This window comes from Nicotiana tomentosiformis, chromosome 12, assembly GCF_000390325.3.
Source record: "Nicotiana tomentosiformis chromosome 12, ASM39032v3, whole genome shotgun sequence".
Classification (NCBI taxonomy): Eukaryota; Viridiplantae; Streptophyta; class Magnoliopsida; order Solanales; family Solanaceae; genus Nicotiana; species Nicotiana tomentosiformis.
In genome coordinates, this window is record NC_090823.1 from 72,761,719 (window position 1) to 72,833,807 (window position 72,089).

The following is a 72,089-nucleotide window of genomic DNA, read 5'->3' on the forward strand; positions in this document are numbered from 1 at the left end:
ACCACGAAAGCTTCCAGTTCACCCATTCTCCGCTCAGGTGGGCCAGCATGTCTATCCATTCCTATTGCCCATCCGATGAGACCCAGTGCCTCATTCTCTCGTTGTGACTCCTGATCATGTTGCTGATTCCCACAAAATAGTCAATGGTCGCCTCCTTTTTAAAGAAGTGTTGTGTGTCCCATATCTGGAGCAGTAGGTTGCAGACTTTGAAAAAGTCAAATCACCTGGAACATGCTGACAGTGCTCGGAATGTCTCTGCTAAAATCATGGGGACCATGGTCACTTGGAGATTTCCCAGAAAAGTTTCCAAGACCTAGGGCAGCAAGTTGGTGTTGATTCGTCCTTTCCTTTGCGGGAAGACCGGCAATCCCATCAATGCAATAGAGAAGGTTAAGGGATAGAGACTCTCCCAGGTCACTTGATCACATTAAAACTTCTCCATGTGCCACTCGTAACTTTCCCGATGTCTGAACCCATCAAACAGTTGATCCAAGCTCACCCACCCATCTTCAATGTTTCTCAGGTTCATGTTTTTTGTCAGACCCAATGCATGAAGAAACCTATGGTCGGGCATGACAATTGGCAATATTGTCTTTCTCCCGGCGAACAGAAACTCCGTGAAGCTAGTGACTTCCTCCAATGTTGGTGCCAATTCACAGTGGACGAACTTGAAAAACACTTTGGTTGGATCCCAGAATTCTATCAACAATCTAGTAAGAACTTTCTCGGCCCAGATGTTTATCAAATTGGTTAGTTCTTCCAAGTGCATTCTGATCTCATCTCCATGATCCCAGCGAATGTTTCTCCACCATTGCTTCAGCTTGTGTGGTGCACCCATGACCATATTGATTTTGGGGAGGTTGTTGTTGATTTCCATTCTAAAGAGGTGAAAAAGGTTTGGTAAGTGTTTGCTCGGGATCTTTAGTGTCTCATCCAGATTGGTTCATCGTTCCACCAAAGTCATGTTGTTGAGTACATGACCCGTTGACATTAAGGTGGCATTACTTATCGTGAGTCAATACCAAGGACCGACTCACCTAAGGTTAATGCAGTATGACCTATGTTTGCTAGAGTAGAATGTTTCCTAATTCTTGGAGTTGGACTGAATATTGCGAGACGTTATGTCAGTTGACCTGACAAAGCCGTTCTCTAAAACTAGAGAATTTTGAAAGAAAGTTCGGAGGGGTGTAAAAGACAAACTTTGCATGCTATCATGTGTGATAGTGTACGACCAAGACTCGATAGGAAATAATATGATGACAGTATATATAAAGCGGTAACATATAGCTAGGATAACAGTAATAATATTAAAGCAGGCAAATAAGTACATGCTAAACAAGTAAGACAAGTAAGCACATATATGAAAAGTTAAGCACAGTTAAAGAAGTATATAGGCAAATATCCCTAAATTCCAGATCTAGTCTAAGTCTACTAAGGTCAAAACCTAAGGGTAAAATCCCCAGCAGAGTCACAATGTTGTTGCACCCTATTTTTCATAAGTCAAAACAAGATTCAACTAGTTGTTTCCCTGTTGTTGATGAAAAAGAGTCGCCACCTAATATTTAAAGATATACTAGGGTACCTATTTATTTATTAGATTATTATACTATTGGTCTGCTAACCGGTAAAATTTGGGTAAGGATTCTTATTCTTCTAAGAAAAGGTGTTAGGCACCCCCTAGAATCTACTTGAGGTAGCTCCATAGGACTTAGGAAAGTGGATGTCTATAATTTGATTAGTTTGGTGCTTAAGGTCCGTGGTCTAATTTTAAAAAGTCTACTTATTTTGAAGAAGTGATGGTATACTTTGAAAAGAGAGTGTAGGTTTCATAGGATTTTGTGAAAAGAGTCTTTGGAAACATTTATATCCACAAAAGTTTTGTAAAATATGGTTGTATTGTTTTAAAACATTTTGTCCTTTTTTAAATAAAAAGTGGCTATTCGTGTGAGTTAGTAAAATAGACATGTCATGAAAATACCTCAAGGTTAGTTTGAAAATGAAGTTGTTCTTTTAAAAAACTTATTAATTGCAAATTACCAGTCACGTTTGGTCTGATTTGTTGAAAGATCCGTTTTTGAAATATTCAATTCAGTTCTGTTTTCAAAGAGGAGAGCTCTAAAATCTGCTAATTATCAAAAAGACTTTGAAAGAGTTAGTGATAAATAAAGAATGAGACCCTTTTATTTATTACATGGGAATGATTGAAATACTCTAATAAACATAGTAAGTAAATTCAGGTTCTTCTTTATTTTACCTATGAGTTTGGTTTTGCCCGGATTCCTAGAAATGATTAAAGCATAAGTGAAGCATCCAATAATAGTGTTAGTATCATAATATGTATAGAGATTAAATGATAAGGTCAATTTTATTCTAAAAAACCGAGAGAGGAAAGGGACTGGACTCAAAATTGGGCCAAAGGGAGGGAAGGCCCAGCAGGCTTCGAAACGCGGCAACAACAGACTTCAGCAATGTAGATTCTAGGCTGGAACTTCGGCATGAGTCCTAGAGGGCTCAGCAGGACAAAATCCTAATATGCATGTAAAGACATAAAGAGAAATATTAGTGGTGTCGCATGAGGCCCAATAAACAAACTGTAATATATAAGTATGATAAAGAATACAATAAAGCTATCATGATGCCCAATAAGACAGGATTGTAGCAAATAGATACTGTTAGGATGATAATTTTTCCTTATTTGTATTAATCCTAAAATGATTAATGAAGGTCAATGCCTAAGAGATTAATATAAGACTTTAATCATGAACAAGGTACCCCTTGGAATCCTTGGCAGATCAGAGTTCACAAGAGTCTCAAGTAACCCGAGCATTACTTATGTCAAGGAAGGGGAACTTAATCACAAACTAAGTCCCATTCCAAATACCCTTAATCATTCACACTCATTCTTCCTTCAAGGTTTAGATATAGATAGGGTATTCACTCAATAACTATTAGAAAAATGGTAGTGAACATAGAGGTATAGATACAAGAACAATGGAAGCTATGAAAAATATCATCAAGATGCAGGAGCAAGAACACTTAAGACTGTACTACTACTCTTAGGATCAGAATATGAACACAAGGAGGCCCAAACATATTTATCAGGTCATCAATCAAATATCAAAGTGCAAAACTAAACCTCCACAAGCAGAAGACATCATCTAAACCTAGAGCAGTATCCATTTTAACAGGATAAGCAGGTGTTGGAAATTTTCTTAAGTGGTAATAATGGATTTCTATTCCAGATTCTTATATAACTCAGGTGGTTAGATTATTAAGGCAAATAAACTCAACTTGTTCCTCTGAAACCATTCAAATGTAGCATATAATAGCAGAAAATATGAGATTGCTTCAAGTGAAATACATGCAAATGCTTTAACACCCATTCATACCATCTCCTAGGAAATCCAAAATCCCTATATAGTTGAATCTTACATACATTGCATATTTATATTAACAGAGTTAATCAAACTCTCTAGAGGTAGCAATAGACAATAAAAGTGCCTCTTAAACTTAGCAGCATATTTCTAACCTATCATGTTCTCAAACCATGTTCAGACATACTATTGAACCTTTACAACTAAGAGCATCCATTAAATATCGAGCAATGCATTCCCTTGAACCAAACACATAAGAATTTGTGAGTTTCCTTGAATCCACGGATGATGATAACTAACCTACACTCTTGATTCCTATACAATTATGTTGTAAAGTCATTAATGCAGGTAAGGTTCAACTTATTTCTATGAAGTAACTTTAAAGGAAAAGTGTAGCATCTTAGGCAAGAATCCTTCTGAAGGAACACACATGAAGTTCAGTAGTGTGACCAGGCAAACACATAATCATAAGAACTAACAAAAGACATTTCAAACTCACACACAGTGATGTTTTCAAAGAATAGCAGAGTTACAGGAAATATTTGAGGATTAGATATCCTAACAACAGAACTGGTAAGTTAAACTATAACATCAAACTTGCATTGTATCCTTGAATATGAACAACTAATCATGGTTCCAACATTGTAAATGTAGACAGGTAAAGTGTATGGCATAGGTCAACAGGTGGGATAATATTATCAACCCCAGGATTGGGGTGATGCAGATATGGTAGACACAGGTTCTCAGCAAGATATCAATTAAGCTTAGGTTATAGTTCTAGTCCAGCTAGCTAAACATGGTAGCATAGTTTAAATATGATGCCTCAAACATGAGTCTCTCTTAAATAGAAGACATAACATGAAGTTCATGAACAAAAATGTATAAGTGCAGGAGCTAAAAAAGATAACATACATACAGTGATGCCACTAGAGATTATAAGATTACAAGATGTATCAGGTGAGTAGATAATATAATAGCCATGATGTAATGACCCGGCCGGTCATTTTGTGTGATTGCGCCCCATTACTCCTTTTTATGCTTCAGACTTATGTGTTTATGACTTTATGACTTGCGGGGTTGAATAGTTTTATTATGGAAAGCTTTCGGGTTAATTTGGACTATTTGATTCTTAACTTAGAAGTTTAAATTTGAAATATTGACCAAACTTTGACTTTTGTGAAAACGACCCCGGAATGGTATTTTTATGGCTCCAATAGCTTCGTATCGTGATTTCGGACTTGGGTGTGTGCTCGGAATTGATTTTGGAAGTTTGTAGGATGATTTGTGTTGATTTGCCGAAATTTAGCAATTTGAAGTTGAAACGTTTAACTGTAGGTTGACTTTTAGCTATCGAGTTCGGAATTTGATTTTGGTACTTGGAATAGGTCCGTTATGGTATTTAGAACTTACCTGCAAAACTTGGTGTCATTTGGAATTCTTAAACTTTACTTCAAAATTCATGCGTTTTAGTGTTCGATTTGTAGTTTTAGATGTTATTTTTGTGTTTTGATCACGCGAGCCAGTTTGTATGATATTTGTAGACTTGTATGGATGTTTGGTTTGGAGCCCCGAGGGCTCGGATGAGTTTCGGACATGTTTCAGAATGGTTTTGAGCTGAAATTGGACTGCTGGTGTTGTTGGTGCTGAGGTATCACAATTAGGAGCACCGGTATTACAATTGCGAAGGTGACAGTGGGGGCTCAGATGTCGCAATTGCGACTGCTAGATTTTGCCTTAGTTCGCATTTGCAAATATTTGTTCGCTTTTTGCAATGCCCTCAAGTTTGCAATTGTGAAGCCTCTATCATAAATTGCAATGATTTCTGAGGCTGGCAGGGTTTGCAAATGCGAGCCTTGGTCCGCAACCCTATGTCGCAAATACGACATCTGCAGCTGGTACAAAGGGCTGGGAGACGGATTTTTGAAAGCATTCTCTCATTTTTAAACCCTAGACTCGGTAGGAGGCGATTTAGAGAGGGGATTTTCACATATAAACTTTGGGTAAGTGATTATAATCTATTTCTAATCATATTCCATCAACATATCTTAGATATTAACATCAAAATCATGTCAATCAAAGTGAAAAATTGTGAAACCTTGTCAAGTTTTGAAAAATAAGAATTCACGTTTTGAGAGTCGATTTGGACTCGGATTTTGAAACTAATCACATATATAACTTGTGGGGTCATGGATAGTCGAAATCTACCATTGGACTCGGGTTTTGAAAGGCGAGCTCCGAGTTGACTTTTTTAGAAAAGTGTAAAGATCTTAGATTTATCTATTGTAATTGATTTTCCTAGCATTGTTTGATGATATTAAGTCAATTTTGGTTAGATTTGAGTTGTGTGGAGATAAAATTTAAGGAAAAAGCTATCTCCGAGTGTGGAATTGGCCTAGTTGAGGTAAGTATCTTGCCTAACTTTGTGTAGGGTAACTACCCCTTAGGATTGGTATTGATTGATTCATTTGTGCTACGTGAAAGTCGTATACGCAAGGTGACGAGTGGGTACACGGGTTGTACGTGGTATTTGACCGGTTTAGGCTACTTAGACTATTTGTATGCTTTAATTGAAATTCCATATCATGTTCTAAATTCTCATAGTCAATCTATTGTTGTTTGTGTTACTCTATCCTCACATTTCCTAATTGATTTATTTAACACCTGATCTACATCCTACTTGATAAATTGCTCTCATGCTTTAGTTGAACTTGTTGCCCCTTTATTTGATATGTGTTATCTCTTTCATTATTGATTATCATTACTTGAAGTCATTGAATGTGTTATCTCTTTCATTGTTAATTATCATAATTTGAAGTCACTGTTACTAGTTATCTCTTTCGTTGCTATTATTCTCATTTGAAGTCATGATATTCCTTCCATTGTGAGTTAATGGTATTTGGGTCATAGTTACACGGTATCTTTCTTATTGTTGAGTTATTGGTGTTGACGTTGTGGAAGCTGTATCATTTGGAAGCGAAGTTGATAATTGTTAAGATATCTTTCTTGTTGAGAATTTTACATTCATTTTTATTGTTGATATTCTTGTACACGTTGTGGTGGAGCCATGGGATATTGTTGTGGAGACATTGATATTGTTGATTGTTGGCAAGTTGTGATATATGGGCACTTGTGGTGTGAGTTGTTACTATGATGTGCTATTGACGCGCATGCGGCGGTATAAGGCTTGGGGGTTAATGTGCATGTGGTGGTATAAGATGGGACTAAGATGCGTGTTGCTTGTAGGGAAAAATATTTTCAAAACCTATTTCAAATGTAAGGCTCACGCAGCGGCATAATGAAGGATTGTGATTGAGATTGTGAATTGTGAATACGAGGCAGTACCTCAGTTGTGATTCTTGATATATATACACGAGGTGGTACCTTGGTGGTGATTCTTATTGTACACGATGTGGTACCTCGTTGTGATTCTTGTTGTTTTGTTCTTCCTTGTTTTTGTCAGTTATTGTCCGTATATGATCATTGTGGTTCTCCTTAGATGATTTTTTTATGTTATTTTCGTGCTTACAGTTCCGGTATTAGTTCATGTTGTTAACTGTTTCGCAACAGTTATTTCTTTGCTTTCCATTATTTATCCTTATTACGTTTCATATTGTTTATGTATATCCTAGTAGGTGTCTTAATTTGGCCTCGTCACTACCCTATCGAGGTTAGACTTGATACTTACTGGGTATTGTTGTGGTATACTCACACTACGCTTCTACACATCTTTTTGTGCAGATCCAGGTACGTCTGTGCGTGTCAGTCATTAGTGATCATCTGTTAGCTGCTTTACGGAGACTTCAAGGTATGCCTGCTTGGCGTCCGCATGCCTCGGAGTCACCTTCCTTTACCTTTACTATTGTTGTATTTTTTTCATTCATACAGTGATGTAGTAGACACTCTAGTATCACTCTGTAGAGTTTATGACTCAGTTCAACCAGTCTTGCGGAGTGTATTGTTGTTGATTCTATTTTCGAAAGTTTATATCAATTATTCATCCTTGTTTAGTATTCTGTTAATTATTTTCGTCAAGTTATTATTAACTGTTAGGCCTACCTAGTCGTAGAGACTAGATTCCATCACGACATCCTACGGAGGAAAATTGGGGTCGTGACACATGAGTTTGTCACATGAGTCTAGATTGTAATGACATAAGAACTCTTAACACACATAGTTTCAGCCATAGATTATTTGTCCAAAGTAGACAAATTATAAGTGTGAAATGAATACTATGATGAGAGTCACTATATTGTATCAGACATGAGCTCTTAACAAGATATCAGGAGGGTCTGAGACATAGTTCAATTAAGTTAACTATAACTACATAAATACATATAGAATCATTAAAGGCTTTTAGCTAGTTACAGAGGTCTAGCAGGATTTAGAGCATTCATTATAGGAAGTATCTATTTGAAGTCTATCAGTATAGAATAGTCAACACTGGATTGATTACAAATTATCATGGGATGATTAACTCAAGCAGTAACAATAATATGTGAAAGCAAAGCATAATAATTAATCATAAAGCTATTAATGTGTATCATAAACGAAGGTAATTATCAGATAGAACATTTTAAACAAACACAAAATAGCATAGATAATCAAAGAGAGAGGGAGGGTCAATATACACTGACCTTCTATGGAGCAGCAAACCAAACAAAGCCTTTTGTTTTGCCATTGAGAATCTAAAAACTCAAGCTCGAACAAGAAAAGAAACTCAGAACCAGAGAGAAAAGAAAAGAGATCAATCAGTAAGATTTAAATTTTCTTAGATGTTGAATAGTATTCAATTGTATGTCAACTTGGTTCTCTGTTTTGTGAAAGCAATTAAAGCTTCAATTTATATTAGCATTGCCTAGGGTTCCAACCGATTTGAATTTTTAGTGGAAGATGATGATGGGATTGATGACAATAGGGAGGGAGTAAAATTAGTGAAGAACAGAGGGAAAAGCACAAAACGGTTTACCCGGGCACGAGGGGTGGCCGCTGAAGATGAAAAGCCATCGAACAAAACCCCAATGTTTAGAGGTCACTACGTTTGACCTCTGAACAAAGAATAATGATGATGATGCTGAAGAGACAATCATGAATGCCATGGATTTGAAATATCACAACGGAGACATTAGGGTCTAGGGTTTTTGGATTTGGGATTTCGAATTTGGGTGATGATAATGGAATTATACCGGCGGGATTCACGGCTTATGGGGAAAATTGGATGGTTTGAGGTCAAATCTTGTGCCCTTGCATGAATTTGTGCAAGGTCTGATAAATGTTGATTCATGGCGTGTGAGAGACGGGAGATAGGAAAGGGAAAGAGAGGTGGCCGGGTAGAGGGAAATGATATAGGGTTTAGGTCTATAGATTAATAACGAGAGATGGAACGTGAGTCGTTGGATCGTTTGATCAACGACTCTGATTTGTTGGTGAATTAATATTGATAAAAGGTTTAATATGGGAAAAGCAGTGACCATAGATTATTGTAATCCAACGGTTAGGATGAAATCTAGCAGGTGTTAAAATTAAAAAAAACGAAGATTAAATGTAGACCGTCGATCAATTGGATTAACGGTTCAGATGCATGTGTGTTTCTTATGTGAGTGAGATTGGAGAGCTTACTGGGTGAGTTTTGATTTCCAAGGTGGAATGAGAGGGGTGGATCTGGACCGGGTCACAGGTGTGGGTTGGGCTAATGTTTGGGCTGGAATTGATTTAATAACTGGCCACATCATTTTTAATTGGGTCTTTTGCAATTACAGCCTTTTAAACTTTAGACCCCCTTAAAATTAATTTAATTAAACTTAATTAAACCTAATTAAATATGATAAAAATATAATCATCAAATAATCTATAAATTACTATTATTAAAATAATTATTTGTTAAGATACTTAAATTATTCAAATTATAAAGTTAAATTTGGATTATTTAAACAGTAAGCGAATTGATTAAAAACAAGGATTAATTTGTTGAAATAATTATAAAACTTGTATATAAAAATATAGAAGTTATTTTAATAATTCAAAATAGTAAGAGTAACATAAATGTTTAATACCAAATTATTAATTTAGCGCTATTAATTATTAATTTCCCATTAAGTATGTAAAAATAGGTATAATTGATTGAAAAATATTTTCATCATATTTATTGTGAATTGTTAGGTATAAATAACTTAATTTTAAAAGGGAGGGTCAAAATTGATTGTCAACACCTGGGGTATCAAAAAGGTGAGGATATATTCCCTGCATCTCCTGCTCGGTTTCCCAAGTAGCCTCCTCGATCGGCTGACCTCTCCAATGAGCCTTCATCGATGCTATATTTTTCTACCTCAACTTTCAAACTTGTCGGTCCAAAATAGCCACCGGCTCCACATCATAAGTCAAATCCTCGTCCAACTGTACAGTGCTGAAGTCTAATACATGTTATGGATCCCCATAATACTTCTGGAGCATGAAAACATGAAATACTAGGTGAAATCCCGATAAACTAGGTGGCAAAGCAAGTCTATAAGCCACCTCACCAACTCTCTTCAAGACCTCAAAATGACCAATATACCGAGGGCTCAACTTGCCCTTCCTCTCGAACCTCATCACACCTTTCATGGGCAAAACTATGAGTAGAACATTCTCACCCACCATATATGCCATATCAAGTCTTCCGGTCAGCATAACTCTTCTGCCTGGACTGTGCTGTACGAAGTCGCTCCTAAATTAACTTCACCTTCTCCAAAGTATCACGGGCAAAATTAGTGCCCAACAACCTATCCTCCCCAGGCTCAAACTAACTAACCGGAGAACGACATCGCCTCCCATATAAGGTCTCATAGGGAGCCATCTGGATACTCGATTGATAGTTTTTGTTGTAGGAAAACTCTACTAACTATAGGAATTGATACCACTGACCCCCGAAATCAATGACACATGCTCGTAACATGTCCTCCAAGATCTGAATAGTACGCTCAGACTGCCCGTCTATCTGGGGATGAAATTTTGTACTCATCTCGACTTGTGTGCCCAAATCACACTGCACTGCTCTCCAAAAATAAGATGTAAATTATGTGCCTCGATCCGAGATAATAGACACGGGCACACCATGAAGATGAACAATCTCTCGAAGATAAATCTGAGCCAGCTGCTCTAAAGAGTAGGCAGTCATGATTGGAATGAAGTATGCATATTTGGTCAGTCTGTCCACATTGACCCACACAACATTAAATCGCCTCAAGATCCGTGGAAGCCCAACTACAAAATCCATAGTGATACGCTCCTACTTCCACTACAGAATATCAAGCCTCTGAAGCAAACCACCAAGTCACTAATGCTTGTACTTTCCCTGCTGACAGTTCAAACAACATGCAACATACTCAACAATTCTTTCTTCACCCTTCGCCACCAATAGTACTTCCTCAAATCACAGTACATCTTCGCGGCACCGGAATGAATGGAATACCGCGAACTATGGATCTCCTCAGGAATCAACTCTCGCAACCCATCCACATTTGGAACACAGATCCAACCTTGAAGCCTCAATACCCCATCATCTCCAATTGTAATCTCCTTAGCATCACCTGCTGCACCATGTCCCTTAGGACAAGCAAGTGGGGATCATCATACTAATGCACCTTGATGCGATCAAACAAGAATGACCATGATACAACACATGCAAGAACCCTGCTAGGCTGCGAAATATCCAACCTCATGAACCTTTTGGCAAAAGACTGAACATCCAAAGCTAACGGTCTCTCCCCAGCTAGGATAAAAGCAAGACTCATCATACTCTCAGCCTTCCGACTCAAAGCATCGGCCACCACATTGGTCTTTTTCGGATGATAAAGAATGGTGATATCATAGTCCTTTAATAGCTCTAACCACCTTTGTTACCTCAAGTTTAGATCTTTTTGCTTGAATAAGTGTTGGAGACTCTTGTGATCCATGAAAACCTCGTAAGGCACGCCGTAAGATAATGCCTCCAAATCTTGAGTGCATGGACAATGGCTACTAACTCCAAATCGTGTACTGGATAGTTCTTCTCATGGAGCTTCAACTTACCCAAATCATATGTAATTACCCTACCATCATGCATCAACACACACCCAATGCCGACCCATGAAGCATCACAATAGACTCTGTAAGAATCCGATCCGGAAGGCAAAAAAAGAACTAGAGTTATAGTCAAGGAAGTCTTGAGATTCTGAATGCTCTCCTCACACTCATCATACTACCTGAATAGGGCACCCTTCTGAGTCAATCTAGTTAATAGAGCTGCCATGGATGAAAACCCCTCCACAAAACGGCGACAATACCCACCCAAGGAAACTCCAGATCTCAGTAGCAGTAGATGGTCTGGGCTAACTTTGAACTGCCTCAATCTTCTTTGGATCCACCTTAATCCCCTCACAAGACACCATGTGGCCCAAGAATTCCACCGAGTCTAACCAAAACTCGCACTTGGAGAACTTAGCATATAGCTTCTTCTCCCTCAAACTCTGGAGCACAATTCTCAAATGCTGCTCATGCTCCTCTTAGCTACGAGAATGCACCAATATATCATCAATGAAACTATGACAAAGGAATCTAGATAAGGCTGAAATACATTGTTCATCGAGTGCATGAAAGTTGGTGGGGCATTGGTCAGCCCAAAAGATATCACCAAAAAGTCATAATGGCCATAACGGGTCTTGAAAACTGTCTTAGGAATATTTGAAGCCCTGATCTTAAAATGATGGTACCCCAATCTCAAGTCAATCTTTGAGAATACCCTAACTCCCTGAAGCTGACAAAATAAATTATCAATATACGGTAGTGGGTACTTGTTCTTGATAGTAACCTTGTTCAACTACCTGTAGTTAATGCACATCCTCATAAAACCATCTTTCTTCTTCACAAATAGCAACGATGCACCCCCAAGGTAACACACTAAGCCTGATGAAACCCTTATCAAGCAATTCTTGTAATTGTTTCTTTAGCTCCTTCAACTCTGCTAGTGTCGTGCGATATGGTGGAATAGAGATGGGTTGAGTGCCCGACACCAAATCAATACCAAAATCAATGTCCATGTCGGGTGGCATGTCCGGCAGGTCTGCAGGAAACACATATGAGAACTTTCTCACTACTGGAACTAACTCGACAATAGTAGTATCAACACTAACATATCTCACGAAGGGAAAATACGCCAAACATCCCTTCTCAACCATCCGTTAAGCCTTCAATTATTAAATCACTCTACTGGGAGTATGACCAAGAGAACCTCTCCACTCTACCCTAGGCAACCCCAGCATTGTCAATGTCACGATCTTAGCTGATAGTCAAGAATAGCATGGTACGGAGATAGCCAATCCATACCCAAAATTACCTCAAAATCAACTATACTAAGCAATAAAAGATTGACTTTAGTTCATAACCCCCAATGGTAACCACACATGATCGATATGCACAATCCACCATAATAAAATCACCCACCGGTGTAGATACATGAACAAGAATATCAAAAGAATCATGAGGCATATCCAAATAACGAGCAAAATACGATGACACATAAGAGTAAGTGGAACCAGGGTCAAATAACACTAAAGCATGCATGTGGACGACTGAAATAATACATGCGATCACGGCGTCGGAAGCAACTGTCTCTGGCCCGGTGGGAAATGCATAGAAACGGGCCTGTCCCACACCTGACTGACCTCCCCTTCTAGGGCGACCTCGAACCGACTGAGCCCCACCCCTAGCTAGTTGTACGGGTGGTGTAGCTATTGGTGCTGAAACCATAGGTTGTGTGCTATGCTATGGGACTCTACTCAGAAGTCTGGAGCAATCCCTCTTGAGATGACTCAAGTCTCCACATTCGAAATAACCCTTCCTCTAACGAGGCTGCTGACCCTGATAACCCGAATAACTACCTGTGCAGCCCTGAGTAGATAGAGCACGGTAAGAACTTTGTTCCAACAGCGCACTAAATGAAGATTGAACTGGGCGAGCACTGTATGAACTGTGGCTAACTGATGAACCACAAGGAATCTGACGAGCTTCTTGAGCGGGCCTAAAAGGACGGTCTCTAACGTGATGTGACTGGCCTCCAGACGAGGCACCACCAAAACCACCCAAACCACGGGGCCTCTTGGCCTCCCCCTCCTCTTACTCAAGTCTGCAAACATGCTCCAAACGCCTAGCAATCGCAACCACCTAGTCAAACCTATCATATGTCTCGGCCTCTCGAGCCAAACTATATCATAGTCCATAGTTGAGGTCATCAATGAACCTCCTGATCTTCTCCCTCTCATTTTGAACCAAAGAGAGGGAACCAACCAAACTGCATGATGTGTCAACTCCATGAATCTCATATCATACTATGTCACAGTCATACCCTCTTAGCATAGATGCTCAAACTCCCTACGTAACTCCTCTATGCGAGTTCGTGGGACAAACTTCTCTAAGAAGAGGACTGAGAACTAATGCCATGTAAGTGGTGTTGCGCCAACTGGTCTGCCTGAATCATAGGTCTTTCACCACCTATAGGCTGGCCTTGTAAGCTAAAAAGTAGTGAAGTCGACTCCATTGGAATCCACAAGACCCACTGTGCGAAGAATTCGGTGACACTGATCAAGAAATCCCTGAACATCCTCCGACTCTCCTCCACTGAACTGGAGAGAACGAAGTCTCTGAAATTGCTCCAACCTCTTCTGCTCCTCATCAGTCAAAGATAGTCCAACCTCGACCCGAGCAGCAACAACTGGCTGAACTGGCAACACCACTAGTGTCTGATAACCCTGAGCTAGTTGCTCCGGTGTATGGGCGGCAGGAGTCTGGGCTCTGCGCTCCTCCCCCAGCCTGTGAGGTAGCTGGTGAAACTTGTATCATAATATTTGGAACCTGCTCCTCCACTAGAGAAAATGGTGTCTCTACATGTGCTGCTTTAGCTGTAATGTGAGCCCCATCTCGGACTCTGCCTTGGCCCACGGCCTCTCGCGGCCCTGACTTATGGTACTGGTGCTTGCTCACCTAATCCGGGTGAATGTGTCCTCACCATATGTGAGAGAATAGAAGAGTAAAGGTTCAAACTTCTGAATTAAGAAATCTGCACGACAAGAATGCAAGAAAGTGAAGTTTCCTAACAGTTCGGTAGCCTCTCGAAGATAAGTACAGACGTTTTCGTATCGATCCGCAAGACTACTAAACTTGCTAATGACCCGTAGGACCTATGAACCTAAGGCTCTGATACCAACTTGCCACAACCCAAAATCACCAATCGATCGTGATGGCACCTAACTTACTTGCTAGGTAAGCCAAACATAATAAAAGCATAGCAAGATAACATAAATAATGGATATAGTACAATTCTAAATCCAATAACATAAAATAACTGTGTCGATACATAACAATCCAACAGAACTGGTAATACAGAGTCATGAGCTCTAAAATAGAAGTATAGGTCTGGAATACAAAATAACAATACTATCTGAATGAAAATAACTATACTAAAATGAAAAGAAATGCCAAGACTACGATCGAGATGCAACTCTACCTCGTCTCTCGAAGATAATCACAGCAACAAGTCACAGCTACTGACGACTCGGTCTAACACCTAGATCTGCACAATTAAGTGCCGAGTGTAGTATGAGTTCAATCGACTACATGTACTCAACAAGTATCATAACTAACCTCGGCAAGGTAAGAAAATCAAGAATTATCAATGATACTCGCTAATAACCTATTCAACTCATAAACCTCACAAGTATAGAGCAATAATATGATCAAGGCATGAATCACAGATATAGCCACCTCGGTACACAAGATAATGTAACATGCTCTACTCAGTAAACAATCCATCATATAGAGAAGATATGCAAAATAAGGTATGTATACACTCATGATCTAGCATATGCGGATAAAATATGTATACAACCAAGGAAATTTCAAGTAAAAATGAAATGCAATAACCAAATCAAATGTTGGCCAGTTTTCCTCATACCGCATGTACACCATTAAGAGAGAAACATGAGAGGGTGACCCTAATGGGATGGATCCTTATCCACACGTTGCACGGATAACTCATGTGCCGCACGGACAACCACGTGCCAATAATATCAACCGCATGGAAAAATCACGTACCAACAATAACAACTGCATGGACAACTCATGTGCCAATAATAATAATATCTCGATCCGCACGGATAACTCACGTGCTATCATAACTCAACCGCACGGATAACTCACGTGCTAATAATCACAACTGCACAGACATCTCACGTGCCAATAATCATAATCGCACTGACAATTCACATGCTACCAGTCTAATCCATATCACACAGAAGGCAGATATTCAAGATTACATGTAAATGAATTATGAATATCGAATTTCACACTCATATATTGGTATATGTTATATGCTAAAGTGTATGCATGTGCAAAGTGTGCTACCATAGCTCAAATCAGGCAATTACATGACGAAAGTAGAAATTATCAGGTTCAATCAGGAGATTAACATCTATGTAACCTCAAACAAGGTTGAAATAGCTCACAAAAGGGTACAAACATAAGAAACAACACATCATGAAGCTTAGCAATCAATTCAAGATATATCATAGCCGAAGTACTACCCCGAGCATGAATAATATCCCGGTATACGCACATGGGCTCAACCCCTCACGTGTGCGCCACCCAAAGCACGTAGCCATCATAAATAACTCAGGCAACTAGTGCCTCAACCAAGTTTAGGTAAGATACTTACCTCAAGCAAGCCAAATCAATACTCTAAGAATTACTTCCCGTGTGAATCAACCTCCGGACGGCTCGAATCTAGCCAAAACAACGTAATAATATCAATAAAAGCCATAGAAAATAACCCCAAATAATAAAGTTATGATTTTCATTCAATTATGCAAACTCAACCCAAAAAGTCAACCCCGGGCCCCGACAAAACTCACAAATCCCGAACACCCATTCCAATATGAGTCCAAACATCTGTATTTCATCCAAATCCAACCTCAAATCGATCCTCAAATCATCAATTTTCACTCTCTAAAGCCATAGTCAAAATCTCCCAAATTTCACCTTTACTTCACACAAAACTAAGTGTAATAACCCATGGGTAATAAATATCAAACATCAAAATCAAGTAAAGTTTACTTACCCCTTCAATTGTAGTGAAATCCTATCCAAACATCACCTCTAGCCGAGCTCCACAACTTCAAATAATAAAAAATGACCAAACTCTCGAAATCATATGGTCTGCCCAGCGATTCTGCATTTGTAGTCCAAAATATCGCATCTGCGGCTCCGCTTCTACGGAGAAATTTTTGCTTCTTCGCATTCACTTAAAATCTTGACCCTTCGCATCTACGGTCCCTCATCCACATTTGCGGGATCGCTTCTGCACCTCCATCATCACAGATGCGGCATCGCATTTGCGCCAAAATTTTTGCATTTGCGGACACAGCTCCCAGGTCACCTCTTTCGCATCTGCGCACAAACTTTTTGCAGATGCGCCATCGCATCGCGCACCCCCCTCCGCAGGTGTGATTGCACCAGACCTGTCAACCATCAGGCAAGCTTAACCACCTTCTAAGTGGTCCAAAACCCACCTGAGCCCCTCGGAACCCCATCCAAATACACCAACCAATCCCAAAACATAACACGGACCTACTCGAGGCCTTAAATCATAAAACAATAACATCAAAATTACGAATCGCACCTCTATTCAAGACTAAGGAACTAATGAACTTTCAACTTCCAAAAACTCATGCCGAACCATATCAAATCAATTCGCAATGACCTCAAATTTTGTATACAAGTACCAAATAATACAACTACCTATTTCAACTGCCGGAATAGTAATCCGAACCTGATATCAATAAAGTCAACTCCGGGTCAAACCTTCAACTTTTCAACTTTCGCCAAATATAACCAAATCAATCTAGGAACCTCCAAATTCAAATTTGGACATACGCCTAAGTCCAAAATAACCATATGAACCTACTAGAACTATCAAAATACTATTCCAAGATCGTCTACATAAAAGTCAAACTCCGGTAAACTCTTACAGTTTAAGCCTCCAACTAAGGAACTAGGTGTCCCAATTCAATCCAAAATTCTCCCAAAATCAAACCAACCATCTCCGCAAGTCACATAATAAAAATTATACGTATCTAAAGCATCAAATAGGGGAAATGGGGCTAAAATACTCAAAATAACTGACTGAATCGTTACAATAGTGGATTTGGAAGCAAGGTAAGTCTCTTTCCTAATCTTGAAGAGGGAATTATCCTCGTAGGTATTTTAATTATTGTGTGCTATGTGTTATAGGTGCTATATACGTACGAGGTGACAAGAGTCCGTGCGTAACTAGATTTATATTTATGTCCGAGTAGATTTAGACCTACACCATGCCTTAACTATACTACTTGAATTGAACTTGTTGTTTGATTTCTTGAATTTATAACTGAGATTGAGACTAGAATTTATGTATTGACCGAGCCTCTTTACTTTGAATTTTTGTGGGATATGTGATGATCGGTAACAATTATGTTTTTCTCTTGCATTCCGATCCTCGTGTTATATTTATGTGATTGGTAGTTTCGTGTCTTCTCGACTCACACGTATCTTCGCGGGTGAAAAAGATTCTATATTCTTATGGAATCGGGTCGTTTGTCTCGGTAGTGTTGTGAAATATTCTTATGGGATCAGGTCGTTCAACTCGACAGTATTATAAAATATCATTATGAAATCGGCCCATTCACCTCGGCGGTGCTATGAAATAATATTATGGGATCGGGTTGTTCGTATCGGCGGTATTGTGTAATATTATTCTTATGGGATCATTTTGTTTGCCTTAGCAGACTCGTGCATGATATTCAATAGGGAGTCTGCGTACATATGTGTTTCCTGACTTGAGATTTGACATCGTACTTGATATTGGTTGTCCTTATTTTCTTGGTGGTAGTTTGTGGTATTTGATGATTTCGTAATTATTCTTACTTGAGAATTGTATTATTTACATCTATTTGTTTCATTGCTACTTGTTGTGTTTCGTACCTGTCTACTTTATGTACATTATTGCTGGATTACTAGTAAGTGTCGATGTCGACGCCTCGTCACTACTTCTTCGAGGTTAGACTAGATACTTACTGGGTACGCGTTGATTTACGGGCTCATACTATACTTTTGCACTAATTGTGCAGGTAATGAGACAGGTACTTCACGTTGTCACTCGGGCGCGTAGCCGCATTTGCTGGAAACTTAGTGGTGAGCTGTTTTTCATGCTTTGACCCACATTACCCGGAGTCTCCTTCCCCCTATGTCTATTTTATTCTATCTATTTTTATTCCAGACAGTAGTTATAGTGGTTTGTATATTCTACTAGATGCTCATAAACTTGTGACGCGGCATTTTGGGGATTTTTCGAAGATATTTATGGTTGTACCTAATACTTATTTCATTACGCGTTATGTTTTGTTCATACTTTGTGACTTAGTAGCAATGAGTGTATCCTACCATGGTTTCTAAACTAAATTTCACTTTATTAATAAAATTCTTTATTTTAAAAGTGTTATGAACGGATGATTGTGTTGGTGGTTTACCGTTGGCTTGCCTAACGGCAGCGGCGCCATCACGGCCTATGGTGGGAATTGGGTCGTCACATTGGCACTGGTGTGATTTTCTTATACTGTACCTGCTGTGATCGGTGACGTCTTAGTAAGAATTTTATTCTTCCTTTGCACAGCCTCAAAAGCTTTTTCCTGCATTCTAGCTTGTTCAATGGCATGACTCAAGGTGGTTAGTTTGAACATTTTGACAACATACTTAATTTCTTCTTTAAGGGTACCCATAAAACTAGAGAGAAAATGAGACTCATTCAAGGCTGGATTTCTAAGTATCATTTGAGCCTTCAGATCCTCGAACTTTGCCAAATATTCATCGACAGTGCATGTTTGTACTAGCTTATTGAATTCCTCCACTATATCTTCCATCAACACCACATCAAATCGTTTACATAATTCTTCTTTAAATTCAGTCCAAGTTACCACTCCATTACTTAAGGTATATAAATTGTACCAAATTTCTGTTATCCCATTCAGGTAAAGAGCGTCTGCTTCAGCCTTCTGATTTTTAGCAGTTTTATATAGATTAAAATACCTTTCACACTTTCTAGTCCATACCTTGGGTTCGTGGCCTTCGAAGCTTTGTAGTTCCCATTTAAGAGGTGGAATTGGTAATCCTTATCTGAGAAGCCTCACATCTAGTGCTAGTATCGGCAGCAACCCATCTCCAACTAGATTAGCATTCGCAGGTCCTCAAATTTGCCTTATTTCTGGTGCCGTCTAGCAATCTAAAATGAGCTCCAAAGTTCTCTGACTGCTGCCCACTTGTGTCTGACTCATTTCCCTTTAACTATTGCTCAGCTCTTCTATCACTTCATCGTGCTTGTCTATCCTCTCGTCCATGGTTTTCATCCTCGTCTCTTCCACCATAGCTTCTCACACAGGTCGCAGATTCGAGGCTCTGATACCAAATGTCACGTTCTAAAACAAAATTAAAGAGAATAACAGATTTTGGGATGATTTTCTAAAAACATTTATAAACGAATTGTAAATTCAAATTACAATCTAAATGAAACCAAAGTAACAAAAATGAAAAATAATTTCCAGCTGAGACTCCATTGGTATGCTAAGAATCTGCAGAGGAACAAAAGGTAGAAAGGATCATCAGAAGAAGAAGAAGAGGAGGAGGAGGAGGAGGAGGAGGAAGAAGAAGAAGAAGAAGAAGAAGAAGAAGAAGAAGAAGAAGAAGAAGAGGAGGAGGAGGAGGAGGAGGAGGAGGAGGAGGAGGAAGAAGAAGAAGAAGAAGAAGAAGAAGAAGAAGAAGAAGGAGGAGGAGGAGGAGGAGGAGGAGGAGGAGGAGATGATGTGATAGAGTAAGAGAAGAATATACATTCTCAGGTCCTCAAATTTGCCTTGTTTCTGGTGCCGTCAAGCGATCTAAAATGAGCTCCAAAGTTCCTTGAATGCTGCCCACTTGTGTCTGACTCATTTCCCTTTGACTATTGCTCAGCTCTTCTAGCACTTCATCGTGCTTGTCTATCCTCTCGTCCATGGTTTTCATCATCGTCTCTTCCACCATAGCTTCTCACACAGGTCGCAGATTCGAGGCTCTGATACCAAATGTCACGTTCTAAAATAAAATTAAAGAGAATAACATATTTTGGGATGATTTTCTAGATTTTTTTATAAACGAATTGTAAATTCAAATTACAATCTAAATGAAACCAAAGTAACAAAAATGAAAAATAATTTCCAGCTGAGACTCTATTGGTATACTAAGAATCTGCAGAGGAACAAAAGGTAGAAAGGATCATCATCATCATCATCATCATCATCAGAAGAAGAAGAAGAAGAAGAAGAAGAATAGGAAGAAAAAGAGGAAGAAGAGGAAGAAGAGGAGGAAAAAGATGAGGAAGATGAGGAAGAAGAGGAAGAAGATGAGGAAGAAGAAGAGGAGGAGGAGATGATGTGACAGAGTAAGAGAAGAATATACCAGAATTTTCGTGAATGACCCACCCTTCTGTCTCAGTTGGATGGTTTTGTAACATAATTGAAAGTGCCAGCTGGCGGAATCTGAACCCTTTATGCTTATTTATTCTAGTTTAATCTCACCCATCTATTTAATGATGTCCCTGTTATCCCTTCTCGGGTTTGAGTCTCAGTAACTACAATTTAAGTTTCAGCTCATGATAGGAAGGTTTCAGCTTTATGAACCAGCAAAGCAACAACAAAAATCAACATTTATCATTTTTCTCCGGACAAACTTTTTGTTGCTCCGGCAGCATCTTTAATGCTATTTTGACAAAATAGGTGTAGAGATGGAACAGAAAAGAAAAGAAGTAAAGCATTTGGGTTTTGCCGGAAAAAGTTTCCGCTAAAAGACTGCCAAATAAATGCTTTTCTGGTAAATTATTTTCACATAAATTTATTTATGAAAAATTAAAATTTAAGATGTAGGAAAAGAAATCAAGTGGATCTTAATTTGAGATTTGACCATGGATGAATATCACTATAGAGAGGAAATCTTTTGATTGTGTATATATGTGTTTCATGAAGGTCAAATCAATTTAAAGAGATAAAAGATGGTGAGACGTTGGAGATTAAGAACATGAAGCATAAGAGTTCTCACATGGTGTGGAATGAAAAAGGTTAAGTGGGTCACTAATGTTGACATTCAAGTTCAATAATTTAAATATTTTGATGGAAAAATTCTATTAGAGAGAATGAAAGTGAAGCAAATAGAATTTGGTGAGATAGATATTAGAATATGGAATGGACTTTTGGTGTTTCATTGTGGTATATGGGTGTTGGTGGGTGATATGGAAGAGGGAGAAAGGTGATGGAAGATAAAGTGTAAAGAATGCAGAAGAAAAAAAAAAGAAAAAAGGAGAGAGAGTAAGAAAATTAGGTGTCATCTACTTTGAGCAAGAATAAGGGGTAAAAGGACGTCCGTAAAGTAAACTTCAACCGTGTAATTTTGGGACAAATTTGTATTTTCCCTTTTATTTAAAATATTTTATAACAGGTATCCCATCGATTATTCTATTGTATACCTTCTACTTTCCACCAACACAAAATGCTGGATAACTATGTGGTTGGGCAAATGGGAAGAAATCAACCGAATAATATTATCTGACCTGGAGAACTTCAAAAAGTAACTTTTTTTTTTTTAAATGTGGGAGACTCAAACAACTGAAGTTCACCTTGAAACATTGTCTTGAAGTTCATCTCTGGGCATTTAGCAGCTGAAGAAAGCAAATAAACAAAAAATTTACTCTGCCTTTACATATTTACACCACCGTGGCTTCTTCTTTAGTGTTCTTCGTCTCTCCAAACTTGCCGAAGCAGCTGATATCTAACAATATTCCTGTCACCCTTTCCCTTGGAGACCAAGTTCAACTTTGCTAGATTAGGAGAACCCCGGAATCTATCAGCTACTATTGAAGTCAATGGCGAATCCAATTCATCAAGCTCATCATCGCTGGTGTATGATTTCTTGAGTACTGATGAACCGCTTCGTTGTAAAGATTGGTTTCCTGTCTCCCCAAGAAAGGTTATAATGGACCTGACCGAAGGGGGTAAATATGATGTAGGAGACGCAGTGCATGGGACAGTCGAGACAGGCTCTTCAGGAGCATCTACCGCATCCTCCTAGATTAAGAAAAGAACATTCATGAGAAAACTGGTCTCTCAGTAAACTGGAAGCTGGAAAAGTTTCAATCAAAAGCATTAAATGAAATTGCAATGAGATAAGCAAAAACTCCAAAACTTCAAGCAAACACAACTAACATGCACTTGAACGGACTACCAACCTGAGAATCCAGTGCCCTGAGGACATCGGGTGGAACTGGGATCGGACAGAACTCATCTGGAACAAAACCATTGAGAACCCTCCTGATCAAAGTTGGACCAAGTATAGGACAAACCTTCAAACAGCACAGTAAGAACAAACTTAGAATGTAGCTTGAAACGCATCAATCAATGTTAATGCTGACGGACTCACCTCTTTTCTTGTTTGTGGATCAGCAAGCATTTCAAAGGGAAGCATCATTAGATCACTTAGAGCATTGAGGAGACGGAAAGGCTTGGCAGGACCTGGTGCCTTTTCATGAACAAGATCCTCACTGTCACCTGAGAAATCATTGTCTTCAATTCCAAAGAGATTAGATAGCCATCTAGACCAATCCCCAATCTGCCAACAAGAAGTAATAAACCATGCTTATACACTATTCAAAAGCCAGTTCTTATTAATAGTTCTGGCATTGTCTAAGAAAAGGTGCAAAATCTCAAGCTTCCTTAACTATTTAATTTATTTATTTTTGATCAATTCCACAATTATTTAATTTATCACATGGAAAACGGCAACTAATCCTTATTTTAACCCGTTTTACATATGAAATTGATGCATATTTATGTTGCCTTACTGATTTGCTTTGCCGTCTCAGTGTAGGCAAGAAAATCTCTTAACATCTTTGGAGAACCTATTTGCTGGACTCTGTCAATAAGCATCTTGTTTTAAAAATATCTAGCTGAAGTATTGAGTCTATGTTAGGTTTCAAAATTCCACTAATTCAAGTGAAAGGAAGATTTTTCCCCCAACTCTGAAGAACGCCTCTATTGGGTAAGAAGAATAACATTGAGGATAATATCAGCATCTCAGATGGAATTACTCATTGAATGTTAACCCATCTTACATATGAAAGTGAGGCCCATTTATGTTGCCTTACTGAGGCTTGCATCTATGTAAAAGCAGCCAATCCGTTAACATCTTTGGGCAAAACTATTTGCAAATCAATAAGACCTCTCTCATTGAGCCTTTTGCTTAAGACATCTATCACGAGTAAGAGTCTCTGATAGATTTCCAATACAGGTAGATTTGTTTTTCTTTTTTGGGGGCCAACTTTGAGGAGATCTCATATTGGGTAAGAAGAATGACATATCAGTAATGCACTACTGAAATAAGCTGAAAACCATTGAAGCTTGACAACTCACAGCATTTTTAAGTTGTGCACCAGACCCAAAGCTTGATTTCCCCGCAGGGACTGGGAGAACCTTAGAATCACAAATGGGATCTGACACTGGATCTGTTGGCATTTCTTCAGCTGATTCACGAAGGATTGCATTGAACATGGCCACATCCAATCTACTCACCAACTGTTCCATTACCTATTACAACCCATAAACAAAGAGCTCAACAGTAAGAGCCAAGCAGCAGAATTGAGAAAGCAGTTATGAAAAGCTTGTTCAATGTTGCACGCGTCCAAACAAAGTAGTCCTAGTAACAAAAGTATAGCTTCTCATTTAACCGCAAAAACAGAAATTCCCTATTAACAATAATAACACCAAAATGCACATGTTCATACACAGGAAAAATGCTATTTCCATTAGAGACAATGCAGTGGAATGACTTAAGCCAGTTTCTAGTACATGTTCAAATAAGCCCTTCAAAGGAAGTGCACAATTAATCTGTCGAATGGGGGTGAGTGTGCAATCAACTTACCAATCTAGCCAGCAACGGCAAGCAGCCACACTCATGTCCTCCTGCCCTGACAGGGCAAAGCCTTTCACAGGCATCTTTGAAAGCCTTCTTCCAGAGCTCAATGGAGAAATTACCTTGCTCTTGATCTCCCAAACTACACCTACGCCCATAGGTTTTTTTAACACTTGTGCTCATTGATCTTCCACCAGAGTTTGCAGCTGTGTTTTGCATATGCGGAGTCAAAGTCTACAGGTCATAAAAACAAAATAAGTCACAGCAGCAATGTAGAAAAAGAAACATTATTCATTGAATCAAGAAACAGAAAGAGAGCAGCAGAAGCAAATTTTAGGATCAACCTGCCACCACACAGACTCAACAATGCGGGAGAAAATCCAAGCTTCGACTTGTTCCAAAGCAAGCATAAATGTTTCGGTATCCTCCCAGTCACCAAGTTCATCTGTTAGACTATTGTTGAGGTCTTTATTGGAAGAAAACTCATTCCTTTTTTTCAACGATCTTCCGTTTAAACTAGATTTGCCCCTATTGCTCTCTGCATATGATCTATCACCTTCTTTCCTTCCTCCAGCAGCTTGGCTAACAATTGCTCTCAACATGACTGAATTTGACAACCAAAAAGTCAACCTGTAAATCAAGAAACAGACAGTTGACATTTCTTCTGTGGTACAGAAGGGCAAGCACTTTCATCCCTCTATGCCTATTGCAGCTCATTAATGAAACTATCTTTATTCCATAGAAAAGCTAATTAATAACTGATAATGCAGTAGGATGACGAGACACCTGAATTTTGACAATCATGATTTCTGGGGAGACCCACCCATCATTATCGTTTCCATTTTTATTCCCGAGACAAAAGAAATTTGATATCTTTGACTAGTAACTGTATTAAGACACCTGAATTTTGATGTCAAGGCTTCTAGAGCTTTTACTTTTATTATTATTTCTTATAAAGTAAGATAATCAGGGCTTCTAGAATTATTCTTTCTTGAAAATATCTAGCACCCAACCCTCTCCCAAAACGAAATAAAAAATCAGGCAGTCGTCAGTCAGGTCCAGTGAGCAAATATGGTGATTAGCCTCATCAAAAGCTTCTCATTTAAGAAAGAAAAACATATCAGCACCCTTATCCAACATATTTATTCAGATATCAAAACAGTTTCTCCATTTCATTGACTTTTGTTACTGCCAGATTGTTTTAAGGCTTTACTTTGATGCTGAACTACTATTGGTGATAAATAATAGCGTTCAAGCCAATACAAAAGAATTAAGAATGCACTTCTCAAAGACAAAAAGGAGACTTGTACCAAGTTCTTTTACGTATTTGAAGATCACATACCTTGGAACATCATTTCCACAAGCTTTTGAAACCAAAACTAAACCTGAAACAGCAGCTCTTGCAGCACCAGCCTGTTTAGCTCGGGATTTTGCTGTACAAGCATGAGCATAAAATCGAGAAAGGCGCCGCGCTGGAGCATGGACCTTGTGTGCAGAACTTCCATGCTCAGCCACTACTGAATAAAGGCTAACCTCAACAGCTGCGGCTTCCCTTAATTCTTCCTCAAGTGTCTCAATTCTTGCCTTCCATTCATTTCTCCGGTCAGGAGATCCATTCATTGGTTTGTTACCTTTACCATAAGAACGAGCATCTTCCGAAACATGCAGTTTTGTTGCCTTTTCTGGATTCTGGCTGCTACCAGGAAGCCCGCTTCTGTTAGGTAAGTCAGTCAACTGATGAGACTTCACATGCTTCGATTTACCATTGGTGATGCTAGATCCCTGCAATCCAAGCACTTTATTCGAATTAAGAGCATCACCCTTCATAGTGCTGCGTTTCCTGCTGATTTCTGATTTGATTTCTGAAAAATGAGGAATCTCCTTCAAGATCTCATCCTCCTCAATCTCTAGATACTCCATTTCTTTTCCATTCACCACACCAACATGTGAATCTTTGAGTGCATTACTTTCAACATGGACCTTCGGTTTATCTTGGAAGTCTTGACGGCGATCAGAATTGGAACTGGCTGGCCTAGAGCTACCCTCAATAGATGCATCGAGATGGTCGATGGTGGATGGAAATCTATGGCCGCGACCATTTTCTGCTGAGACTTTGACATCATCTTTAGGAAGGCCTTTCTTGTCAGCAATATCTTCCTGAACATCATGCATCAGAATTTGCTGCTCGAGGACTGTCTCAGAGCTACTTGCCTTCCCATATTTACCTCCAAAATAATGGAATGAGGAAGAAGATCCTGTTAATTGAGAAGCAGGCTTCTTCTGTATTGACGTCATACTTCTTTCAGAAAATTTAGACAAAGAAGTGGCATTGTTCACTGAGTGCTCTCTGTTTAAAGATAAGCCGCCTGACAACTCTGGAGCTACATTACTAGCTGGTTTTCTAGAACTTCTTTTGGTAGAATCCATGAGCATTGCTGCAGAGTCCAGTCCAAAAAGTAGATCAGGTTCTGGATCGTCCCTCAGCAAGTTTTCAATTATGGATTCATGTGCAATCTACAGGTAGTCATGGTATAACGTTACTAAACAAACTGCCCTGACATACAGACATATGTAGTAGAACAAACCATACAACCTACAATACATCAGATTGAAACATAGAATGCTTCTACAGGTTTTCCATATAGTCTATTATCAAAGGGGAGTAGACTAGTAGGCAAGCAACTGCCGTACCGACTTCTACGTATAGCAAAACACTTATTAGTCAATATAGAAGGTGAATCCAAGACCCTACTAAATCAGTCATGGGGCAGTCAAGGAAAAAGAACAAGCTATTATCACCTAACACAAGTAAAGTAGAAACATGTTTCAAGCTCGAATTGCAAAGAATATTTTCAACTCCGTGGATATAGCCAAAATTCAAGAAATGACAATTTACAGTGTTATCTCTAGAGGCAGTACGCCGAAAAGGATGAGTCTAACGGCCTGTTAGGCTTGGATTATGAAAATTGTTCCTGAAGTAGGCATAATTATTGATTGTCATTTTTAATGACTGAATGAAACTGAGTAAATCAAACAAACCAATTAAGTTAGACGACATATTTTTTTTCTTTATAAGGAATTAGAAGACATAATCCAAACCAAAATGGCTAAATGGCCATTTTTAGTTTCTTGACGATGAAGTAATCATAAAAGTTTTGCAGAGGAACAGGAATGACAAAGAGAATATAAGTATTACAACTACCTTCCCTTGTTGAGATGGTGAAGCCTCAGAAACATTTTGTGATGAATGTGGTGACTCATCATCAGTAAAAGATGCAATCTCACTCTCATCATCATTTTTCTCATTCACCGAATCTGCAACAGATCCTTGCCCATCCTGTTCTATGGATAGACGTTGCTTCCCTATGCTAACATTAGGGGATGAATTTGAGCTACTCCTGTTATCAGCAGGATGTATGTTAACAAATAGAGCTGGTTGCTCAGAGTTCTTAGAACTCTTCTTGCAGTTGAGTGGAGTGTAAATGGATACAATCTCCTCGAGCAGTCCAAAATCCGCAAGATTTATTACAGACGTCCCCAAAAGTTGGCCTTTGGTTGTCTTATCCTTACGAAGCTCATACAGATAAAAGTCCAAGAAATTCTTCTGGAATTTGTCATTGGCCTTCTTTTCTCGACATAAAGTTAATGGAAGTGTGAAAAACTCCCTGAATTCAATGTTGGTATCCCCGACACTAGACACGATAGACCCAGAGTTCTGACCATCATTTTCCCATAGAAGTAACACAGACTGAACAGACTTCAGGGACTGTGATGGAGGCCAAGGCTTAATCTCGTCTACCTGAATAACGTACTCAACTTGCACAGAAGCACCCTTTTTGTGCCTTGACCTCAGCCCAAGAACCATTGCTTCAATTAAAATACAAGGCTGTTTGGTAGACAATGTTGAATTAGCTAGAATCAATTCAAAGGCAAGTAAAACCAAAACTTACTTTAAAGTCAAGAAATATAACACAATCCATGTTAGAAAATGACAACCTTGTACAATGTAAATGGAAGGTACTATATGACAGGGAACAAAAAGAGTGCAACCATGTATGTAATAAGACACATACTCTCAAATCAACAGCTTACCTAAAATCCATATATTAGATTGGTGAAGAAAATGGCAGCCAAAATTGATAACCTATTAAAAAAAATTATACAATTTCTCCATAAAAGGAATAAAAAAGGTTCTTAAGAGCAAAACCAAACATATTAAAATGCAGTTTGGGTATTTCCTAATCACTCGTTCAGTTAATCTTTCAATCAACAAAAGTCAAAAAGAAAGAGACCCTTTTGATATCTTATAATCAAAAGCACAAACTCACCACTTACAACAATGGAACTAACAAGAGAGTACAATTTGATTAGAAACATCTAAAGAACCACAATTGCATGATCCAATTAATGAGTTCTTTTCCAACTATAGAAGTAAAGAGCAACATTCTGGTATTTTTACCTACACCGCTTTGAGGACAATAAACACAACTCAAATGTACTAAAAACTTGATCCTTTTTTGCTTTTTAGATCTTCTTAGTCACTTTTTGCTTGTGGGTATGTTTGTAGAGAAAGTAAAGGTGAAAACTTTAATGGGAAAAGGAGAAAGATCTGTAATAATAATATTGAAGAAGATGCTAGGCGTGTATATATTAGTATATATTATTTGGAAGTTTACAAGTCTACTTCACTCACTTTCAAAAGAGTTTTTTATATTCTTCTCGCATGCTTTTTTTTATCTTTTAAAAAGATTCCTTAAATTATTTAGCTCTCTGGATTTATTGCAGGGTTACAGAGTGATCTGTTTCATTTTGTTTCTTTTTTCTTTTGTTTTTTTTAAAAAGTAAAATACATCAGTCCGGAAAATGGATACAGACAAACCAAAGACTTTTTTCTTTTTTGCATAGTTCTTACTTTAAACTTACAAAATTTATTGTGAATAAAATAAGCATGCAAGCAGATAAATTTACACTTACACTTAGGTGAAAATCATACTCGGTATCAATTTATGACATTGTGCTTATCGATGATCTGCTTTTGAAGTTAAATTAGACTAAACTATTTTTTAATGAATGTTAAATATTCTAAAATTATATGAAAAGTAATAATATCGCCATAAATTATATTTTTTTCATTATCAAATAAGAAAATAATACACCTAAAATGTTGGTCGAAAATTTGTAAAAAATAATCTTAAGGAGCAAAAAGCAATAAAACATCAAGCACTTTGGGACAAAGACTGCTATATATATATATACGGTTATATATTTAAATTATCTAATTGTGTGATATCAAAAGCCATTATCATAAAGTTTGACTTGTAATCCTCTTATAAATGCACCAAAGAAAAAGGGAACAGTGTCATTGATGAAATATAAGGCAGATCTAACCATGTTACTTGGCAATTTAAAGAACAAAAAATGGTTTGAGTAAAAGAAAAAAAGAAACCCGAACAACATACAATCAAACCAGCAACTTCGATTGAGAAAATTGAAGTTGTAGGAGGTGGAAAGTTGGGTTTCAACTAAAATCGTTGAATATTCATATGAAGTAACATGCACATTACCTCTGTATAACAATAGTGTGCATGTTTTGTACACTTCTACTAATTTCTCATATATTTGTTGCTTTTATTATCATACCTATCAAGTAACTTTGCCTATTAATGATTTTGCTTCTGCTCTATTGAACCGTAATCTAACAATTTGTGTCTATATTAAATTTGAACCATTATATTTGAAACTTCTCTGAGCCGAGAGTTTCCCGGAAACATCTATGCCTTTTAAAGAGGCCTACGTACACTCTACCTTATCCAAATCCCACTTATCGAACTGCACTGGGTCTGTTGTTGTTGTATATTTGAAATTAATTTCAACTTAATTAATTATTGGGCCAAAAAGTCCCTGTGTGCAAAGGAAAAGGTACATTCTTGTAGAAGGAGATTTTTTAGTTCCTATATAATATTTCAAACTTATATATTCGGTGTCTAAAGTTTGCTATTTATCAAAATTAATTTGATTTTTTCTACAAATTGTATACATTCTCTGTTAAAAGGCTCTCAATCCATTATTAGTGTTTTTAAATCAAGTGATTTAGTTACCCAATTTTTCTTTATTTTCTCTCCATCTTTTTCTGTCGCCTCTTTCACTCTTCTGATGTCATCTCTCCGTCTTCTTCTACCATCATCTCTCCTCTCTCCCTCTTTTTCTGTTGAAATAGCTTTGTTTTCTCCATATTCGTGGCAGCAATGGTGAGACGGAGGTAATTGTTGGTCTTGAATTAGCAACTATCTTCGTAAACAACAATTTTGATAACAACTGGCGAATCTATATATATTTGAGGGACATAGTCCGGTGATGTGACACTCTCCTAAGCCACGGTTTCAACTTATCTTTTTTCTCAACTTTTCTTTTTTCTCAGCTTTTTACCTTTTCTCAATTATTTTGCCTCTTTCCTCTTTGTTTCAGTTTTTTTGGCCTTTTGGTTAAACACTTAAAAGTCACGCCCCTTCATTAACCATTTTTATTAAACTTCCCTCTATTAATCATTATCTTAATTAAGAAGAAGCAAAACGTTTCATAAGAGCCCAACCGTCACATAGTTCAAAAGTCTTTTGCCTGAATAAGTAAGAAAAAAGTCAAACTCGAGTTTGGTCTTTCAATATTGGACAAACAACTTTTCTGCCGTTAAAGCTATTTTTCCTCAACCGTGAAAGATGGATTCAATGTATCACAGGTTTTTATTGAAATATTTTTCCTTCTACCACTTTCTATATATCGTAAAAGAGGTCAATTTTCTCAATCATCATAAAAATATTATATGTTGTCTATGCTGCTTCTATTGTGTTGCTAACTCGACATATCTTCTGATCATTAATAATGAATTTTTATATTGAAAAGTAAATCCTTAAACTTAACTTTCAATCGTGTGTACAATTTGCTAAATAGTTAAAAAAGCCAAAAGGACTTGGAAAATGAACAATGTAATATTATTGTTTTTGATAAATTCAAAGATTGGTAGATTTTTTTTTTTGGTTTAACAATAAGAATAAATATGTGATTTTACTGAACTTCAACTGTTTGAAACTTGATAAATCAGTAAATTATTATGGCTATATATACTAACAGTTCTACTTCCCTTAACTTTTTGCACAGAGAAAAAAAATTGCAACTCAAATATATAGTTTCAACTAACAGGGAAAACCTTCGTAAATTAAAGTTACGTGTTGCAAATTTCAAAATGCCTTTGTTTGCATGATGCATTATGTGTTGTCGAGTGATACACATACTCAAATTTAAGTGCATGTATTTTGAACCAAGTAGTGTATACAAGATACTTCTCTAATGTATTTCTACTTGTAGGCTCGTCCTGATGGGATAGATGAGCCATTTGCATGGCATAAACAAATAATTTTGAGAAAGCTATGTATGTAAGAGATGTTATTTGGTCAAATTATATTGTAACTTTTATTTCCTTTTTTCCTATTTTTGTAAGATTTAATACAATTTTGAGTTCGTACATATAATATTATTTTCAGAGTGGAGTACATTACATATATATATATATATGTCTTTGCCTGAAAACTCTTCATGTTTCCAAGCAAAGAGGGGCAGCTGTGAGCACCTAATCTTTTACCATACTTGTGATTTTTTTAACACTTTTTAGTATGTAAATAATTTTAAGTTTAATCTACATATTTTAACCTTAACTTCATTTTTAGTAGGTTTTATTTAAGAAAATTAAAAATCACAAAAATTATATGTTCTTGATTTTAAAATATTTAACTAGTATTTTTATTTTACACTCTTAAAAAAAAATATTAATTAAAGCAAGAGTCAATGAGTCATTTCCATGTGGCAAGATTCTTCCTTATCTTTTGTAACAAACTCACATGCTCTCTCTCAAAAAATGCACATGCCCATACACACTCTTTTTCTTGGCCACCAATTAATCCTTATACCTAGACCTATATATTTTCCACTCATCCACACTTTAGGGGGAGAGAGACGGAAATAGGAGGATAAATAGTGAGAAATAGAGTGGAAAAAAGGGCACAAAAAGAGGGCAGAAAATAGATCCCCCTTGAGAATAAAGAAAGACCCTAGCCGCCCCAGTTAGAAGAATGCTCTAAAATTCCTCACGCACGCTTTCTCTTCTCATCTCTCTCTGAATTCATAGACACTCACACACATAGTACTCATTCATCCTCTCACTGATCGTCGCATATTCACTCTCTCATTTCACTCATTTGATGCATTAAAAACGAAATTAGAAGTTTCGAAATCTAGAAACAAAAGCTTCTGAAAAACAAGAAGAAATAGAATTTTTAAAGCTCTAAATACTCGTTTCTGATTTGCAAAAGGTTTTGAAGTTGATCTCACTGTTGTTTCATCGTTGATGTGCTGTTTCTGCTGTGCAAGCTTCATCCTCTAGTTTCTTTAGATCCTTACTCGGTCCATTCCTGTTGCATTTGTGCAGTTAGGTATGTAAATCCTCGCATGTTCTCTTCTATTTTGAGTTTATGAATAAAAATTGATGTGTTCGTGTTGAATTCGTGTTTGACTTTAGGTCCGGTTGCCTAAGCCTCAAATTCTTCTTGTCTTCCCTTTCCTGTTCAATATTTAATGCCGAATATTCTTACATTAATTGTTCAAGTTATCAGATAGTTATTGATTAGAATTGAAGGAATTGGAACTCTGTTTGATGTTTAGGAATTTATGAGGTTTGATTGCAATTCGTTTGAACTCATGTGGTTGTTTGTTGTTAGAGAATATATCTCACAGATTTAGATTCCATTCAAGTCATTTGAATCATTCAGTTTAGTCCCTGTGGTACTGTAGAAGCTGCGGAATTTCTGGATTTTTATCTTATAATGACTTGATAATGTAGGCCTAACCATTTGCAATATGTACAGTTTGTATTCTTGATGTGAGTTACTCGGGCAAGTATACAGGTTTCTTTGTTGCATGCTAAGAACAATTAAAATAAATAATCTCCGTCGATGGCTGATAGTGTAATGCTTTCTGCGAAATTGAGTTTGAGTTAATGAACTAGCCATATAAGCTGTTTATTCATATGTTGATATTTAGAACTTTGTGTAACTGTTGCTGATTTGTATTTGATGTTGAAATGCAAAAATGTTAAGAGAGGCGTTAACAGAGTTATTGGGCTACTGTCTTTAAAAATATTTAAGCCCGAAAGCTTGCCTAGAAGAGATTTGTGTGGGGCTCAATTTCTTTCATTAATTTAGGTCATTGTTTATAGCATAGTGAATCTGGCTTTCAAGTGAACTCCAATGCAACAAAGGTCCAAAAATTAGAATCAATTAATACTTGTACACTTACCCACAAGTGATTTCCATAATTTGTGACCACCACAACAAATTTCATATTAGCCTAGGACAATAATTTATGAACACGCGCTAGTTGCTTTAGGCCCGATTAATAAATTATTATGACTATGGGTACGGTTCCCTTGGCATGGTAACGATACGTAAATCCCATTCGGGTGTGCATTTCATGTGACCCGACCATAACTTCTAACAATAATAAAAATAAATATGTCGTCAATCGCGGGTGCATTTTATGTGGTGCGGTTTGCGACGTGTGCCAAAACGACAAGTGTACGTCATCGTGACTTGTTCCAGAGATAATTCCATAAATAATTAAAAGCGATTTAGAAGATAAAAATGCACACTAGGTTTTAAAACATGTATTAAATCAGATAATTAAGCCAATTATTAATAGTTGAGCGACCGTGCTAAAACCACGGAACTCGGGAGTGCTTCACACCTTCTCCCGGGTTAACAGAATTCCTTACCCGATCTTTTGTGTTCGCATACCATAAATAGAGTCAAATTTTCTCGATTTATAAAAATAAACCGGTGACTTGGGACACCATAACTTATTCCAAGTGGCGACTCTGATTTTAATAAATAATCCCATTTCAATTAATGTCACTTTAATTGGAAAAACTCCCTTATCCCCTATCCCACTGCGGAAAAAGGAGGTGTGACAGCTCTAGCGACTCTGCTGGGGATCGAACCCAGAATCTCTGGTTCAGGGTTCAGAATTCGAGCTTAGAATAACTGTTATACTTGGTTTTTATCTATTATCTGATTTTTACGTGTTTGAGCCTAATGTGCTAAATGCCGCTTTTTACCGCTTTGATATTGTTTGAACTGTATATAAACTGCTACGAAACCCTCCTTCTCTCTGAGTCTTCTAAATCTTCTGAGGAGCGTGCGCTTCGCGTGGCTTCTTTTCTGTTAGAGTCATATCCTAATTTTAAAACGAGGTTCGGACAAGTTGCAAAGCCGGTGAAGCTTCTGTATTCTCGGTACGCTGCCCCCCTCGGCTCGAGTTGTCCGCTCGGGTAAGCCAGGTCTAGAACAATACACCCAGGATTTAAAACTTAGAATAACACAACCTCATGCCGGATCTCTAGTAGGCACGCTTGCTTGCATCACGTGCATTTGACTTAGGGGACTCAACATAGGGGTTGGGTCCGTTTAGGATAGGTGTACCCGAAAATCAAAAGACCATCCTAATGCATTCTTTACGTGCTACTTGTGCATTAATTTCCTTGGCTTGTATGTTGACCGGGTTCTAGAGTAAGGAAAGAAAATTAAGAAAAAAAGAAAAAGAAAAACCAAGAGTGAGGTAGGATAGAAAAATGCCCGGTTTTGATAATCCCAATATTCAAAAATCTCGTTACTCTGCCAAAGTTTCAAAAAAAAAATCATTTCAAAACAAATCATATTTTTCTGCGCATCAAATTGACCGAACTACGCGGGTTTGATTCTCACCGGATGTGAGATACGTAGGCAACCCTCATCGGGTCCGGCCCCGTTTTTGCAAAAATAACCAGAAAATATAAAAATGCATCATTTTGTCATAAATAAATTTAGGGGATGTCACTTTCTGTCCAAATAGCCAGAAACGTCCCGACGGGACGCAGAAAGTTTGTTTTATCAGAATAGCCACCTATGGCTCTTTTTTTAATTTTGGCCACTTAGCAAGCACAGCTTTAAAATCTTCATTTTTGAAGGGCTGAAGGGCCGTATTTGCAAAGGTGGCCTTGAGTTGTTTGAATTTTATTTTGCACAAATAATATTTCTTTTGGGGTAAAAAAAAAATCAAAAATCACTTGTTTTTAACCAATCGCCTTAAATAAAAATGTGCAGGATGAGCACTGTTGAAAATATACCTTTTCGAGTCGTAGACGAGATTTCACTAGGACTCCATATGTGGTGGAACGACCTGGGGGAGGTCAGCAAGCGTTCTGTGACAAAGGCTTTAAGTGGGTTCACTGGTCTTCTGGAAATTAAACCAAGGGTTGATATAATCGAAGCTTTGATACTGTTTTGGGACCCGACACACAATGTTTTCCACTTCTCTGATTTCGAGTTGACCCCTACACTAGAGGAGATAGCAGGTTATGTTGGTTTCGAAGGGAAGTTAAGGTATCAATATCCAGTAGCACCAAGAACTGTAACCCCTCATAAGTTTTTGGACCTCCTCAGTATTAGCCGGCAGGTTAAAAATTAAAATTTAGCCGGAGGATTCTGCACATTCCGTTTCTTATACAGCCGGTATGGGGAACCCCAAGGATTTTAGGCTCCGGACACTGGTTTGAATCATCAGGAAAATAAAGACAAATGGGAAGCACGCAGGGGTTTGGCCTTTGTGGTGGCATTTTTAGGCACTCTGATATGCCGAAGGAGTGACAGATATATAGAATTGGGGATCGCAGGAGTGGCCGACTTTATGGTCAAAAAGGCCAATGGCACTATCATACCGATGATTCTCGCAGAAATTTATCGAGCTTTAACCGCTTGTCAAGCCGGGACAAAGTTTTTTGAGGGTTGCAGCTTGCTTTTACAAATGTGGTTAGTAGAACATCTTTGTCATCGCCCAGGTTACATGAAGTACGGTCTGACTGGACTCAATTGCATCGAAGAATATGAAAACCGAGTAAACAATCATGAGTTGCCAGAAGGTACTGAGGCATGGTTCGCGTATTTGGGTTCTTTAAACGCAAATCGAATTAAGTGAACTTTCGGTTGGCTCCCGGTCGATGAAGTTATTTACATGTCCGCCGGAGTGTGCTTTCTTTTATTAATGGGTCTTCAGAGTATTCAGCCATATGCCACGCATCGGGTCCTACGCCAATTGGGCAGATACAAAACAGTCCCCTATGACGAAGATTTGAGTCCACAGGTTATTGAACTATGCCCAAAAGCCACATTTCCAGAAGAAATGGTTCGTCAAATTTGGCACCAATGTAGGTTTTTGGAACCACAGACTCAAGTACGAGATTTGTCCATGGGTGAAGTAGGATCCAACTATGCCATATGGTATGGTAAAAGAAGTCGGGTCAATCAAGAACCAGAACTCCCTGCCAAAAGGCCCCATGTCCAACAATTCACCGATGGAGTACGAGAGTAATGGGTTTGGTTAGCTAAAGAAAAAGAATACTGAACTACAATAAACAAACTAGAAGAACAAATTGAAAAAATCAAATTTGATAGTAGTTTGCAGGCAGCTGAAGATGAAGGGGAAAAGAAGAAGTTGGCTAGGGAAAATGAAGCCATTCGAGCCCACATCCAGAGAATGAAAATAGCCGCCGAGACACCGGTAAGAAGTGAGAGAGATGAGAAAATTATAACCAAACTAAGGCGGAAAGTACATGATTATGGTTTTGACTTGACAAAGGCCGAAAAAGACTTGTTAAATGCTCAAGCAAAGTTGGCCAAAAGTGCAGAAGAACATGCTAGATTAGCCCACCAGTTGAAGCAGAAATATGACAAAGAAGTAGCAATTTTACAAAAAAAGCTGGTTGCCCTGGAAAATGAAATGGTCAAGCAAATGAAGGATTTCAAGACAGAAAGAGAGCATTGCTATGCATTGATTTACCAACTACAAGAAAGCCTGCAACAGTTACAAGACCAAAACAACACAGATACACAAGTGTTAGAGGCTCCGGCCCAGCAGATTGGACGTTTGCTTCAAGAAAAGGGTGTCATCAGAATGAGGATTAAAGAGATAGCTGATTATGTTGTAATGAAATGCCATGAATGTGAAGACATGACCAAGTCTATGTTTTTTTGCTTCTGTAATGACATTCGTTCGACAGGTGATGGTTGACCTAGACCACCTTCAAGAAGATATTGCCCGTAGGCCCGTGCAGAGACCGGCTGATATCCCGCAAGCCCCCGGAGTACCAGCAGAGGCTCTTATGTATTTTTGATTTTTTTTAGTTAGTTTTTGAGTCTGTATTTTACTTTCCTCGAGTTTTGTTCATCCTTGTCAAGGTTGCTTATTGCTTTATTTCGAGTCTGTAGATTTTTCTTTTGTAGTCATCACTACTTTTAAGTCCTTGTAATAGAAAATTCAAAAGATGTCTTTTATTAATGAAATATTAAAAAAAAAATCATTTCGCATTTATTTCCCTGAACTACATAATGATCTGATTCATGCGGCGTCATGATATGTAGGCAATCCCCATAGGATTCGATCATAGTCTTAAAAGAAAATAGAGAAAAGAAAACAAAAAACAAAAAGAGAGAGGAAAATAAAAAAGGAGGGAAGAAAGAAAAGAGGGGTCAAACAAAAGAAAAAAAGAGAATGAGAATTAAAAGAGCGAAACACAGCAAAAGGAGAGAGGAAAAAATCAGGATTCGAAATTTGGGAAAAGAGCCGGGATGAAACACATAAGTCGTCGCAAAGCATTTAGAAACGTTTAACTGCTCAGGTGCATTGCATCCCCAATATGCGATTCCCTATCTGTTAAATGCTTCAAAACTGACCAAGTTATTTTGTGTGCATAATTAGACAGGTTCTGTTTAGGTGGTTAGTTTGTTGGCATCCTGAAAAGTCACCCCTATAATACCAGATCAAAGCGCAAGGCAGCCATGACTAGCAAAGAGTCAGACACGGGTGTTGTTGACCCGCCGAGGGAGATTGTAGAATCAAAGTCTGAATTGAAAGAGGAGGTCCACAGGTTGAAGCATCAAATGGCTGAAATGTATCAAGCCTGGATCAGGGGGCATCCTCCACCTTCATTTCCCGCTAACTACACAGAAAATCCCGCTTTTATCCCACCACTGGCACAAGCCCAGAATCCCACTACCGTTGATCTTTCCCCTCAGCATGCACCGGGTTTTACACCTTTCCACCACTACCCCGGCACCTCGTCCCAAACTTTCCATGCTCCACCAGCCAAAACAACCACATACCCGGCTCCGACATCTGCTCCTGTTTTCGTAGCCCCTCCGCGAGCTACCCTCTACCGATCTTCTAGTGAACCCACGTTCCAAGCTCCAGATACCCAATATTATGCTCCGGAACCAACTTTCAAAGTCACGGATCCTTATTCCTACACCCCTCACTTTGAACCTCCTGTTGAAACTGATAAACCATCCCGGAACGTGGAGCAGGATGAGATATTTAGGAAAGTGAAGAGTCTAGAGCAATCTTTGAAGAACATGCAAGGGATAGGAAGCCACGTAAGTGTGGCTTATAAGGATTTATGCTTATTCCCTGATGTCCAACTGCCCGTTGGGTTCAAGATGCCCAAGTTTGACCTGTACGATGGACATGGAGATCTCGTGGCCCATTTGAGAGGCTTTTGCAGCAAGATGAGAGGCGCCGGTGGGAAAGATGAATTATTAATGGCGTATTTCAGTCAGAGTCTGAGTGGGGCAGCTTTGGAATGGTACACCCGCCAAGATGCTAGCAGGTGGTACACATGGGACGACTTGGCTCAGGCCTTTGCTCGGGACTTTCAGTACAATATAGACATTGTCCCAGATCACCTATCTTTGACCAAGGTAGAGAAGAAGCCTAGTGAGAGCTTTAGGGAATATGGTTTCAGATGGAGAGAATAAGTTTCACGGGTCAATCCTCCAATGGAAGAAGATGAGATGGTCGAGTACTTTCTTCAAGCCTTAGAACCTACTTACTTTGGCCATTTGATCTCAGCCATAGGTAAGTCCTTCAATGATGTGGTAAAGATGGGAGGAATGGTGGAAGAGGGACTTAAGTCAAGCAAGATCATGAGCTACTCTGCCATAAAAGCAACCACACATGCAATTCAAAGTGGCACCGGAAGCCTGTTAGGCCAAAAGAAGAAAGATGATGTCATTATGTTTGTCTCTGGATCAGGGCGTGGCCCAAGGGGTTCGCCTCCCCAGTACACCCAACCTCGACCCCAACCTCAAGCCTATACCCAAGCTCCATATAATCCATCCCAACATTATTTCCCACCACAAGACCCTCAATATTCAGTCAGACCACCCCAATACCATGTCCACCATGCACAATCATATGCGCAACCCCCTCCTTACCCGCAATGGCGTGCTCCAACTCCACAAAATCCTTATCCACCCCCACAACCATACTGAAACCCTACTGGTCCAAGCTTTCGATCGAGGCCGGATTATAGAAAAGAGAGGCAACAGCGGAAAAAAACCTTCACCCCTCTTGGAGAGTCATATACCAGTTTGTTTCAAAGGTTGAGGCAGTTGGACGTTTTGAGGCCGATTGAGCCAAAGACACCAAATCCACATCCAAGGAACCTTGATTATTCCCTTAGATGCGCATATTGTTCTGATGCCCCAGGGCACGATACAGAGAAGTGTTGGCATTTGAAGAGGGCGATCCAAGAGCTTATTGATACAAATCAAATTGTGGTCCAGAACCTGAAGGCACCAAACATTAACCAAAATCCTTTGCCGGCCCATGCAAAGACACATATGATTGAGATAGTTCATAAGGATGGGGAGCCCAAGAATTCTTCCAAGTCTGTCATGATGATCCGGGCTAGCGAAAGTAATCCAGTTAAAGCTCCAGATTCTGCAAAAGCAATGTCGTTGACAGTTAAAGGGGTGTCGGAGAAGCTAAGCACGCTCAACGTGAAGCCATCTGTATTGGTTGTGAAAGGGCCTCCGATTGATGTTGAAGCGAACCAGGAAAAGCAAAACGTGGTCGTGCCAGGGGTCCCGGGCAAGCCTGTCATAATCGTGGAAGGGGCTCGTATTACCCCCGTTATTATTAAGCCAGTGACCCAATCACCAATGGTTGACACAAAGGTCATCCCGTGGAATTACAAACAGGTAATAGTAACATATAAAGGGAAAGAAGTAGAGGAAGAAGTCAATGAAACCGGAGGACTGACTCGTTCTGGGAGATGTTTTACCCCAGAAGAACTGAGGAAAGCCAAGCCATTCAAGGATGGCCACATCCCAGTAAAGAAGCCGGTCACCGAAGAAGAGGCTGAAGAGTTCCTGAAAAAGATGAAAATGCAAGACTATTCCATTGTAGAGCAATTAAGGAAAACACCAGCTCAGATCTCTCTTTTGTCTTTGCTGATACATTCAGATGAACACCGCAAAGCCCTGATAAAGATTTTGAATGAGACCCATGTTCCTGATAAGATCACGGTGAACCACTTGGAAAAGATTGCTAACAAGATTTTCGAAGCAAACAAGATCACTTTCTCAGATGATGAACTTCCTATGGAGGGTACAGAACACAACCGAGCTCTTTATCTCACAGTGAAGTGCGAGGATTCTGCTGTCTCAAGGGTACTGGTTGATAACGATTCTAGTGCAAATATTTGCCCTCTGTCCACTTTGCAAAAGTTGAAGATCGGCACTGAAAGGATCCACATGAACAATGTATGTGTTCGAGGCTTTGATGGAGGAGGGAAAGATTCTGTCGGTGAAATAATGCTCGAATTGTCAATAGGGCCATTTGAGTTCACTATGGAGTTCCAAGTGCTAGATGTGGGTGTCTCCTACAACTTGTTGTTGGGCAAGCCCTGGATACATACTGCCAAGGCAATCTCGTCTTCTCTACATCAAATGGTAAAGTTTGAATGGGACAGGCAGGAAATAGTTGTGCACGGTGATGAGAACTTATCTGCTTATAATGACACAATTGTTCCATTTATTGAAGTTGAAGATGATAAAGGGCCTTGGGTGTACCAAACGTTTGAAACAGTGTCTGTCGAGAAGATTCCTAAAGGAGAATGCATTCCAGGTCCAAAGCTACCCTCCGCGTCCGTCATGGTAGCAAATGAAATGTTGAAGAATGGTTTTGTGCCAGCCAAAGGCCTGGGTTCGTCTCTTCAGGGTATTGCACATCCGGTGTGTCCACGTGAAAGTTTTGGTACATTTGGTTTGGGATTCACACTCATAGGGAAGGACATGGAAAAGGCTAAAAATTTGAAAAGAAAGGCATGGTCACTTCCTAAGCCTGTTCCACATATCTCCAAGTCTTTTGTCAAGCCAGGGGTCGCAAAACGCCCAATATCAGCGGTCACAAAACCTGTGGTCGACTTTTATGAAGAGCTGATCAAGAGGTTCCAGAGTTTGTTTGAGGAGGTTAACATGGTGGAAATCGGGGAAGGTTCCAGTAATGCCGATGTGTAGCTCGTTGGGCCAAATGTGAAGCTTAGCAATTGGAAAGCTACTCCTCTCCCCACCCGGAAGGAGTTTTGGTAGTTTGCTTTATTTTCCTTTCTGTTATCTGGGTTATTCCAGGGTTGTAATCCAGATTTTTTATTTTTTGCTTGTTTTGATGTACAAACCCTTCTATCCTTTTATTTTTAATGAAATACAATTTCCCATTTTCCATTATTCCTGATAGCGTTTTATTTTTGTTTTGTTTCTTTTTTCTGTACAGTTATTTTTATGCTGGTTTCAATGACATGACATGCATGAGAAATTTTCAGCCAAATCTTAAAAGCCAATCTAATTCCGAAACAACAATCCAAGAAGTAGAGTGTGATGATGAAACAGAATATGATGAAGAAGCAGCATTTCAGGAAATCAGTAGAGAACTAAATCACTTGGAAGAAAAACCCAAGCCTAATTTGAATGAAACTGAAGCAATCGATTTAGGAGATCAAGATAATCTCAGGGAAACCAAGATAAGTGTGCATATGGAACCACAAATCAAGGAAGAAATAATCAAAGCACAGTTTGAATATAAAGATGTTTTTGCATGGTCGTATGACGACATGCCGGGTTTGAGCACTGATTTGGTAGTTCATAAATTGCCAACTGATCCGGCATTCCCTCCAGTCAAGCAAAAGTTAAGGAATTTTAAGACTAACATGAGTGTGAAGATCAAAGAAGAAATCACAAAGCAGCTTGACGCAAAGGTCATTCGGGTCACTCGATATCCTACTTGGTTAGCTAATGTCGTGCCAGTACCAAAGAAGGATGGTAAGACCAGGGTCTATGTTGATTATCGTGATCTCAATAAGGCAAGTCCAAAAGATAACTTTCCATTGCCGAACATCCATATTCTGATCGACAATTGTGCCAAGCACGAGATTGGGTCTTTTGTGGATTGCTACGCAGGATATCACCAGATCCTGATGGATGAGGAAGATGCAAAAAAGACAGCATTCATCACACCATGGGGGACATACTGCTACCGGGTAATGCCATTTGGTTTGAATAATGCTAGGGCAACTTACATGAGGGCAATTACTACCATATTTCATGACATGATACACAAGGAAATTGAGGTTTATGTAGATGATGTGATCATAAAGTCAAAGAAGAAATCCGACCATGTTGGAGACTTGAGAAAGTTTTTCCAAAGGCTCTGCAGGTACAACCTCAAGCTCAATCCGGCAAAATGTGCATTTGGTGTCCCGTCCGGAAAACTGTTGGGATTCATAGTCAGTCGACGCGGTATTGAGTTGGACCCATCAAAGATAAAAGCCATCCAAGAATTACCACCGCCAAAGAACAAAATCGAGGTGATGAGCCTTCTCGGAAGGTTAAACTACATCAGCAGGTTTATTGCTCAACTCACGACAACTTGTGAGCCCATCTTTAAGTTGCTGAAGAAGAATGTTGCGGTTAATTGGACTGATGAGTGTCAGGAAGCATTTTATAAGATCAAGAGTTACCTGTCAAACCCACCTGTGCTGGTCCCGCCAGAACCAGGAAGACCTTTAATTCTATATTTGACGGTCGTGGATAATTCTTTTGGTTGTGTGTTGGGTCAACGCGACATCACGGGCAAGAAAGAGCAAGCCATTTATTATCTCAGCAAGAAGTTCACTCCTTATGAGGTTAAGTATACTCTTCTTGAAAGGACATGTTGCGCCCTGGCTTGGGTGGCACAAAAGTTGAAGCATTATCTGTCATCCTACACTACTTACCTCATTTCTCGCATGGATCCTCTAAAGTATATCTTTCAGAAGCCTATGCTCGCAGGAAGATTGGCAAAGTGGCAGATTTTACTCATAGAGTTTGACATCATCTATGTGACTTGGACCGCGATGAAAGCCCAAGCCCTAGCCGATCATTTGGCCGAGAATCCGGTGGATGAAGAATATGAGGCACTGAAGACTTATTTTCATGATGAAGATGTGATGTATGTTGACGAGGCTGATCATGATGAAAAGCCAGGTTGGAAACTCTTCTTTGATGGAGCTGCTAACATGAAAGGTGTCGGAATAGGGGCTGTACTCATTTCTGAAACAAGGCATCACTACCCCGTAATAGCTCAACTTCGATTTTATTGCACTAACAACATGGCTGAATACGAGGCATGCATTCTGGGTTTGAGGCTAGCTATAGATATGGGAGTTCAAGAAATATTGGTTTTGGGAGATTCAGATTTGTTGGTTCACCAGATTCAGGGAGAATGGGAGACTCGTGATTTGAAGCTCATACCGTATCGACAATGTCTGCATGATCTTTGTCAACGATTCAGGTCGGTAGAATTCAGGCATATTCCTAGGATTCATAATGAGATTGCCGATGCCTTGGCTACTCTGGCATCAATGTTACACCATTCGGATAAGACTTATGTCGACCCTCTACATATCCAAATCCGTTATCAGCATGCCTATTGCAATGTGGTTGAGGAGGAACTTGATCGTGAGCCTTGGTTCTATGATGTCAAGGAATACATCAAATCGGGGTATATCCGGTACATGCCACAAGCGATCAAAAGAGAACTATTCGACGTCTGGCTAGTGGATTTTTCTTAAGTGGGGGAATATTGTACAAGAGAACTCCAGATCTAGGATTACTAAGGTGTATAGATGCTAAACAAGCCTCGACTATCATGGCCGAAGTGCATTCCGGGGTTTGCGGGCCACATATGAGTGGGTACGTCTTGGCGAAGAAGATTCTTCGAGCAGGTTGTTATTGGCTCACCATGGAACGAGATTGCATCAGCTTCGTTCGCAAATGTCATCAATGCCAGGTGCACGGTGATTTGATTCATTCCCCGCTATCTGAGTTGCACACAATGTCTGCACCTTGGCCCTTCGTTGTTTGGGGCATGGATGTCATTGGACCGATTGAGCCGGTAGCTTCAAACGGGCATAGGTTTATTCTGGTGGCCATTGATTACTTTACCAAGTGGGTCGAAGCTGTAACTTTCAAGTCCGTGACCAAGAAGGCGGTGGTAGATTTTGTTCATTCAAACATCATTTGCCGGTTCGGAATTCCCAAGGTAATCATCACAGATAATGTTGCTAACCTCAACAGTCATTTGATGAAAGAGGTATGCCAACAGTTCAAGATTATGCATCGAAACTCCACTCCGTATCGTCCTAAGGCAAACGGAGCTGTTGAGGCTGCTAACAAGAACATAAAAAAGATACTTCGTAAGATGGTGCAAGGTTCCAGGCAATGGCATGAAAAGTTACCTTTTGCTTTACTGGGTTATCGCACTACTGTTCGCACTTCAATAGGTGCAACTCCCTATTTGCTGGTATATGGAACCGAGGCAGTTATACCTGCGAAAGTTGAGATTTCATCCCTACGGATCGTTGTTGAAGCTGAAATTGATGATGATGAGTGGGTCAAAACCCGGCTAGAGTAATTGAGTTTGATTGATGAAAAAAGATTGGCAGCAGTATGTCATAGTTAATTGTATCAGAAAAGAATGGCAAGAGCATACAACAAGAAGGTGCGTCCCCAAAAATTTGAAGTGGGTCAGCTGGTATTGAAACGCATCCTTCCACATCAGGCTGAAGCTAAAGGCAAGTTCGCCCCAAACTGGCAGGGGCCGCTCATTGTGACAAAAGTGTTGCCCAATGGTGCTTTGTGTTTAACAGATATAGAAGGTAAATGTGTGGATATGGCTATCAATTCCGATGCAGTCAAGAGATATTATGTATGATTTCTTTGCTTATCTTCAATCGCATTTTGTACTAGGCATGTTCAAAGTTGGAATGACAAAGACATTTTATTCTGCTATCCCAAATACTTTTATCATTTGTTACCCCTTTTTGAGCCTTATTTATGTTCTTTCATACCCCTCTTTTGGAATCAGAAGTAGAGTTGGAAATAAAAAAGAAAAAAAAAGCAAAAGAAAGAAAAGAAAAAAGAAAGGAGAAAAAGAAAAAGAAAAAGAAAAAGAAAAGCAAAGTAACAAAAACAAAACAACTTTTACTAGTTTGAACTACGTTTGACCTGATTCCTTTTAAGGATACGTAGGCAGCCTTACACGATTCGGTCCCATCAAATAAAAAATTCAAAATTTCCCAGATTCGATGAAACTGGGGCAGAAGTTTTAGCTATGTAAAAAGATCTGATTCCAAAAGTTGTAATTTTGAACCCCTTCATCTTAAATTATTTTGAGCCTGCATGCCACCCTTTCTTTCTAACCCTTTCCAAAACCTACACTACAGTCCAAAGAAAGACCTTCTGATCAACTTTGAGGATGCCAAGTCAAGTGAGATGGACGTATTATTTACATCATGGGTAGCACCTTTGTTCATGGGCACAAGGAAAAGTGAATAAATGAGAGAGTCTTATTGGTGAAAACCCTCGCAGGCACCATAGGGTGATGATGAGTCGAGAGAAAATTCAAATGAGAGAGTCTTATTGGTGAAAACCCTTACAGGCACTGTAAGGTGACAATGAGTTGAGAGAGGAGCAAATGAGAGAGGTTTGCTGGTGAAAACCCCTCGGAGCATTACAAGCCGAATGGGGTTCATGACTTTACAAAGAAAATGAATTATGGAAACCCCGGTTTTGAAGTATGAAGACATGGCATGAACTGAAATGTGATTAGTTGGATGGATTAGGTTGATCAATCCGAAATGCATGTCATGATCATTGGAGCCAGCTGCTTCATTCAGATAAGTCTCTTTTCTATTTTTCTTCAAATAGTCATTTTTTTTTCTTCCAAATTCTCGAAGTCACTTCGCTTCGTTTCTTTTGGGTCTATTTTTCTAAGTCTCTATCAAATTAGTCTTTGTTAAGCAAGCAAGAAAGGACTTCAAAGCTCATTAACAGCTTTTTATTTGCACCAAGCGAAATTCGGCCAAGCACATCACAAGTGACATGATTTAGAATGAGCAATGCGGTGGTAACTGAAGTTCAGGTGGTCAAGTGATTCGTGAATTTGTAGAAAACGCAAAGGTTCAACAGTTGTCAGAATGAAAGTGCCATATGAAGAGTTGAGCGTAAGGGATTCAAGTCATTCAGGGGTTTTGTGGTCGAGGTCCGATCAAAAGGTCAAACTAATTCTTTGTAGCCCGAAGCAGCTAATCAGAATGAAGCGGGATAGTGGCAGAAGCAGACACCTTCAGCAAGGATGCCACAAACTAACCGCCACAGTTTCAAACTGACAAAATTTTCTTTGTTTCAAGCAGGGTCAAGAAATCTTGTTTGCTTTGCCAGGAATCCTCCATGAGAAAGCATGTTCCAGATAAGTTCAGTTTTAAGTTTTCAGGACCCTCCTGGATAATGGGATTTAATCTCAAGTTTTCAGGACCCTCCTGGATAATAGGATTTAATTTCAAGTTTTCAGGACCTTCCTGGATAATGGGATCTAGTTTTAAATTTCCAGGACCCTCCTGGATAATGGGATGCAACTAACAATCAATGAATATTCCTGGTACAAACTGGGGCAGAAAATTTTCTCTGTTTTGTCTGTGTTGTCATGATTGCAGGCACCCACCTGAAGAACGAGGGAATTCATTTCAGTTTTAAGTCATCAGGCGCCCACCTAGAGAATGAGGGAATTTATTTCAAGTTTTAAGTTATCAGGCGCCCACCTGGAGAATGAGGGAATTTATTTCAAGTTTTAAGTCATCAGGCGCCCACCTGGAAAATGAGGGAATTTATTTCAAGTTTTGAGTCAGCATCAGGCGCCCGCCTGAAGAACGAGGGAATTCATTTCAGTTTTTAAGTCAGCAGGCGCCCACCTAGAGAATGAGGGAATTTATTTCAAGTTTTAAGTCAGCATCAGGCGCCCACCTGGAGAATGAGGGAATTCATTTCAAGTGTAAATCATCAAGCGCCCACCTGGAGAACGAGGGAATTTATTTCAAGTTTTAAGTCATCAGGCGCCCACCTGGAAAATGAGGGAATTTATTTCAAGTTTTGAGTCAGCATCAGGCGCCCGCCTGAATAACGAGGGAATTCATTTAAGTTTTAAGTCATCAAGCGCCCACCTGGAGAATGAGGGAATTTATTTCAAGTTTTAAGTCATCAGGCGCCCACTGGAGAATGAGGGAATTTATTTCAAGTTTTAAGTCATCAGGCGCCCACCTGGAGAACGAGGGAATTTATTTCAAGTTTTAAGTCATCAGGCGCCCACCTGAAGAACGAGGGAACTCATTTCAGTTTTAAGTCATCAGGCGCCCACCTGGAGAACGAGAGAATTTATTTCAAGTTTTAAGTCATCAGGCGCCCACTTGGAAAATGAGGGAATTTATTTCAAGTTTTGAGTCAGCATCAGGTGCCCACCTGGAGAACGAGGAAATTTAATTTAGGTTTTAAGTCATCAGGCGCCCACCTGGAGAACGAGGGAATTTATTTCAAGTGTTAAGTCAACATCAGGCACCCACCTGAAAAATGAAGGAATCCATTTCAAGTTTTTAAGTCAGCAGGCGCCCACCTGGAGAACGAGGGAATTCATTTCAGAATTCATTCTAAGTTTAAAGTCAGCATCAGGAGCCCGCCTGAAGAACATGGTCAACTTTCAGTTTTCAAGTTCAAGTCAGAGACGACAGGATCCCGCCTGAAGAATAGGGGCAATCTCCAGTTTTTGTTTTCAATTCAAATCAGAAGTAGCATGAGTTGCTTGAGGAATAAGGTTTTTACCTCGAGGCACAGGGTTCAAGATGACCAAAAAGAAGTCTCAATCCAAAATAAAGAAAAGAAAAGGAAAAGAAGTGAATCCGAAATGCAGAAGCGGATGAAAGGATGTGGACTGCTCAAGACATGACTGAAGTCACAAGCTTTGCATGTCGCGGCTTGATCCGAAGAAACCATAGAAAAATAAACTAGCACCTGCAGCTAGCAAGCATCAAGGTTCAAATCAAAAAGTCTGCATGAAGAACCATTCAGGACTCAAGATCAAGCTTCAGAAGACTTATAGATAGGAATCTTGTAACTCATAGCTGATAGGGTTGTTTAGTTCCTTTAGATTTTGATTTTTATGTAATAACAGGACCACGGACCGGAGGCTCGATGAAACCTCACTCGACTCCTCAACTCATAATTCCATCACTCCCCTTGAACTACACGCAATCTGATTCCCTTATGATCCGGGATATGTAGGCTGTCCAAAACTAGGACTCGGTTGCACCCTTTCCTTTGTTTATTTTCCCTTTTGAATAAAGATTTGGTAAAAAATTAGTCACACGGCTCACTTTTGTCTTTGCCTGAAAACTCTTCATGTTTCCAAGCAAAGAGGGGCAGCTGTGAGCACCTAATCTTTTACCATACTTGTGATTTTTTTAACACTTTTTAGTATGTAAATAATTTTAAGTTTAATCTACATATTTTAACCTTAACTTCATTTTTAGTAGGTTTTATTTAAGAAAATTAAAAATCACAAAAATTATATGTTCTTGATTTTAAAATATTTAACTAGTATTTTTATTTTACACTCTTAAAAAAAAATATTAATTAAAGCAAGAGTCAATGAGTCATTTCCATGTGGCAAGATTCTTCCTTATCTTTTGTAACAAACTCACATGCTCTCTCTCAAAAAATGCACATGCCCATACACACTCTTTTTCTTGGCCACCAATTAATCCCTATACCTAGACCTATATATTTTCCACTCATCCACACTTTAGGGGGAGAGAGACGGAAATAGGAGGATAAATAGTGAGAAATAGAGTGGAAAAAAGGGCACAAAAAGAGGGCAGAAAATAGATCCCCCTTGAGAATAAAGAAAGACCCTAGCCGCCCCAATTAGAAGAATGCTCTAAAATTCCTCACGCACGCTTTCTCTTCTCATCTCTCTCTGAATTCATAGACACTCACACACATAGTACTCATTCATCCTCTCACTGATCGTCGCATATTCACTCTCTCATTTCACTCATTTGATGCATTAAAAACGAAATTAGAAGTTTCGAAATCTAGAAACAAAAGCTTCTGAAAAACAAGAAGAAATAGAATTTTTAAAGCTCTAAATACTCGTTTCTGATTTGCAAAAGATTTGAAGTTGATCTCGCTGTTGTTTCATCGTTGATGTGTTGTTTCTGCTGTGCAAGATTCATCCTCTAGTTTCTTTAGATCTTTACTCGGTCCATTCCTGTTGCATTTCTGTAGTTAGGTATGTAAATCCTCGCATGTTCTCTTCTATTTTGAGTTTATGAATAAAAATTGATGTGTTCGTGTTGAATTCGTATTTGACTTTAGGTCCGGTTGCCTAAGCCTCAAATTCTTCTTGTCTTCCCTTTCCTGTTCAATATTTAATGCCAAATATTCTTACATTAATTGTTCAAGTTATCAGATAGTTATTGATTAGAATTGAAGGAATTAGAACTCTGTTTGGTGTTTAGGAATTTATGAGGTTTGATTGCAATTCGTTTGAACTCATGTGATTGTTTGTTGCTAGAGAATATATCTCACAGATTTAGATTCCATTCAAGTCATTTGAATCATTCAGTTTAGTCCCTGTGGTACTGTAGAAGCTGTGGAATTTCTGGATTTTTATCTTATAATGACTTGATAATGTAGCCCTAACCATTTGTAATATGTACAGTTTGTATTCTTGATGTGAGTTACTCGGGCAAGTATACAGGTTTCTTTGTTGCATGCTAAGAACAATTGAAAGAAATAATCTCCGTCGATCGCTGATAGTGTAATGCTTTCTGCGAAATTGAGTTTGAGTTAATGAACTAGCCATATAAGCTGTTTATTCATATGTTGATATTTAGAACTTTGTGTAACTGTTGCTGATTTGTATTTGATGTTGAAATGCAAAAATGTTAAGAGAGGCGTTAACAGAGTTATTGGGCTACTATCTTTAAAAATATTTAAGCCCGAAAGCTTGCCTAGAAGAGATTTGTGTGGGGTTCAATTTCTTCCATTAATTTAGGTCATTGTTTATAGCATAGTGAATCTGGCTTTCAAGTGAACTCCAATGCAGCAAAGGTCCAAAAATTAGAATCAATTAATACTTGTACACTTACCCACAAGTGATTTCCATAATTTGTGACCCCCACAACAAATCTCATATTAGCCTAGGACAATAATTTATGAACACGCGCTAGTTGCTTTAGGCCCGATTAATAAATTATCATGACTATGGGTACGGTTCCCGTGGCATGGTCACGATACGTAAATCTCATTCGGGTGTGCATTTCATGTGACCCGACCACAACTTCTAACAATAATAAAAATAAGCATGTTGTCAATCGCGGGTGCATTTCATGTGGCGCGGTTTGCGACGTGTGCCAAAACGACAAGTGTACGACATCGTGACTTGTTCCAGAGATAATTCCATAAATAATTAAAAGCGGTTTAGAAGATAAAAATGCACACTAGATTTTAAAATATGTATTAAATCAGATCATTAGGCCAATTATTAATAGTTAAGCGACCGTGCTAAAATTACGGAACTCGGGAGTGCCTCACACCTTCTCCCGGGTTAACAGAATTGCTTACCCGGTCTTTTGTGTTCGCATACCATAAATATAGTCAAATTTCCTCGATTTGGGATTAAAAATAAACCGGTGACTTGGGACACCATAACTTATTCCAAGTGGCAACTCTGATTTTAATAAATAATCTCATTTCGATTAATGTCACTTTAATTGGAAAAACTCTCTTATCCCCTATCCCACTGCGAAAAAAGGAGGTGTGACAATATATATATATATATATATATATATATATATATATATATATATATGATGAGAATTAGGCTTTGTTTTTCTTGGTGTTGTTGCTCATTTTCTATTGTTATTCCCCATGCGTTCTATTAAAACATTGGACAAACATTGCTATATCCTCTCACAAAAGCTCTGCCAAATTAAAGCATCATTTCTAGGAGCGGGATGGAGTTTGAGATTACTGAACACGAAAAGTTGTCCTTCAGCCCCTTTCTCATGAACTATACGTATGGTATGACTTATATTTTTTTTTATAGATCTTTTATCTCTTTTGTTATTAAAAAGTGACATAACTTTATTTTTAGGCATTTTATTTTTATCATGCATAGTTTTGGATCGTCTAAAATAAATTGCATTTTCTGATTTGTTTTAGCTTTGCTTCAAGTTGAACAACATACCGTAGGATAGTATATATTGTAGAACTTTCAATTGCAAATGGTAGCACATCAGTCTATTGAGCTTTAGTTTTCTATTTAAAGGGGGAGTATAAATTTTAAATGTAACTTCAACGATCTTCTTTACGGAAATAAACTCAATTATTTGTAGCTTTTAATATGATAGAAGTTGTACATTTTAAATTTAGTACAAGGGGTGGCATGGATTTCAAATTCATATGGCATCTTCAAGATGTTTCTTTTGCAATTTTATTGCATGACTTATCTCAAGGCCATGACCGTATAAATTGTATTTTTTTTAGTCTTCTTAGTTAATTATTGACCAAGCGATGTCAAGGAAAAAAATGCTCTTCTCCATTTCATTTAGTAACACATTTAATTGATTAGTAAAGCTTGGTTTTGCTTAGCAAAAGTTCTGATATTAACTATTTGGTCATATTTTGATTTCCTCTCATAATCGCGCGAAGCGCGCATATTCACTAGTTTCATATAAATTTGGTACATTGATTTCCGGTTATAAAGCTATTAAATTATACTAAATTTGTATGAACTTTAGCAACTGACAACTTTCAGAGAATATGAAATTTCGTATGACCTCTGGATTTCAATCACCAAGCAATTGTACCAAATTTATACGAATTTCATGAACCTTTGCATTCCAATCATCAAGCTATCAAATTGGTTTCTTTTGCTATTTATCTGGTTTGAGGACCACATGACCTCTACATTTCAATCACCAAGATGTCAAATTGGTTCAGCAGTTATATAACTTATTTACTAACTTTCACATAATTTTGATAAAATTTTAATATATCTATAACAACTAACAATTTAAAATACAAATTTCATATAACTAATCATATAATATATAACTTATTTATAACTTTCATACAATATTGATACAAAAAATAATACAACTACAACACATACAACATAAAATATAATTTTCGTACAACTATATAATACAACTTTAATATAATTTTGATACATATGTATAGCTTTCATACAAAACTAATATAATTATAACATAATATAACTAAAATATAATTTTCATACAAATATAATACAACTTTAATACATAAGGTGAGTCTTTATAACTTAAATACAAATTTCACAGGACGATTCATACAGAATATAACTTATTTCACATTTTCATACAATATATAAATAAATAAAAAACTACAACAGATTATAACTTAAATATAATTTTCATACAATTCTAATACAATTGTGTATGACCATAAGGTTGGAGGTAAATGTGTTGGTACCAAGTGAAGCATGCTTGAGACTCTTTTATTCATTACTACTATATTTGCCTAAACATAAAAGAAAACGGACTCAATCCCTTAAGAAGGTTGTCACGCCATCCATCATTGGGAAGAGCCACCCGGTTCACACAAAATCCACCTTTGGAAAGAACCGTGTCATTAAGAAAACCAAAGGCTTATTGATCACTCAAACGTAAAAAGAAGCTAACAAATCAAAAAGAAACTACCAAAGTAAAAAAGAAGTTATACTACTAAGAAACACAAAGTAAAGAAGCTACGAAATAAACTACGGAAAGCAAGATAAATGAATATACAAACCGAAGTAAAATAAAATATACATAGAGAGAAAGAGAGAGAGAGAGTGAGAGTGAGGAAGAGAGAAGGAAAATTGGATAATTGATATTGAGAGATATTTATTTAATATTAATTTGTATATAATTGATAAATTATAAATTAATTTATAATTAAATTAAAATTTTAATATTAAGGGTAAATAAATTTTAAAAGTAATATTGCTAAGTAAAATTTTCTTGTCAAAGAGAGGAAGTGGATCTATCACACTTGCGCGTTAGATGCAGTGATTATTTATGGGCCTATTTGTACCTTTCCTTTGGCAGCAGGAGAACTGACTTTTTTTTTAGGGTGAAATTAAAAAATAGCTAGATTTATAAGTGGTAATTGAAAAATAGTCACAGTTTCAAAAGTGAGCAATTTTCATGTAAAGATAAATCTAAACGAAAATATTGTTCAAAATTCAGAAAATATCCCAGCATAATATACTGGAGTTCAAATTTTTTACATGAGTACTTCCAGCATATTATACTGGAGTTCCAGCATAATATACTAGTCCAGCATAATATGCTGAAAGTTCATAGACAGGTGCTCCAATCTCCAGTATATTATGCTGGAATTTTTCGTGTGCTGGAGTTCCAGCATAATATGTTGGAAGTTCATACACAAGTGCATCAATCTCTAGTATATTATGCCGAAACTTTCCGTGTTGCAGCAAAATAATGGTTATTTTTCAATGACTTTGCAAACTCTAGCTATTTTTCAATTACTAGTCCGAAAACTGGCTAGCCCGTGCTATTTTCTCTTAGGACCCGTTTAGTACGTAGACTAAATTATTTCGGGATTATAATCCTAGGATTATAATTCATGACTGATTTATACTATATGAGAAGTGAGATAAAATAATTCCAAGTTTGATGGGATAACATGAGATAAAATGAGATATCCTGGATTAAGTCTGGGATAAATTTATGCCGCCAACCAAATATGATATGGATTTAATCCCTCATCTTATTTCACCTTATCCATCGTACCAAACGACCCTTAATCCACTTTGAGAGAATCAAGGTGTCGATGTCCTTATCTACTCTGAATTCTGAAATCTGAATGACTCGAAAATGAACGTTCAATCTACGTGATATTTGTATCACTAGAACCAGATTCTTCGCATATGGAAGCTAGAGTTTGGAATTGTAGTTTAATAGTTTGTATAGTACTATTTTTTTTTTCATCGTTAGTACTATTAGATAGAATTCAAATCTCACCAAAGACTTTTCTTTTTCTCTTTTTCCTATTCGCCAACTACTCTTTCCCGATTCTTTTTAGAAGACTAGCATTAGGAATTTAGGATACGTGCTTACCCATACCGATAAGTATAAAAATTTTAAAAAAATTACGTAAATATTATTAAATTATGATTGAGTAATAAAATAAAAGTTTAAAAAATTACAAACTCTTAAAAATAATAAATATTAATTATATTTAGCTAATTTAATAAATAAATAAAAATTATGTCATACCTAATGCCTTGTCAAAATTTCTCTCTCTATATATGAGTTGTCCATTTGCCCAAAATATGTAAAATTTGAAAACCCACAGCAGGTAATTATTAATCTTGGTCAACAAAGCTATTAAATTTGGATGCAAACGATCAAGTACATAACAAGGGAATAGGGATGATGGTCAAAAAACATAATTCCACCCTACAAAGTCAACTTAAGACCGTTAATTTAGGTTACAATAATCCAGAATATGGGTAGTATAGGAGTACTATTTAGGTTACTGCAGAAACGATATTTTGCATTCATTACTACGTACTCAGTTGCAAGTTTAGTGACGGGACCAATGAAGCGGACGTGGACGTCAGGCTTGATACACATGTAATTCCTAAGAGAGATAGTTTTAAGTACCTTGTGTCTATTATCCAAGGAAATGAAGAGATTGACGAGAATATTACACACCGTATTAGAGCAGGGTGAATGAAATGGAGGCTCGCATCCGGTATTTTATGTGATAAGAATGTGCCACCTAAACTCAAAGATAAGTTCTACAAAGTGGTTGTTAGACCGATTATGTTATATGGAGCAGAGTGTTGGCCAGTCAAGAACTCTCATATCCAGAAGATGAAAGTAGCAGAGATGAAGATGTTGAGATGGATGTGTGGGCATACCAGGATGGATTAGATTAGGAATGAATACATTCGGGCTAAGGTGGGAGTGGCCCGGGTAGATGATGTGAGGCTTAGATGGTTTGGGCAAGAAGAGAAACACATATGCCCAGTAAGGAGGTATGAGAGGTTGGCCATAGTGGGTGTGAGAAGAGGTAGAGATAGGCCAAAGACCGCATGACCCCTTGGACGCACCATGGTGGGTCTTCCAGCCATGCCCCATGACCCCTTGGATGCACCCCATGGCGTCCTGGCAAGCCTCTCAACGCCTAGCACCATGGACGGCCCCGTGGTCTTGGTCATGCCAAGTGAAAAGCGCGCATGTGCCTATGTCGCCCCACCGATAGCCCTCGCCAGCACCCAGCCGCAGGCAGATGCCAACATCGTCACGCGCGCAGACAGCGTCTCGCGCATAGACAATATCGCGCGAGCAGACTCTGATGCTAAAGATAAGGTTGTTGCCAACAGACCTGCTTCTACTTTGTAGAAATCTAAGTCCTTTTCATTGTAAATATAGAGTAGTTTTATTTCATGTATTTCCATTATGTCTCTCTAGCTTAGTTAGGTCAAGTCCTGTAACTTTGATTTATTTTTTTTAAGCACTATTAGGGGGGATCAAGCAATCAAACTTTCTAGCAAGCAAATAATTCTCAGTACTGGTGTCTCTCCCCCTCGACACCATGTTGCTTTTCTCTAATAGCTTTCATTAATGCAATCAAGCTCTCTTTTATTCTCAATTCTCTTTTCGGTTCTCTCAATTGCTCTTGACATTGATTTTCACGTACGGCATTGACGATCTCGTCTAGCGTATGGAGAGAACCCCAGTTGGCGGATAGTAACTATACGGATATCGGTTGTTTAGCCTTATGTCGCCCTTCCAAGGAATCTCAGGAAGGTATCGCGTAACAGTTGATATCAGAGCCTAGGCTCGATATCGAATGAGGGAACACATTGCCATTACCACCATTTCTGACCATGGTGAATCATGGGGACCGCATTGCGGCCCTTGAAGAGACAGTAGACGTATTACGACCCATCGTGAATACTGTGCCTGATCTAAGAACCAGCCTAGTGCAAAGGTTGGACGACCTGGTTGTTTTCCAAATGATAAAAGATCTAGGGTCGTGACTTCCACCTAGGTGGTTACCTAATGGGTTGTAAATTCCAGGGCAAGTTTAAATGGTTAGGGTTGTAATATAGCAATCACACGCAATTACCCACTCTATACCTCTCAGTAGTTTGAGTGATTTTGCCCAATTTGGCTTTCTCAAGTCCAAATGGGTATTACACAAAACAAGTGATAAATGTTCAAGTCGGGTCTTACTATCTCTAGATTCAACCCTTTAATTGGGGCTATCAATTTCTTGAGTTCTCCCCAATTTCTTATTAGCTAAGTTTTCCTAGACTTAGTCTCTCTTTCTCAAGTAGAGACTAAGTCAATTAGGTATGAATCAATATTTGCAACCATTAATTCTTGAATTAAAGCAAGAACTAGGCTAAATATCACTAACCCAATCACAAACAAGTCCTAAATCAAACACCCATTAAGTACCCACACTAGGGTTGGGCCACAACCATAGCTAGAAATTTAGCTACTCATGAAAAATAAAGAAATACAAGAAGAAATTAAGATAGAATGCATAATAATTGATTAGGGAAATAAAATCTAATATTTAGAAGCTAATCTAGTACAATATTACTCAAAACAGTAAAGAAAAACGGCTCAGGTGCTCTCCCAAAACAAAACTTACCCTAAAAATGACAAAAAGTTTTATTTATACTAAGCTAAAAATATCTGACAAAAATGCCCCTGCGGAGGTTGTGCGGCCGCATAATTCTGAGTGCGCTCCACACTCTGAGCATGACTGGTCAACTGGGCCTTCTGCGGTCCCATAAAAGTGGGATGCGGCCGCACTACATCTAATTGTGCGGTCCGCACATTTCTGAGTGCGGCCGCACACTTGATTTGGACTGGGACTTGGACCTTCTTCTGTGGACCACATAATTATGAATGCGTCCGCACCTTTGAATTCCGCGGCCGCACAACTTCAATCAAGGCTCTCTGATTCTGGTCATTTGCGTGCCGCATAATAGTGAGTGCGACCGCACTTGGCATCCTGTGGCCGCACAATAATGGTGCAATCCGCATTTCTTCAGCTTGCCTAAAATTCCAACTCTCTGAATCTCTCTTCTACGGCCGAACCAAAATTATGCGGTCCGCATACTCTGAAGCTAATCTGACAGAGCTTCTTCATTGTTTGCGGCCGCACACAGTATTTTGCGGTCCGCATTGTAAGCATTTTTGCCTTGTTTTGGTCTTTGTCCAATTTTGACTCATTTTTAGTTGATTTTCACTTCTTTGGCTCGTCTCCCAATATTCCTGCACGAAAGCACATTTTATTAGTTCCCGGAAATATCTTTAAGCATTTTTGAGCTAAAAGGCAAGTAAAAGAGAGCAAATTAGCGGTCAAAATTCCTACTTATCAACTCCCCCAAACTTAAGCTTTTGCTTGTCCTCAAGCAATTAAGGCAATTCCCACCTCCACTAGAAAAAGGGATATTTCAGCTGGCCTAAGGTGAATCAATCACACATCAATTGGGACCAACAATTACCCACAACACGTATGAATTATCAACAATGCAATGATTTGACTTTTTGAGTACAATAGTTCTAATGTGACACTAGAGCATCAAGAGCTGACTTTATTCATCAAGGAAGCTCGGTCTTTTATGTAGGTCATTGTGGATCCCAAACTCCTCCTCCTCTACTCTTCATTAGCATATCTCACTTTATAATGTAACACTCGATGCAAGGATTGTGAAAAGCTCGCTCATCTCTCTCAAAAGAATGCCACAAGTTTGGCTCTAAGTACCATAAGTTTGCCCCTTATGTAAATCACCACTAAAGTAAGCTCACTAAACTTGAAATCATGTAGGGCCTTTGCGGGATGTAATGAAGGCTTTTGGACTAAGGTAGGACTTGTTGGAATAGAATGGTTTCATCTTTTCCTTAAGCACTCCATTTTCTCTTTGGCTCATACTTTGTCGACTCTTTGAGTCAATTCCTTTTTCCCCGGGGGAACTAGAGAGACGTAACATCACTCTTTCTTGGTTATGACATTCATTTTTCTCCTTTTCTATTTACTCCATGCCCTTCATCATTGTTTTCTTTGAATCCCTTCAACTTTCTACCTTATTCACTTTCTTTTTGGCATTTCTCTTTTTATTCTTTCTTTCTTTTCTTAGCCTTCTCATTTCTTCCAATTTTTCTCTTCTTTGTACTTTTTTTTCACATTCAAACTCCTCGTCTCTCCTCCAAACTTATGTTTTTGCCAATTGTTTCTCAAGAATGCTAAGGAAAGATTGGGTGCCAAGAGAGGGTCATTACAAAACGGATAAAGGCTTGTAATGTGGTTATTGAGAGAAAGAGGGCTTAGGCTCAAATGGGTTGACTATGGATATCACATTGGTAGGCTATGGAAGATTTCAAACTTCAAATCGGATCAAGGAGAGCCTACAATCATTTCTCAAGCCAAGCTACACTTAGAATTTCGCCTAGAAAAACATTCGGAGCAAGTTCTAGACTATTAGCACGGGAACTTGGACTTGAAATTCAATACCTCCCCTTTCATGTTGCTGAATTGCAAAAGAGACCAGAGTCGAGGGCCCACAACAACCCTAGTTAGGGTTGACAATCACAAATGGCTCGACTGAACCACTCGATGACTGTTTAAGTCAACACAAGAGTCAAAAGGTTACAACTAGAGCTATTTTATGCCAACAACTTCCAGCCCAGGCACCACCTGTGCCTATTGTGATTCCAGGACTTCAGGAGGCCTTAGCTCAGATTCTGACCGCGTGTACCAGTCTTGCTCAGGAGGTCTCTATTGCGGCTGCAGCAGCCACTTCTCAGGCCGGGGGAGGCGCTCAAACTCCCGCTGCCCGCACACCAGAGCAGGTGGTATAGGGATTCCAGACACTGGGGGCACCACCAGCCCAGCTGGTTGTAGCTGCTTAAGACTATGTGGTTCCTGTTATGCCTGAGGATAAGCAACATAGATTGGAGATGTTTGGGAGACTCCAGCCTCCATCTTTCAGTGGTACCGAGGGAGAGGATACACAGGGTTTCTTGGACAGATGTCAGAGGATACTCCATACAACAGGTATTCTAGAGGCCAGTGGGGTCTCGTTCACTACTTTTCAGTTCTCTGGGGCTGCCTTCAGTTGGTGGGAGGCTTATGAGAGGCGTAGGCCGGTCGACGCAGTACCCCTTACCTGGCAGTAGTTCTCCGGTCTATTCCTGGAGAAGATCGTACCACAGTCCCGCAGAGAGGAGCTGCGACAGTTCGAGCAGCTTTGTCAGGGTGATATGTCTGTGATGTAGTATGAGATGCGATTCTCGGAGTTGGCCCATCATGCTATCTGGTTAGTTCCCATAGACAAGGAGAGGATCAAGAGGTTTATAGATGGCCTCACTTTTCAACTGTGATTGTTTATGACTAGAGAGAGAGTGTCTGGGGCTACTTTTCATGAGGTTGTCGACATTGCGCATCAGATTGAGATGGTTCGCAGTTAGGAGAAGGTTGAGAGGGAGGCCAAAAGGCCTCGTGGATAGGGTGGATTTAGCGGTGTTCCTTCTGGGGGACAATTCCATCACGGTAGGGATCGTCCTTTCAGACATGCTCAGACGGCTCACCTATCTGGCCATGGTTCACACAGTTTTCAGCAGGGCCATTTATCTCTCAGTGCCCTCCCAGCTCAAAGTTCGTCACGTGCTTCATCGGGTCATCTATGTGCTCGGGGCTCCCTTCATTCCCCAGCACCAGCACCAGGGAGTTGCTATGAGGAGACATTGTCCCCGCCTTACGGGAGGTCCGGCTTAGCAGAGGAGCTAGTCTACGACATCAACACCAGTCTCTTCACCACCCGCTCAGCCATCTCGGGGTGGAGCCCAGTCAGTTAGGGGTCGCCTGAGAGGGGGAGGCAGATCAGGGGGTGGACAGGCCCGTTTCTATGCCCTCCCTTCCAGACCAGATGCCATTGCTTCAAATGCTGTGATTACAGGTATTGTCTCAGTTTGCTACATAGATGCCTCTGTATTATTTGACCCTGGTTCCACTTATTCATATGTTTCCTCGTATTTCGCTCATTTTATGGATATGCCCCGTGAGTCTTTAGTTTCATCTGTTCATGTATCTACTCCTGTGGGCGATACTATTATTGTAGACCGCGTATATCGGTCTTGTGTGGTGACTATTAGGGGTCTGGAGACCAGAGTGGATCTTTTGCTGCTTAGTATGGTCGATTTTGATGTGATATTGGGTATGGATTGGTTGTCTCCATGTCATGCTGTTTTAGATTATCACGCTAAGACTGTGATGCTGGCGATGACGGGGTTGCCGAGGGTTGAGTGGAGCGGTTCTATAGACTATGTTCCCAGTAGAGTGATTTCAGACTTGAAGGCTCAGCGGATGGTTGAGAAGGGTTGTCTATCCTATTTGGCTTTTGTGAGGGATGTTAGTGCAGAGACTCCTGCCATTGATTCTGTTCCGGTGGTGTGTGATTTTCCTGATGTGTTTCTTGCAGACCTGCCGGGCATGCCACCTGACAGGGATATTGACTTCGGTATTGATTTGGTGCCGGGCACTCAGCCTATTTCTATTCCACCGTATCGTATGGCACCGACGGAGTTGAAGGAGTTAAAGGGACAGCTTTAGGAACTCCTTGATAAGGGGTTTATTCGGCCTAGCGTGTCACCTTGGGGTGCACCGGTTCTATTTGTAAAGAAGAAAGATGGTTTTATGAGGATGTGAATTGACTACAGGCAGTTGAACAAGGTCACAGTCAAGAACAAATATCCTTTGCCACGTATTGATGATCTATTTGACCAGCTTCAGGGGGCGAGGGTGTTCTCCAAGATTGATTTGAGGTCAGGGTATCACCAACTGCAGGACCCGATATGGCCATTATGATTTCCTCGTGATGTCTTTTGGGCTGACTAACGCCCCTGCAACGTTCATGCATTTGATGAACAGTGTGTTTCAGCCTTATTTGGACTCATTCGTTATTGTATTCATTGATGATATCCTGATGTACTCTCTTAGCCAGGAGGAGCATACTCAGTATTTGAGGATTGTGTTACAGCGATTGAGGGAGGAGAAACTTTATGCAAAGTTCTCCAAGTGTGAGTTTTGGCTCGATCCAGTGGCGTTCTTGGGGAATGTGGTGTCCAACGAGGGTATTCAAGTGGATCTGAAGAAGATAGAGGCGGTGCAGAGTTGGCCTAGACCATCCTCAACCATGGAGATTAGGAGCTTTCTGGGTTTGGCGGGCTATTACTATCATTTTGTGGAGGGTTTTTCATCTATTGCATCGCCCTTGACCAAATTGACCCAAAATGGTGCTCTATTCAGGTGGTTGGATGAGTGCGAGGAGAGCTTTCAGAAGCTCAAGACTGCTTTGACCATTACTCCAGTTCTAGTTCTGCCATCAGCTTCTGGTTCCTACACAGTGTATTATGATGCCTCGCAGAAAGGTATTGGATGTGTTCTGATGCAGGAGGGTAGAGTGATTGCTTATGCTTCACGCCAGTTGAAGACCCATGAGAAGAACTATCTTGTCCATGATCTTGAGTTAGCAACTATTGTTCACGCCTTGAATATTTGGCAGAACTACTTGTACGGGGTCCATTGTGAGATTTACACTGATCATCATAGTTTGCAGCATCTATTCAAACAGAAGGATCTTAACTTAAGTCTGCGGAGGTGGTTGGAGCTTCTTAAGACTATGATATCACCATTTTGTACCATCCCGGGAAGGCCAATGTGGTGGCCGATGCCTTGAGTCACCGGGCGGAGAGTTTGGGGAGCTTAGCATATCTTCTAGCAGCAGAGAGGCCATAGGCATTGGATGTTCAGGCCTTAGCCAGCTAGTTTGTTAGATTGGATGTTTCTAAGCTGAGTCGAGTATTGGCTTGTGTGGTCTCTCGGTCTTCTCTTTATGATCGTATCAGGGAGATCCAGTATGATGACCCCCATCTGCTTGTCCTTAAGGACACAGTCCAGCACGGCAATGCTAAGAATGTCACTATTGGGGATGATTGTGCATTGAGGATGCAGGGCAGACTATGTGTGCCCAATGTAGATGGTTTGCGTGAGTTGATTCTTTAGAAGGCTCACAGTTTGCGGTATTCTATTCATCCGGGTGTCGCGAAGATGTATCAGGACTTGAGATAGCATTACTGTGGAGGAGAATGAAGAAGGACATAGTGGAGTATATAGCTCGATGTCTAAATTGCTAGCAGGTGAAGTATGAGCATCAGCGACCAGGTGGGTTGCTTCAGAAGTTAGAGATTATGGAGTGGAAATGGGAACGGATCACTATGGATTTCGTTGTTGGGCTTCCACGGATTCAGCAGAAGTTTGATGCAGTTTGGGTGATTGTGGACCGGGTGACCAAGTCAGCTCATTTCATTCCTGTGATGACTACCTATTCTTCCGAGCAGCTGGCTCGAGTGTATATCTGCGATATCGTCAGGCTTCATGGCGTACCGGTATCTATCATTTCTGACCGGGGTACGCAGTTTACATCACGAATTTGGATGGCCGTACAGCATGAGTTGGGTACTCGAGTGGAGTTGAGCACAACATTTCACCCTTAGACGAATGGACAGTCCGAGCGCACTATTAAGATATTAGAGGATATGCTCTGTGCATATGTGATGGAGTTTGGGGGTTCGTGGGATCAGTTCTTGCCTCTAGCGAAGTTTGGTTACAACAACAGTTACTAGTCGAGCATCCAGATGGCACTGTATGAGGCTCTATATGGTAGGCGGCGTAGGTCTCCAGTGGGTTGGTTCGAGCCGGGCGAGGCTAGATTATTGGGTACAAACTTGGTTTAGGATGCTCTGGAGAAGGATAGACTACATACAACCCAGTGCAGACAGAAGAGTTATGTGGATCGGAAGGTTCGCGATGTTGCATTCATGGTTGGAGAGCGGGTCTTGTTCCTGGTGTCACCCATGAAGGGTGTTATGAGGTTCGGAAAGAAGGGCAAGTTGAGCCCGAGGTTTATTGGTCCATTTGAGGTATTGCGACGTGTTGGGGAGGTTGCTTATGAGCTTGCCTTGCCTCCCAGTCTAGCAGGAGTTCATTCAGTATTCCATGTTTCTATGCTCTGGAAGTATCACGACGATCCGTCTCATGTGTTGGATTTCAGTTCAGTCCAGTTGGACAAAGATTTATCTTATGTTGAGGAGCCGGTGGCGATCTTAGATAGGCAGGTTCGAAAGCTGAGGTCGAAGAGTATTGCTTCTGTGAAGGTTCATTGGAGGGGTCAGCCGGTCGAGGAGGCGACTTAGGAGACCGAGCATGATATGTGCAGCCGTTATCCTCATCTTTTCACCACTTCAGGTATGTCTCTATGCTCGTTCGAGGAGGAATGATTGTTTTAAGAGGGGGAGGATGTAATGACCCGGCCTGTCGTTTTGAGTATATTAGCCCCGATCCCCTATTTACTATTTTCCCTGTATATGTTTTTTCTTAAGTGACTTGCCGGGAGGTCTTATTTTTTGTTTCGGAGTGTTTCGGGACACTTAGTTCCTAAAACGGAAGCTTAAGTCTCAGGATTTTGACCGTAGTCGGAAGTATGTGAAGATGACTCCGGAATGGAATTCTGTCGGTTCTGTTAGCTCCGTTGGGTGATTTTGGACTTAGGAGTGTGTCCGGACTGTGAATTTGAGATCTGTAGCTAATTTAGGCTTGAAATGGCGAAAGTCAAATTTTGGGAAGTTTGACCGGGGGGTTGACTTTTTGATATCGGGGCCGGATTCTGATTCCGGAAGTTGGTGTAGATCCGTAATTTCAAATATGACTTGTGTGCAAAATTTGGGGTCAATCGGATGTGGTTTGATAGGTTTCGGCATCGGTTGTAGAAATTGGAAGTTTCAAGTTCATTAAGTTTGAATCGGAGGGTGATTTATGTTTTTGATATTATTTGAGGTGGTTTGAGGATTCGACTAAGTTCGTATAGTGTTTTGGGACATGATGGTATGTTTGGTTGAGGTCCCGGGGGCCTCGGGTGAGTTTCGGGTGGTTAACAGATCATTTTTGGCCTTGGTGAGATAGCTGATATCTGCTGTTGCATTTTTTTGGTTTCCTCTTATGCGTTCGCAAGAGGAGCCTCACGTTCGCGAAGAGTGTTTCTGAGTTGGTGAGATTTTTCTCTATGCGTCCGTGAAGGAAAGGACATGAATGCGAAGGTATGCTAGTGTGTGCATCGCGAACACGAAGGTATGACAGTGTGTGCATCGCGAACGCGTGAGTGGTGTAGCGTTCGCGAAGGGAAGTGAGGTAGCTGGGGACCCCCAGTCTTTTGTTCTACGTGTTCGCGAGGTGAGGGACGTGTTCACGAAGGTCTGAGTTTGCAAAGCTTCACGTTCGCGAAGCGTAGGTCGTGTTCGCGAAGAGTTAAGTTGAGAGGTAGTTTGAGTTGGTCTACGCGAACGCGAGAGGACGGTCGCGTTCGCGAAGAAGGAAATCTCGGCAAACAATATTAATTTCAAAAACAAGGGTTTGAGCCACTTTTTGCATATTTTGAGCTAGAGAACACGGAATTGGGCAATTCTTGAAGGGACTTTTGTGGAATTGATTAGGGTAAGTGATTCTTACTTGGTTTTGGTTAAAACCCATGATTATATCTTTAATTGTATCATCTAATTTGTGATTTGGGGTGAAATATTGGGGAAGAAGATGAAGTGTTCTTGAGTTAGATTTTTGGGGTTTTGAGTGAGATTTTGTTATCGGATTGGAGTAAATTTGGTATGGGTAGACTCGTGAGTGAATGGGGTTTCGGGTTTTATGACTTTTGTTGGATTTCGAGCCGTGGGCACGGGGGGGGGGGGGGGGGGGCAATTTCGGATTTTTGGCTTATAATTTCGTGTTTTTCTTGTGGGATTGATTCTTTTAGCTTATATTAATTATCTCGTACTGCTTGTGGCTAGATTCGGGGCATTTGGAGACTGATTCGAGGGACAAAGGCATTGCAGAGTTGGATTTTGCGCGATTTGAGGTAAGTAATATTTTTAAATCTGGTTTTGAGGGTATGAAACCGCGAGGATTGATATGATGTGAGTGTTTGGAGGTGACACACATGCTATGTGACGGGCGTGTGAGCGTGCACCGTGAGGGATTGTGACTTGGTCCGTCCTGTGAGACTGTAAAGTCGAATAGCCATTGTTATTACTTATTTTTCCTTGCCTTTGAGCAATTGACTGCCTTTCATATTAGAAACAATGCTTAGGCCTTATGATATCACTTTTGGGACCCGCAACGGTCCTATACTTGTTGAATTGACTGCTAATTACTGTCTTGTACTCAATCACAGTCTTACTTGTGTATTATATCTCTGTTCCCTCTCATTTCTTGTTGATACTTGTTGTATTCTTTGTTTGGGCCGATTATCATGATATTCTGTGAGCCCGAGGGGCTGGAGAGGTTAGTGACTGAGATAGGGCCTGGGTGTCGAGCTGTGAACTATGTGAGGGTATATGGATCGGGTTGCACGCTGCAACAAACCTTATGGCTATTTATGGACTTTGGATCGGGTTGCACGCCGCAACGAGCCTTATGGCTACTTATATAATTGCATCGGGCTGCACGCCGCAACAATATAATGCTTGGCCTGGAAGGAGCCCCTCCAGAGTCTGTACGCTCCCAGTGAGCGCTGGTACCTATTGAGAGTGTGTATTGAGGGCTGAGAGCCGAGAGTATGAGCTGATGAGATGAGTTGAGTGACTGCTGCCTTGAGAGGCTATACTTGTTTTTATTTATTGTTGCACTTAGTTGCTATCCGATATTGTTGTGAAATTTTTGGAAGATTCATATCTGTTTTACTTGGGCTCGAACTGATATGACTTATACCACTGGATTTGAAAGCATGTTCACTCTTTACTGAAAACTTTTGATATGAACTGTATTTTTATAGCTCGTCACTGCTTCTCAATTCCTTATTTAATTCTGTTACTTGCCGAGTTGGTTGTACTCATGCTACACCCTACACTTCATGTACAGATCCAGGTGTGTACGGTTCTGGCGGTCGATGAGTTCGTGCGGGGGCTGATTATCGGAGACTTATGAGGTAGTTGCCGGCGTCTGCAATCCTTGTTTCTCCTTTCTTATTATCTTTTCTCTCTTGTATTGGCATTTGGCACAGACTGTAGTAGACTTTATTTCTAGATTGATTATTAGATGCTCATGACTTAGTGATACCCGATGTCGGGCTATTTTTTTCTGCACTTATGTATTACTTGGGTTTTACCCCCATTTTTATGAAAAACTTCGGTTATTTTTAAATGTCTTAATTCATTTCTGTTAAATTTTGAAAGTGTTTTGGAAAGGTCGGCTTGCCTAGTATCACGATAGGCGCCATCATGACGAGTTTGCCTACAATAACAGTTAGCATCTCAAGAATCTCAAAAGGCCCGTTATACCTAGGGCTCAACTTTCCCTTCCTACCAAACCTCATAACACCCTTCATGGGCGAAATTCGGAGCGAGACACGCTTCCCAAACATGAATGCAACGTCGCGACCCTTCCGATCCGCATAACTCTTTTGCATGGATTGGGCTGGATGAAGTTAATCGTGAATCAATTTAACCTTTTCCAAAGCATCATGAACCAAATCTGTACCCAATAGTCTAGTCTCACCCGGATCAAACCAACCTACTGGAGACCGGCACCGTCTACATGCAAAGCCTCATACGGGGACATCTGAATGCTCGTCTGCTAACTGTTATTGTAGGCAAACTCCACTAGTGGCAAAAACGGATCCCCAAGTGGCAAGAACTATTCCCAAGCACCCCCAAAATCCATCACACACGCACGAAGCATATCCTCCAATATCTGAATAGTGCGCTCGGGCTATCCGTCCATCTAAGGGTGAAATGATGTACTCAACTCCAGCCGAGTACCTAATTCACGATGTACGGATCTCCAGAACTGTGATCTAAACTGTGTACCCCGATTAGAGATAATAGATACCGGCATGCCATGAAGCCTGACAATCTCGCGAATGTAAACCTGAGCCAGCTGCTCCGAAGAGTAAGTAGTAACCACATGAATGAAATGAGCTGACTTGGTCAATCTATCCACAATTACCCAAACTGCATCGAACTTCCTCTGAGTCCGTGGGATCCCAACAACGAAATCCATAGTGATCCGCTCCCATTTACACTCTGGAATCTCTAACTTCTAAAGCAAATCCACCCGGTCGCTGATGCTCATACTTCACCTGCTGACAATTTAGGCACCGAGCTACATATTCTAATATATCATTCTTCATCCTCCTCCACCAATAATGTTGCCTCAGGTCCTGATACATCTTCGCTGCACCTGGGTAAATGGAATACTATGAACTGTGAGCCTCCTGGAGAATCAACTCACGCAAACCATCTACATTAGGCACACATAGCCTGCCCTACATCCGTAACACACCGTCATCTCCAATAGTTACTTCCTTGGCATCACCGTGCTGAACCGTGTCCTTAAGGACAAGCATATGGGGGTCATCATACTGTCGCTCTCTGATACGATCATAAAGAGAAGACTGAGAAACCACACAAGCCAAAACTCTGCTCGGCTCGGAAACATCCAATCTAACAAACTGGTTGGCCAAGGCCTGAACATCCAAGGCTAAAGGCCTCTCCGCTACCGATAGATATATTAAACTGCCCAAACTCTATGCCTTGCGACTCAAGGCATCGACCACCACATTGGCCTTCTCGGGATGATAGAGAATGGTGATATCATAATCCTTAAGCAGCTCCAACCATCTCCGCTGCCGCAAGTTAAGATCCTTTTGTTTAAACAGATGTTGTAGACTCTGGTGATCGGTAAAAACCTCACAAGGGACACCGTACAAATAATGCCGCTAGGTCTTCAAGGCATGAACAATAGCTGCTAATTGAAGGTCGTGGACATGATAGTTCTTCTCATGCACCTTCAGTTGTCTAGACGCATAGGTAATCACCCTACTGTCCTGCATTAATACCGCACCGAGACCAATATGTGATACATCACAATATACCGTATAAGACCTCAAACCAGTAGGCAACACTAACACCGAGGCTATAGTTAAAGTAGTGTTGAGCTTTTGAAAGCTCTCCTCACAATCCTCGGTCCACCTGAACGGAGCGCCCTTATGGGTCAATCTGGTCTTAAGTGCTATAATAGACGAGAAACCCTCTATAAATCGACAGTAATACCCCGCCAAGCCAAGAAAACTCCAGATCTCCGTAGCTGAGGATGGTCTGGTCCAACTCTACACTGCTTAAATCTTCTTCGGGTCTACCTTAATCCCCTCACTCGATACCACATGACCCAAAAATGCCAGTGAATCTTGCCAAAACTCACACTTCGAAAATTTTGCGTACAACTTCTTTTCTCTCAAGGTCTGAAGCAAAGTCCTCAGGTGCTGCTCATGATCCTCCCGACTCCGGGAGAACACAAGAATGTCGTCAATAAACAAAATGATGAAAGAGTCAAGATAGGGCTGAAATACACTGTTCATCAAGTGCATAAATACTGCTGGAGCATTGGTCAGCCCAAAAGACATCACAAGGAACTCGTAATGACCATACCGAGTCCTGAAAGTAGTCTTCGGGATATCTGGCTCCCGAATCTTCAACTGATGATAGCCTGAACACAGGTCGATCTTAGAGAACACTCTGGCACCTTGAAGCTGATCAAATAGTTCATCATTACATGGAAATAGATACCTGTTCTTCACTGTAACCTTGTTCAACTGGCGATAATCAATACATATTCACATAGAACTATCCTTCTTCTTTACATACAAGACAGGAGCACCCCAAGGCGACACACTGGGCTGAATGAAGCCCTTATCGAGAAACTCTTGCAACTGTTCCTTTAATTCTTTCAACTCTGCTAGGGCCATACGATAAGGTGGAATAGAAATGGGCTGGGTGCCCAGTAACAAATCAATGCCAAAGTCAATATCTCTGTCGGGCGGCATGCTCGGAAGATCCACCGAAAATACGTCTGAATAATCACTCACTACCGGAACTGACTTGACGGTAAGAGTCTCAACACTAACATCCCTCACATAGGACAGATACGCATCACACCCCTTCTCAACCATTCGTTGAGCCTTAAGAAATGAGACAACCCTGCTAGGAACATGATCTAAGGTACCTCTCCACTCTAGCCGAGGTAGATCTGGCATAGCCAACGTCACCGCCTTGACGTGACAATCAAGGATAACGTGATAGGGCGACAACCAGTCCATACCTAAAATAACATCGAAATCCACCATATTGAGTAATAATAAATCGGCTCTGGTCTCAAAACTACTAAGAACAATAAAACATGATCGGTACACATGGTCAACAATAATAGAATCACCCATGGGTATAGACACATAGACAGGTGAACCCAAAGAATCACGGGATACAACCAAATACTGAGCAAAATAATATGACACATAGGAATAAGTGGAGCCTGGAACAAATAAGATTGATGCATCTCTATGACAGACCGGGACAATACCTATGATGACAGAATCAGATGCAACTACCTCCGTCCTAGCAGGAAGTGCATAATATCTGGCCTGGACTCCCCCTCTAGGGCGACCTCTACCTGTCCGACCTTTACCTCTAGCTGGCTGTGCAGGTGGGGTGGTAGTTGGTGCTGTAACCATATCCTGAGGACCTGGTGGAGCACGCGGTGCCTGAGAAATCTGTGGAGGTGTACCCCTCCTAAGTCTGAGGCAATCCCTCACCGTATAACGAGTGTCACTACACTCAAAACAAGCTCTCGGAGGACGTGGCTGCTGCGACTGGCTCATGCCTGATCGACTGGATTGACCACTGAAAGCACCCCATACAGGTGGTACACTGGACATTGGCGGTGCATAGTAGGGATCCTAGGGCCTAGGAGTGGCCGGAGCACCACTGGCGGTTGGAAGTGCTGAATGAACAAGGCAACCCATATAGCCCCTGCCCTGACAAGCTGCAGTTGGGGCACGAGTACCACTATATGTGCCAGACTCTCAAGACCTCTTGGCCTTCCTCTCCTCTCTCTCCCTAATCAACATACCCTCCATTCTCTTGGTGATCCCCACTACCTGCTGGTATGCAATATCCATCTCCAACTCTCGGGCCATGCTGAATCTAATACTGGGGTTGAGCCCCCTCAATAAATCGACGAACTCGCTCTTGAACAGTAGCAACCAAGCCTGGTGCATGCCTAGCCAAACCACTGAATCGGATCGCATACTCTGACATGTTCATAGAACCCTGGTGCAACTGCTCAAACTCTATGCGCCAAGCATCTCTAAGACTCTGGGGAATATACTCCCTCAATAATATATCTGAGAACTGAGTCCAAATGGGTGAAGCTGTCTCGGTTGGACTACCCAACTCATATGCTCGCCACCACTGATACGCCGCTCCTCTAAGGTGGAACATAGTAAAAAAACCCCACTAGTCTCCGCAACATACATAGTACGGAGGATATGATGGCAATCCTCAAGAAAACCCTGGGCATCCTCTGACACCAAGCCACTGAAAGTTGGAGGGTGGTACTTCTTGTATTTCTCGAGCCTGAGCTGCTCCGCCTCAGAAACTGCTGCCCTAACCTCGAACTTAACTGGAGCTACTGGCTGCATCGGTATGATCTCTGGAACCTGGTCGACCTGAACCCGCTGCTCTGGGGTACGGGTGGAGGGAGTCGATGCTCCTCCCCCGGCCTGAGATGTGGCAGTAGCAAGTGGTATCAATCCTGCCTGAGCGAAGGTGCTGAACATTTTCAGAAACTGAGCTAGAGTCTCCTGGAGGGCTGGTGCAGTAACAGACGTCTCAGGTGCTTGCCCTCTAACTGGAGCTACTGGTGGCTCCTCTGTAGCAGCTCGTGCGGGTTCTCTGGCTGCACCACGTGGACTTCCTTGGCCTCTACCCCGGCCCCATCCTCTCGCAGCTCTAGCAGGGGGCACGGGTGTCTGGTCCGTTGATCCAGCTGTATGTGTCCTCACCATCTGTGAGAGAATAGAAAGACAAAAATTTAGAATCCGAAGTCAAAATCTCGTACGATAAGGAATCAAAGAAGTGAAGCTTTTCCTAACAGTTCCATAGCCTCCCGAAGATAAGTACAGACGTCTCCGTACTGATTCGCGAGACTCTACTAAACCTGCTTGTGACTCATAATACATATGAACCTAGTGCTCTGATACCAACTTGTCACGACCCTAATTTTCCATTCGTAGGATGTCGTGATGGCACCTAGTCTCTAAGACTAGGTAAGCCTAACAAATTGCGGAAAAACTGAATATAAAACTGAACTCAATCTCAACACATGATATATACATAGAAACTGCGATTCAAATAATTACAACTCCCCAAACCCGGTAGAAATAAGTCACAAGTTTCTA

At 39.9% G+C, this 72,089-nt stretch overlaps 1 protein-coding gene and 1 pseudogene across 2 annotated transcripts; one reads left to right on the forward strand and one right to left on the reverse strand.

The window, feature by feature from the left end:
• Positions 1-22,047: 22,047 nt before the first annotated feature.
• Positions 22,048-29,018, reverse strand: LOC104108475 (uncharacterized). Of its 2 annotated transcripts, none has more exons than XM_009617513.4 (9): positions 28,852-29,018; positions 27,595-28,278; positions 25,735-26,906; positions 24,737-25,022; positions 24,402-24,626; positions 23,894-24,067; positions 22,905-23,093; positions 22,714-22,827; positions 22,048-22,552 (listed from the first exon to the last, which is right to left on the reverse strand). In XM_009617513.4, the coding sequence occupies exons 2-9, from the start codon at positions 28,255-28,257 to the stop codon at positions 22,214-22,216; spliced, it is 3,162 nt and encodes a 1,053-aa protein (XP_009615808.1). In that variant the 5' UTR covers positions 28,258-28,278; positions 28,852-29,018; the 3' UTR covers positions 22,048-22,213. The 2 variants fall into 2 exon arrangements, with proteins under 2 accessions (XP_009615808.1, XP_009615810.1); XM_009617515.4 differs by having other exon boundaries at positions 28,721-28,852.
• A 9,287-nt stretch (positions 29,019-38,305) lies between these two features.
• On the forward strand, positions 38,306-45,561 carry LOC138902860 (uncharacterized; annotated as a pseudogene).
• The last annotated feature ends 26,528 nt before the right edge of the window (positions 45,562-72,089 follow it).

Coding starts and splice junctions, on each gene's coding strand:
- LOC104108475 (XM_009617513.4), bottom strand. CDS start 28,257: ATGGTTCTTGGGCTGAGGTCAAGGCACAAAAAGGGTGCTTCTGTGCAA. Junction 24,627..24,736: donor TTGAGTCTGTGTGGTGGCAG/GTTGATCCTAAA, acceptor TATGACCTGTAG/ACTTTGACTCCGCATATGCA. Junction 23,094..23,893: donor GTGCACAACTTAAAAATGCT/GTGAGTTGTCAA, acceptor TCTTGTTGGCAG/ATTGGGGATTGGTCTAGATG.